Consider the following 72,089-nt stretch of genomic DNA (forward strand, 5'->3'; position numbering starts at 1 on the left):
AACCCAATAATTATTGGATCTAATTAGGTTAATGCCCATTTAACCTAACTAATAATTGGATGAGGTTGGATTCAATTAGAGTGGGTGAGTTTGGGTAGGCAAATAGGATTGGGCTTATTTTGCCACCCCTACATTTTACACATCGCTCCAAGAAAGTCTCTTAGATTACAAACAATTCTCACCGCTCCAAGAAACTAGACTCTTCTGAGAAAAATTTCTCTTTCTTTTTCACAGAATCCATGGCGGGGGATAGAAAAAGAAACAGAAAAGAAGCAAATATGGGCAAAGGCTCAAAGGCAAGCACGTCCAAAGATCAGGAGGATATTGCTACGACTTTGGAGGCACAGAACAAGAACAAGAAAAGAAAGTGTGTTGTTGATAATGGTAGAGCAACCAGTAATCCAAAACCAAAGGAAAATGCGAAACCAAAAGGCCTTCAAAGCACACTTGAGTCCCGCATTTATGCCTATGAGCACCCAAAGATGCCACCAGTTCGGAGAAATATTGGCAGCTTAGTTAAGAATAATGAATACACTACACCTTTTGAGAAGCAGTTGCAAGAAAATGATATCAAGCAACATTATCGTCTTTTCTTAAGCAAAAAAGCTGTAAGAAAGTTCCTCTTTCCATTGTTGAAGGATGAAGAGCTGCGAGGTTTTGTTCGTCAAGGAATTCCAGTCACGGTATATGATGTACAAGGCAAGGCGTTTCCGATAAGAGTTGGAGCAAACTTCATGCAAGAATAAGCGCCATATACTTACTCGAGGGTGGGCAGCATTCTGTAATGAACATGACCTACGAGCGTTTAAAGATTTTGTTACGTTGTGAATGTTTCGCCATAAAGAAACGGACAGGCTTTGCTTTGTCATCTCCTTAAGAACAGTTGATGATTTGGATCATGGCATCAAGCAGAGGCCAATCAATAATTAGTCGAGCAATATATGGATATGGCATGCATGCAAGAACCAAAAGAAGGCTTCTTTGTGAGTTACTGACACTCTTTTTGGTTTGATTCTTGATAGTAATGATCGTTTTCTTGGTTTCTTTGGCGTTGGCTTTTGGTATCTCACTAGGTAGTAGTAGTAGTAGTAGTAGTAATTCTTTGCCTTTGGCAGGAGGATTGAGTGTGCATAATTCCATGTTACAGGGACAGTCTTTTTAGTTTGATTCTTCGTTCTTGCTAGTAGTGACAGTTTTCTTGCTTTTCTTAGGCGTTGGCTTTCGGTATCTTACTAGCTAGTCAGTAATTTTTTGCCTTTGGCAGTGGGAATTAGTAGGCATAAATGTTCATATTACAGGGTTTGAATAGCAATGGTTGATTTTGCAACAGTCTTGCGGGAGAATACATATTGTAGCAATCTGTAAGGTGTAATATTTGCAATAACAATGACCCTCTCTAAGATGTAAAATTCAGATTCTCAATTGTTCTTCGTATGTATGTTATTCAACAATATGTCTTACTTTAGAGAGGCACACGAACTTATCTTATTTTAATGTCTACTTTTGGAAGCAATGTGTGTGATTTGTTGCTTTATCCAATATATATTGTCATGTGCTTCTAATCACGTTTTGCCTTTTTCTTTTATGAGTTAATGGAATAAAATATTTTGGTATGGGTATTTTATTTTTTCTGAGTTATCAATGTACATAGTCAAATCAAGTTACGTTTTTTCTATTCTTCTTAACCAAAAAAAAAAGTTACATTTTTACTATCTTAAGAAAAAAAAAAAAAATCAAGTAATTTTTCGTTACACCAATTATTTATTAAATTAGTATTTTAAAAATTCACTGCTAGATCATAAGTTTTCATCCTTCTTGACATATAAATCAATTTTTGTGTTAATAAAATTCATAAACACACGTTTTACAAATGCCAAAAAAAAAAAAATGTTGAAAATACTTATTAATATTCAATTTATCTTAAATTTGATAAGTAGGGAGTGTAGAGAAAGAAAATGTATTAAAATGGTAAAAGTTTCAAAATTAACACTTACTGAATGGTGTGATATTGTCAAAGGTTAAATTAGATATAAATTTCTTTTTCTATCCCACACCTTAGAAAATTAAAATCCAAACTTAGAAATAATTTTTCTGCATGTTATCTTGAGGCTTTCAAACACATCCAAGCAAATAGTACCCGAGTGAAACATAGAAAACATAGATTCGAGTCGCCTAGCTACTTGCATTTGCTTCAAAGCCAACGTGATGCTCCGTAGTCAGATAACTAAGATATTGGTGAAAATCAAATATGATCAAGAAAAGAGTAACTATAATTACATGAAAATTACCAAGAAAGCAGTTACTAGGAAATAGTGGAATGAATATCACATATGAATATCCTGGAATAGTGAAGGGTGCTTGATAATATTTCATTCCTTGAAAGCCATTGAATACTAGAGGTAGTGAAACGATAGCTATATAAATCTTTCGAGTCTCAAAAGGGGGTGGGGGGGGGGGGGGGGGGGGGTGGTCTCACGTACAGCCGAACGTGGTGACAGCCTAAGAATGAATCCTATCCCTACTTAATAACTTGAGATGCTGGAGATCGCTTGTAAAGAATGACATAACGCTAATCCATGTTCCACACGGCTAAGGAAGCATCGTTTTTAAATATCATTAAGACTTGGTCGTTTGGAAGAGATTCTTTCTCGATCAAAATAGTGGAATGAAAGGCATTACAAGAAAGATATACACCTTTTCAAATGCCTCGCAAGATGAATTTTTAAGTCTCTAATTATGATCAGATGCATTCCGAACCCTCATACTACCGCTATCAAAGAGAAGCTTTTTCCTATACTGTAGTTGCAAGTCTATTGTTGTGTTTTGGAATTAGGGGAAGCAAAACGTACTTCAACAAGTACAAGCTTTTTGGCGAAGCTACACATAAAGAGGTTGAGCTATTCACTTCATTAATTTGACTTCACTTTACTTGATGTAATATCTAATCTCAATATATTAACCCAAACAACAAGCATGTTCGCCCTTAATCAATAGGTTTTATTTTGGAGCAGAGGGAGCCTTAGTTGAGTTTTGGAAGGAACTTGATTTAGTTTTAAATGTATAGATTCCCAAATTAACATTTGATGGTTAGCTTTGTAGTATTGTGTATTTTAGGATCTAATTAAAGTTGTATACCTTAAAGTATTAAGAGATGTATTATGTGAAATTTAGAATTTGAGTACCTGGTGGATTATATTATTCTTTGAGTACAGTGTAGATGCTTTGAATGTGAAGTGAAAAGTTATATCATTTAAGTAAAAAATCAAGAATGAAAAGAAAGAGGGAAGCTTTTGTAAAAGTTAAGTTGGTTCTTGTTAATATCAAGTTTAAGCTTGATATTAGCATATCAGTCATGATCACAAATCCAAGTATCGGGTTTGGGTCATGACAGCCCCAAATTGCTAGAAATCCCTCTCCATACTAGGTGGAAACGCCCCATGCCTGGTGTGAACAAAGCAAACGTTGATGGAGCTGTTTTCAAGGAGCAACTTACTGTTGGCGTGGGTGTGATTATTCGCGATGCTATTGGTCAAGTTGTTGGTGCCTTAAGTTAGCAGATATATGCTCCTTTAGGCGCTCTTGAAGCTGAAGCTAAGGCGATGGAAGCTACTATGTTGTTTGCAAGGGATGTTGGAATTCAAGAGATCATTTTCGAAGGGGACTCTCTACAAGTATACAATTTTCTTAAAGGAGGCTCCTTAGTCCCACCTGCTGTTGCCAACGTGTTGGAAGGCATTCTCTATCATCTTCAAGCTTTTCTTTCTTTTGATTTTTCTCACATAAAAAGGGTAGGCAATAGGCCAGCTTATCTTCTAGCTCATCATGCTAAGTCTGTAGTTGATTTTGAGGCATGGGTTGAAGAGATCCCCAGCTTTTTAGAAGCTGCTTTGGCCTCTGATGTAGTTGCTTGCAGCACTTAAGTTTTATTAATGTTATGTAGTAATATTGCAATAAAAAAAAGAAAAAGAAAGAATTGATGTCATGTAGGCTCTTTTGATTTTGGTTGTTGCCCTCTATTTGAGTGATGTTCTTATTGCCTATAACTTTGTAACTTTTTTTTTTTCTTTTTGTAAGAGCACAGAGAAAAGCAGAGAAAACAGAGAGAAAGAGAGAGTTTCTGGTGTTGAAGAATACTGAGATTGATTAAAAAATGAATACACTGTTACAATAGAGTTGGTTATCTACAATATATATACCACTGAGAAAGCATAGAAATATATCTAAGTAAATATCTCCTATACTGAGAATCACTCTAACAATCTTGTAACTAACCTTCACACGTGCACACGTATAAGCACTAAACCAAGTCTAAGTTACATAACATAAACTACACACATTTTTCATTTACTCTTCTTAGACGACACTGGTTTTACTATTGGAATTGTCATTGCTTCATCTGTGTCATGAAGCTCTTCAATTTTACAGCTTGAGCTTTCATCCCCCCTCAAACGAAAGGGAAATTTCCACATGAGTTTGGAGGTAAGCCAGTGAAACCGTGGAGAAGGCAATCCCTTAGTAAAAATGTCAGCAAGCTGGTCATGGGAAGAAATATACTGCACCAAAAGATCATGTCTAAGAACCCTTTCACGCACAAAATGGTAATCAACCTCGATGTGCTTGGTCCGAGCATGAAACACAGGATTTGAAGCAATAGCCAATGCACTAACGTTATCACACCACAATAAAGGAGGCCAAGGAAGAAAGACACCCAAATCTCGAAGAAGCATACGAATCCAACAAAGTTCAGTAGCGGAAGAGGCTAAGGCTCTATACTCAGCCTCAGTGGAAGATCTCAATACAGTAGCTTGTTTCTTGGCGGACCAAGTAATAGGACAATTCCCAAAAAAGACAACAATGCCAGTAATGGACCGACGATCCACAGGATCCCCTGCCCAATCTACATCACTATAAGCAGATAAAGAGATAGGGTCAGGGGTAAAAGCAAGACCGTAGTGTAAAGTCCCTTGAATGTATCTCAAAATACGCTTAGCAACTTGAAGATGATTCTGAGTAGGAAGACTCATAAATTGGCAAGCTTGCTGGACTACAAAGGACAGGTCAGGTCGTGTGAAGGTGAGGCACTGAAGGGCTCCAACAAGACTTCTGTATGGAGTAGGATTAGCAAGAAGAGAACTGTCATGAGGGAGAAGATGCTGATTTAGGGAGCAAGGAGTCTTGCAAGGTTTGCAATCAACCATAGCAAAAATTTCCAACAAATCTAAGGCATATTTTGTTTGATGTACAAATAACACAGTGGATGTATAGTCAATCTGAAGGCCAAGAAAGTAATGAAGAGGGCCTAGATACTTGAGAGCAAATTCAGAACCCAACCGATGAATGAGAGAAGCAGTAAAAGTTGAATCATTGCCAGTAAGAACAATGTCATCAACATACAATAAAAGAAAGACCAAATGACAATCATGCTTGTAAATGAAGAGATTACCGTCAGCATCTGAAGCAGAGAATCCAATGTGAAATAAGTGAGAGGTAAACCGTTTGAACCAAGCCCTAGGGGCTTGCTTAAGACCATAGAGAGCTTTATGGAGAAGGGAAACATGCTTAGGAAACTTAGAATCAACATACCCTTGAGGTTGAGCCATATACACCTCCTCTTTTAAAAAACCATGTAGGAAGGCATTGCTCACATCAAGCTCCCTTAGTTCCCAATTCTAATTCATAGCCAAAGCCAAAAGCAACCTGACAGTGGCAGGTTTCACAACAGGACTAAAAGTCTTCTCATAGTCCAACCCAAACTGTTGAAGATAGCCCTGAGCAACCAGCCTAGCTTTGTACCTAGCAATGGACCCATCACTATTCCTTTTCAATTTGTACACCCATTTACAAGTAACAATGTTTTTATTAACTAGCCTAGGTACCAAAGACCAAGTCTTTTGTTGCTGAAGAGAGTTAAATTCAGAATCCATGGCTGCAACCCACTGAGGATGTTTGACAGCAATGGCAAAAGATGGTGGTTCTATCACAGTGTAGTCATTAGTAACCTGTAAAGCTTTAGGCTTATATATACCATGTTTAGATCTTGTAACCATAGGATGATTATTATGAGTGACAGGCAAAGAAGAGGCAGAAGGAATAGAAGATGAATCAGGTATAGATGGGGAGGAATCAGGTAGAGAGGCGGCAGGTATAGGTGGTGGATTAGGTGGAGATGGAACAACAGGTATAGGCAATGATGAAGTTAGAGCAGAGGGTATTAGAGAATCAGTAAGATCTAAAGGAAAAGAAGAAGTACAGGGAGAGGGAACATCAATAGGATCAGCAATGGAAGGAGAGGAGGAAGGAAACCAATGAGAAAAATCAGATTTGAAAGGAAGATTAGGATTAGTGCAGGCAGAATTATGAGTAAAAGGAAAAAGAGATTCATTGAACAAAACAAAACAAGCAATGTAAATTCTATTTGAAGAAGGATCAAGGCAGATATAACCCTTGGATAATGGAGGATATCCAAGAAAGATGCACTCTTTGGACTTGGGTTGAAGCTTATTTTTATTATAAGGGGTTAGATATGGATAGCAAGCACAACCAAATGACTTAAGAGCATGAAGAGGAGGTGGTTTGGAATAAAGGGACTGCCAAGGAGACTTGAAGTTCAAAACAGAAGAAGGCAACCTATTGATAAGATATACAGCAGTGGAAAAAGCATAAGACCAGTAGTTATAAGGAAGATTGGATTTGTAGAGGAGAGAAAGACCAGTTTCAACTATATGTCTATGTTTTCTCTCAGAAACACCATTTTGCTGTGGAGTATGGGGACAAGAGGTTTGATGAAGAATGCCATTGGATGAACAAAATGCTTGAAAAGCAGAGTTAGTGTACTCAGTATCATTATCTGTCCTAAGGACTTTAAGTTTGGTAGAATATTGAGTTTCAATAAGAGCTTTAAAATGTTTGAACACAGAAAGAACTTCATGCTTATGTTTCAACAGAAATAACCATGTAAATCTTGTACAATCATCAACAAAAATTACATAGTAGTTGAAGCCAAGAATAGATGTGAGAGGGGCAGGACCCCAAACATCACTATGAACAATATCCAAGACAGAATTATACACAATGGAAGTTTTATTCAAAGATGACTTGTGCATTTTAGCACTTATACAATATGTACAGGAAGAGCAAAGTGTATCAATCTGAGACAAAGACACATGCTTTATTACATTTTGCAAGGCAGAATATAAAATTCTAGAACTTGGATGTCCAAGTCTATGATGCCAAAGCAAGATCAGATCAGGTTTGATAGAAGTAAAAGCAGACACATTAGACTTAGAGTTGAAAACAGCAGAGGATGAAAGTGTAGAAGTAGTGGGAATAGGATAGACTCCATCCTTACTCAACCCTTTGTAGAGGATCCTCCCCGAAGGCAAATCCTGAATTGAGAACTTCTCAGCATCAAAATAACAAAATGCATTATTTTGAAGACACAACTTATGAACAGACAAGAGACTGGATGCAAGATCAGGAACACAAAGTATATTATTAAGCCTAAAATTATGAGTAGAGGTTTGAAGCTCACCATGACCCACATGAGTGACAGGAAGCTCTTGTCCATTGCCTACAGTAACTGTCTCATTGCCTTGAACTGGTTGTTGATGCAATGACAACTGAGATAGATTTGGAGCAACGTGATCTGAGCATCCAGTATCAGTGAGCCAACCATTACATGACTGCACTTGTGAAGAGTTAGCTCCCATTGAGGCTAACTTGGTAGGAGCATGTTTTCCCTGATATGCAAAGTCCATCCTGTGATAGCAATCAACTGCTATATGACCAGTTTTCCACAAATTTGACAAATTGGCCTATTGGATTGACCTTGTCCTCCTTGAGACTTAGATTGATTATACTGTGGACCTGAATGAGGATTGTAACTTGAATTGCCATATCCTCTAGAATTCGGATTATAACCTGAATTACCATATCCACTAGAATTGTGACCACCATTTGGATTATATCCACGACCACCTCTGCCTCTCTGATTATTGTTTCTACCACCTCTTCCTCGAGGAAAACCCTGATGCTGTGGTTGAAAGTTCATTGCCATGGCTACTGAATTAGGATCAACAACAAAAGCTTTAGACCTCTTCCTAATCACTCTTTCTTCAGAATTGAGCAAAGTGTTAAGTTCTTCAATAGACAGAACATCACTACGAGTCCTGATTGCGGAACTGAAAGAGTCATATTCAGACAGCAATCCATCAAGAGCTATATGAAGAAGCTCTTCATCATCAAGAAACACTGAAACAACAGCTAGCTTATCACGAGTTTGCTTAATCTTTTGAAAATAATTGTCAATTGAATCAGAACCTTTCTTGATTGCATTCAATTCATTTTGAAGACTCATCACATGAGATCTTAAAATTGAAGCAAATCTCTTTTCCAATACTTTCCAAACTCCCTTGGCAGACTTTTGCCCAACAGTAAGAGCAAGAATTGAAGGAGACAGAGTTGAATTGATAAAAGTAAACATTGCTTGCTCACGGTTTTTCCAGGAAATGAAATTAGGGCTAATCTCAGTAGTGAAATTGCCAGAAGAATCTTTGAGAAAACGATTCGGAGCTATAATAGAGTCATCAATCACATCAATCATCGAGTAAGTTTCAAGAATTACCTCAATTTGATGCTTCCAAACGATGTAGTTGCCATAATCGAGCTTGACAGTCATCATCGAAGACATATTGGATAGCAAAAGCAGTGAAGTATTAACAGGTAAAACTGCAGATGTTGAATTTGAAGTAGAAGATGAAGAGGTTGCATTTGTGGAAGCCATTGTTGTGGATTCAAGCTCTGATACCATGTAAGAGCACAGAGAAAAAGCAGAGAAAACAGAGAGAAAGAGAGAGTTTTTGGTGTTGAAGAATACTGAGATTGATTAAAAAATGAATACACTGTTACAATAGAGTTGGTTATCTACAATATATATACCACTGAGAAAGCATAGAAATATATCTAAGTAAATATCTCCTATACTGAGAATCACTCTAACAATCCTGTAACTAACCTTCACACGTGCACACGTATAAGCACTAAACCAAGTCTAAGTTACATAACATAAACTACACACGTTTTTCATTTGCTCTTCTTAGATGACACTGGTTTTACTGTTGGAATTGTCGTTGCTTCATCTGTGTCATGAAGCTCTTCAATTTTACAGCTTGAGCTTTCACTTTTATTCTGTAAAATCTTTCAGTGCACACAATTTTTTTTTTAAACGGGGTCATAGATGATGTTCATTCATCATACAATGATATAACTTAAAGTATATTTTATTATTTAATTTTGTTAAATATTTTGTTAGTTTATATATGATTTCTTTTTTAACTAAAAGCAGTAAAAAATTAGTTCAGATATTATTCTCGATTAATTTATGCATTGCATGAAGTCAGGGCCACTCTTTTTGCCCTAAAACTAGTGGTTCATCATCAAGTTTCTTTTGTTATGTTTGAAGGAGACTCCAAATATTTGAATAACATTACACTTATTTTTACATATTTTTATATCCACATATATTTCTAAAAAAATTAAAAACTGTTGTTTAAATACACGTACCAAATAGGCCACTTCTAGAAAAGTTATCAAAATTGTTATAGGCTTATAGCCGCTGTTATAGTCCAATGTAGCGATCACTCAAAAATTTTTAGTTTTACCATTTTGGCTATAGTGTGCGTTTTAGCTTTACTTTTTTTGATGTAGCGTGCGTTTTTGGTGATTTATGGTATGTTTGGATGTTTAAAAAAGGAGGGGGAGTAGAGTAGAGGGATGGAGAGTAATGCAATTACCTTATTTGGAAGTTTTTTAAAGGATGAGGGGGAGGGGTTTGGAGGAGTTTGGAGGGGTTTAGACTCCCTCTAGCCCCCCAATTTTAATTCCCCAAAATTGGAGAGATTTGGAGGGGGAGTAGAGTACATAAACTATTGATCAAGTAAATTACCTAATTTACCCTTATTATATTAACAAAATTACACAAGGGAAAGGGCTAATTAATCCCTTCCCCCTTACTAATTTTAAAAACATCCAAATAAGGTGGAGGTGAATCATTCTCCTCTACTCTCCTCCCCACTACTCCCCTTCCCTCTACTCCCCTCTACTCTCCTCCCTCTCTAAACTTCCAAACAAGCCATTAGGTTGCTAAAGTGAAATGTTATAGCCACTGTTATCAGAATTTATTGTATGGGTCCCTGTCAAAGTTATCACTCCAAATACGAGTCAATATAATTGAAAGATGAAACTGACCGGTACCAAATAATAGAGCTTGAAATGTCTCCTTTGTTTTTTTCTTCCAAAAAAAGAGAACTTTCTCTCCATTATTTTTTTCCAGAGTACCCCACCCACGTGAAGTTGTTGCCTTTTTAATTTTAATTTTTTCTTTTTTATGGAAAGACGTATATTTTTTATAATAAGTATTTTGATTATATCATTTTTAAAATAAGTTAAACACAATACTGTTAGTGATGAGTCCGTAAAATAATTAATATTAATAATTTGTCAACTCAATCATTGTAAAAATTTTAATGTAATAATTCATAATATCTTCCTTCTAAATAATAATAATAATAATAATACTAATAATTTTATTATTGGATAAGCTAATACAGTAAAGTAGGGATTGCCATATTAGTTTGATATAAATTTACAATTTTAACTAATATTTATAAATTTAATGACACTTTTTTTTATAGATACAATAGAATCATACTAATTAGTTTTTAGTGTAGATAAGATTTACTACCGCGCACTTTTGATGCGGTGGTCACTTCACAAATATAAATGCTTATAGGGTGTGGAGGGCAAGGGTCGGGATTCAAGTCTCCAAAAGAGAGTTTCACCCACATATACTTAGATTAGGTTAGAGTAGAAATTCTATTTTATATAAAAAAAAAAGTGTAGATAAGATTTGATCTCGATATCTCTTATTTAACAAAGAGAGACTTTATCGATTGACACTTGAGATAGTACTAATATCTCAAGTGTCAACTGATAAAATACTACCATACACTTTTTGTGCGATGGTCACTCCACAAGTATGTTGGGATAAACTCCCGTCTATGTGTGAATTAAATTAAATACAACCAAAGCAACATAGAAAATAGAAATCTACGGAAGCCATAAAAAATTCAACCAACAAGAACATCAAGAAATTACATGAAAAACCCTCCAGTGTAGAGGGAAAAACCACCGGGCAAATCCGATCAATCCACTATAATAAAATAGAGATTACAACACTCAAGTTATACCCAAAACCTGAGTTCACAATAAATTGAGAAAATGCAATAACACAACCTATTATTGTAGCACCCAAAAGCTGGTAGCAAGATTTTCCGCATTGAATGCTTTAATTCTTTGTGATTGTTTTAATTCTTTGTGATTGTAGCACCCAAATAATCGTCCTAAAGAAAATCTCCAATTTATCTTCCTTGTGTGTCTTAGCAAAAGAAAAATCATCTTTTCTTTTTTCCCTTAGTGCCGCATAAAGTACTAAACTTTTTCCTTTAGTCGGCTTCAAATCTGTGTTTCACTCTTCAGTTTTTCTCTAAATCTCTCTCACTATTCATGAAACCCATGTGCAAAGCTTTATATAAAAGCTTTCAAGCCACCTGACACTCCTATTATAATTCGGAATAGGAGTTTTATTCATGCAAGCCAACTATTACTTTTTCTATTACAATTAGGAGTCTTCAATGCTTGCATTCCCAATTGGGCTGGACTCTTGGTGCAACCGTGCACCCTAATAAAGTATAAGTGCTTGTAGAGTGTGGGAGTAAGGGCCGGGATTCAAGTCTCCAAGAGGTGGCTTCACACACATATACACTTAGATTAGGCTAGAGTAGAATTTCTATCTTGTATATAAAAAAAAGTGTCAACTGATAAAATCTCTAATTTAATAACACTTTAAGTTTATGAATATACAAAAATTTATATATCTATAATCTATAATAGGAAAAAATGCTCTGACATATCTCCTAAACTTTAAAGTAGTAGCCATTACACCCGTAACTTTTAATTTGACCAATTTACTCCTTAAGGGTTTGTTTGGATACCGCTTATTTTGCTAAAAACTAAAAATACTATAGCAAATAATTTTAAACGCCAGCTGATTCTTTGGGGCTGAAACTACTGTAGCTTCAGCTGAAAGTACTGTAGCGTTTTTGTTTTGTTTTGTTTTGTTTTTTTGTTTTTGTTTTTGTTTTTGTTTTTTTTTTTTTTTTTTTCACTCCTTTCCCAGTAGCCACATAAAAATTTGAACATAAAAAAAAAAAAATCTTTAGCTTTTTCGGCATTGAGGAGTGAAATGTCATCTAGGTCTTGAAGGCCTAATGTGAAGGAGTTTCCAGCACTAATTGAAAGAAGAGATGGGGAGCATGGTCTCTGGACCTAAACCATTCTCTCTCTCTCTCTCTCTCTCTCTCTTGATGTGCACGAGGTGGAGCTTCCTCTCTCTTTCTCCCATGAGTTTGGTCTTATGAAGATCAAATGTTTTAGTTTCTTGATTTGGGAACTCGATGGTGGTGGTTGGTTGATAATGGTGGGTTTGATGGGTTGATCGGCAGTGGGTTTGATGGGTTTAATATGGAACTCAGTGGTGCTAGGTGAGGTTGAGATTGGTGATGGGTTTGATTTGCGTTTGATGGGTCGATCTGTTTGTTGGGTTTGATTTGGTTTTGGTTTCATATGGGTTTGATGGGTTGATCGGTTTTGATTTTTTTTTTCATATGGGTTTGATCGGTTTAATCTCAGATTGGTGGATTTTGTCTTAGTTTTGGTTTCACTGTTTTGATCTTCTGTTTTGATGGGTTTGCTGGGTTTCAAGAACATGAATAGTCATGTTTTGGGAAGAACATGAAGAATACGAAGAACAAGTTCTTACAAAAAAAAAAAAAATAATAATGAAAAGAAAAGGAACAGTACACGCATGGAGGGTTTTTTTGAAACAGTGCATTCAGCCAAAAATTCCTCCGTTTTTTCTGAGTTGTGGGCGTTTTGATGGACTGCATTGTAGCCATGGGTCCCACGGACTGCAAACGCCAAACGCAGACGCATGAGATTTTAGTACAATCCAAACGAATACTAAACTTTACATATGTGCCAAATAGATACTTCCCTGTTGTTAAAATTTAACAGTCAACTCATGTGGGAAAAAAAAAAAAAACCAGAGGATCCGATTGAGAGGGAGAGAGAACTAGGGTTTAGTTTTTTGCAAAAAAAGTACGAAACATTAGATTTATGTCTACCGTACAACATCAATTGAGGAGATGAAGTTTTGGCTATGGAGGTGGAGGTCTTTTTCTTTTGGTTTTGTCAAATAAATGTGCAAAATAATTGTCATTGAATTTTTACATGAAGGGAAAAAAAAAAATTAAATTATAGAACATAGTATGGTGAAACTTTAGCTATAAAATAAGTTACAAGTTTCCTATCAAAAAATTAAATAATCAGGGAAAAATGTCCAAATACCCCTTGAACTTTAACCCAGTGGCCATTACACCCCTTAAACTTTTATTTTGACCAATTTACTCCTTAAACTTCACACATGGAAGAGAATTTACTCCTATTTAAAATAAATATTAAATGCTATCAAAACAACAAGAACACTCCATTTTTGAATCACAGCTATTCATCTTAGCAAGTTAGTTTTCTACAATAGTAACCTAACTAAATTAGTCAAAAAATCCAACCAAATGGAAGAGAATTTCAAACGAACACCAAGTGTATGTTTGCTAAATTGTTTTTTTTTTTTTTTTTTTTAAATTTTTATTTTAATACCAGTCAAAAAACAGTATTATATTTCCTAGGATAGAAAACTTGTTTGGCAAAGAAAATGAAAACACTACACACAAGCGTGTTTTCAGTTTCTTGTTTGTAAAGGCCAATGAAAACCTGGAGAAAACCGTTTTAAAAACTATAATTTAATGATCCTGTTTTCTGTTTCAAACCTGTCGTGTGTGTTCATTTTTTGAAGCTAGCCTCCATAAACTCTTGGTTGTATCAGCAGTTCACAAATGTGTAATATATATTAAATGTGTAAAACTTAAGTTAAGATGAATGGAAAATTATAATCACTTTTTAACTTACTAATAATCATTCATTGCATTTATAGTTTGTAAAATAATTCGTNTTCTATTTCCATGTTTAACTAACTATGTTTACGATAATTAACTACGTACTTAGTACCACATTTAACAATAAGCAAGTATATTATTGTAGTTTCATTACCAATTGATTGTGTCGGTCTCATATATTCATGATAATTTGATAAAATACTTTGCGAATAATTTCAATTAATGCGAAAGCCTAAAAGACTTATATATTGTGAGTAAAAATCGAAGCAAAAACAACAACATCAAGCCCAGATTTGAGCAAAAACTTCATGAAAGTTCAATATATGTCTAAAACACCCTTGAACGTTTAGACCCCAAATTATAAAAAAAATAATTCAAGCTTATAATCAAACAATTAATGTGCGGAACATGAACATAAGCCAATCACAGAATTGATAACTAATCTATGCCAAATATAAACACATCCACAGCAGTAAATATAAGGCAAAAATAAAGGGAAGGAAGATGCAAACACACAGATAACACACGATGTGTTATCGAAGAGAAAGCCGAAGTCCTTGGCGTAAAACATCTCCGCTGCCCTCCAAGTGGTCAAATAATCCACTAAAGAATGTAGTTGGGATACATGAATAGCAGAAGACCCTCCAAGCCTAATCTACCCAGGTACCTAAGCCCTCCAAGCTTCTTACTCCAACGAGGTTATACCAAACTTATTTCTTCTTTAGTTTCTCGGATTCCGTTACTATACCATAGCATCAACCAATGTATATTGGTTCCTTCAAAACTGCTTCCCTTAGCACCAAATGAACCTTCTCATAGATATGGGTGTGGTGAGAAAAGGATTTGGTCAATAGCCTCTCAAGGGTATGACAATGGAAAGGAAGAGAGTAGAGAAATTTGTAAAGTCTCTAAGGTAAAGATTGGGGATGAGGCAATCTTGTTTTTCTCTAGGGTTTCTCTCACAAAATTCTCTCTTGAAATTCTCTCAATTTAGTGGGTATAAGGGTCTATATATAGTGGTGTGTGTTTGGAATACGAAGAGACAGTTTTTGCCAAACAGGGCTAATTGGCGGCTTGACCTCGCGGCTTGTCCAAGTCGTGAGTTCAAGTCGCGACGTAACGGCCTGGCCAACCTGGGACTTTTGTCCTGTAGTGCGACAGTTGGCGCGACTTTTCAGCTTCCCTGTGTACTTCTCACATGCCTGCATTTGGCAGCTTGCCAGTCGCGAGTCAGCCGCGAGTCCTAGCCGCAAAAATCTGCTTTTTGCACATACTTGAGTTTTTCTTCACATCTTCTCACACACTACTTTTACAATAATCTCACATAAATACAGGGATACTAAGTGCTTAAATTACAAGCAAATTGGCACTGAATAAAGCCAACAAGATGGTTGATAAATTTCAACCTTATAATCTCCCCCTTTGACTATTTCGTGACAAAACCCTAAAACAAACTCTAGACTTAACGCGTGAGTTGGGAACAGTTGAAAAACTCACTCACACCTAACTCTAGAATCTGTGAAGCTTTAGAACCATAAGAACAAGTAACTCCTGAAACACAACACAATAAGTTCATTGTATGTAGAAAACTTGTAATGCAAATGGAGCAAGTATAATGCGATCAAGTACAATGGAGTAAAGCAATAAACCATGGTAAGACCAAAACATGCAATCACTATAACCAAGTGATCACAATACTCATTCACACTTGGAATGAACATCCGGACATTTCAAGTTGACAAACACAAGGCAAATCACTTGAATGACCAACACTCAACCAATGCACAATATATGAAGTATGTGCATCTAGGAAAAATCCTACATGGGCACAAGAGTGACAGTACTTTAAAAAGAATGCATAACATTAGATTAGAAGTACTGATTTAACAAAGTACAAAGACTGCATAAAGCATGACATAAACCACAAAGGCCTACAAGTGTGCATAATCAAACCTTTAAAGCTTACATAAGCAATATGGGTACAAACCAAAAAGAAACAGAACATATGCTGAATTAACTGAATAACATCATCAATATATAAATGAACCAAAGTGTTAAAAACATTCAAGAGATATGAGTTTAATCCAAATAAACAACTAACACCACAGAGTTTTAAATTAGTAAAAACAGCAGAAAGCCAAAAAATAATCAAAGCTATGCACAAAACATCAAATGATAAAGAAATCTCCCCCTTTCATTATGCTTTCTATCTCTCTGTCTATCTCCCCTTTTCTATGTGCATCTCCCCCTTTTTGTCAGGCATAGCTAAAGGCTATCGTTAAGCTTTTGTTGTATAACATCTAGCTGAGTCTCGATAATTGTGAGTCGCATATGAGTTTGATTGTGAAAGGAGTTGAGAAGCCGTTCTAGATCAGAAATCCGATGAAACACATTCTCGATGAAGTAACTTTGTTTGGGCATTTGAAATCCAGGAGGAACAGACGGAGTCCCAGTTGCTTGAATAGGAGTAGTTGTAGCATGAGCAGTTGGAGATGCATGTGTGAATGACTTACTCTTAGGTTTCTTGGAGGAGTGACTCTTGCTTGCTTGGAGAGAGTATTAGGATATTGGTGGAGGACGAAGCAGGAGTCTTTCATCTGATGAAGGACTAACACCTTCACTAAGAACAATCTTCATGACTAGACTGCAGAATGGAAAAATTGTTCGTGTTGCTAAACGGGCCGATGTTTTCCCAATGATTTGGAATATATGAGCACAGGTGTCAATTGGTACACCAGTAATGAGGTCACACAGGAATTTAGCCATTCTAAGATTGATGAAGGTAGTATTTGATAGTGGGTAGAGATTGGAGAACATGATCAGTTTTAAAGTTGTCAATTCAGGTGAAAAAAATGCAGTGCTTATAGATGATCCTGTGCTTCCCACTTCATGTTCATTCCCAAGAACATAAAGGATGTCTTGTGCCTGAAGTTCCCGGTCATCGTATGAAGTTCGATCCACATCTTTTGGTCTAGTGGTGTGAAGAACTTTAGCAATGTAGTCTGCATTTATGGAAAATTCTTTTCCTCGTACCCAGCATTTCAATTCGACTCCTTTGTATCTGGCATTTGAAAAGAATTCCTTGACCAATTCTTCAGATGGATCCTCAAAATTTCCAAATAGATCAGCCTAATCTCTTTTTTCAAAAATCTTAGGGATAGATGTTGTCCCTAGTGTGTCAAACTTGACAACTCTTTCCACAATGGGAGAAGACTCTTTGAAGATGTCTATGTAGGTCTTTGAGTCAGTAGAGTCCCGAATCTCTCAATGGTAGAGTATTTGGATGACTTAGACGATAATTGTGTCTGTTTAGCAATCGGAGTTGACGGATCATCAGTTACAATGCCTTTGCCTCTGGATGAACAACGAGTTATCTGCAACAAAGTCGACACACAGAAAAGAACCAAAATACAATACCACAAGAAGCAAACATCAGATTGATTAGTTTCAGTTAAATAGTGTGACAAGAGATTTCATAAAATCACAACAACAGTAACAACTTAGAGACAAAAGGGCAATGTGTCACACAAATACACAAATGACGAAAATGCCTGGAATAAGATATGAATGGAGCAACACATTCATGAACCACAGTAAATAACACAGTCTCTCAATAGATAGAAACATGAAAACGCACACATATAATGAGAACCAAAGTGAGGGAAGGACAGGAACAACAAAACACAACATTCACAAACCCTCAAACAAAGTTCAAGCCCATTAAATCTTTAACAAAACAGAAACACTACACAAACCCATTCTCAACATTTTAGGCAAACCTATGTTAGAACACAATATATTGCAGAACACAGATGCAACATTCAAATTAAAAAACTAAAGATCAAAACAGTAAGAATGAAGTAAAGGAAGTAAAACCCATACATTTTTCTTGGTGTTTGATGAAGACATGATGCAAAAATGGAATCCTTTTCAGTGAGATTCGGAGTGTTTGAGAGAGAGAAATGAAGAAGACAATCAACAGTCATTGATATTCGAGGGAAAAACTGAAAAACAATTTTAAAAACTGTCTTTAAAATGCAAAACACACATTTTTCGCGACTGGATCAAGTCACCAGTAAGTCGCCAGGGTAAGCCGCGAAACACTATGAAGCAAGATTCTTGAAAAATCTTCTAAGTGTTTTTCGCAACTGAAAGATCTACCCGCGAGAGAGTTGCGATATGAGCTGCGAAACTCTCTGTGTACCCCTCGCGACTGGACCTTCCACCCGCAAACAAGTCGCCACACTGAGTCGTGAAAAATGCAAAAACACAAATTTTGAAAGTTCAATATGTGTCTAAAACACCCTTGAACGTTTAGACCCCAAATTATAAAAAAAAACAATTCAAGCTTATAATCAAACAATTAATGTGCGAAACATGAACATAAGCCAATCACAGAATTGATAACTAATCTATGCCAAATATAAACACATCTACAGTAGTAAATATAAGGCAAAAATAAAGGGAAGGAAGATGCAAACACACGGACAATACACGATGTGTTATTGAAGAGGAAACTGAAGTCCTTGGCGTAAAACCTCTCCGCCGCCCTCCAAGTGGTCAAATAATCCACTAAAGAATGTAGTTGGGATACATGAACAGCAGAAGACCCTCAAAGCCTAATCTACCCAAGTACCTAAGCCCTTCAAGCTTCTTGGTCCAACGAGGTTATGCCGAACCTATTTCTTCTTTAGCTTCCCGGATTCCGCTACTATACCATAGCATCAACCAATGTATATTGGTTCCTTCCAAACTGCTTCCCTTAGCACCAAATGAACTTTCTCACAGACGTGGGTGTGGTGAGAAAAAGATTTGATCAATAGCCTCTTAAGGGTATAATAATGGAGAGGAAGAGAGTAGAGGAATTTGTAGAGTCTATAAGGTAAAGATTGGGGATGAGGCAATCTTATTTTTCTCTAGGGTTTCTCTCACAAAATTCTCTCTCGAAACTCTCTTAATTTAGTGGGTATAAAGGTTTATATATAGTGGTGTGTGTTTAGAATACGAATAGACAGTTTTTGCCAAACATGGCTGATTGGCGGCTTGACCTCGCGGCTTGTCCAAGTCATGAGTTCAAGTCGTGACGTAACGGCCTAGCCAGCCTGGGACTTTTGTCCTGTAGTGCGACAGCTGGCGCGACCCTTCAGCTTCCCTGTGTGCTTCTCACGTGCCTGCATTTGGCGGCTTGCCAGCCGCGAGTCCTAGCCACAAAACTCTGTTTCTTGCATATACTTGAGCGTTTTTTCACATCTTCTCACACATTACCCTTACAATAATCTCATATAAATACAGGGTTACTAAGTGCTTAAATTACAAGCAAATTGGCACAGAATAAAACGAACAAGATGGTTGATAAATTTCAACCTTACACTTCATAGTATCACTAGATCTAAGCAAAAAAAAAACTAGATCTTTGTCGGATCTAACCAAAAACTACCAAACCCTTACCAGAATATCGCTGGATCTAAACGGATCTAGGTAAATCCGGCCTTCTTTCATGGGTTTCGTTGGTCAGATTGGGTTCATCAGTTTTGGAGAAGAAAACTCGCCATCCAACCTGCCTAAGTCGGATTTGGTGGTAGAGACCTGCCGTTGACCGTCACCGACATCGAGTCGGCTGGTTTTCGGGTTGGCCCAGATGGTTTGGACAGGTGGGTCAGTTTTCGGGTTCCAATGAACACCCTAAGTACTTTCATGGAAAATATTAATAAAAAAAATTATTTTTATTTTTATTTTTTCTTTTCCCATAAAAAAGTTTTTAAAAAGTTTTTTAAATCAATACACGTAGGCCATTTGTTAACTTTTCCCATAATAAAAAGTTCCACACTTGACACTCTAGTTATATTTTCTTTAGAATAAGTCCAAACACAATAAATTTCACACTATTTAATGTGACAGGTTGTGATTGATATACATGTGAACAAAGTTTAGCTCTACTTAAACAAGGGCAGAACTAAGTGTAAGCTTGTGGAGTTCATGGCCCACCCAACATTTTATATATATATATATATATTGTAGGGGTAGTAGGCCCAGTAGTGCGTATCTATGTATACGTTGGGCCAGGGGCCCAATCCGAGGACATTAAGTAGTTTGAGGACTGGAAAACAATGTCACAAGAGTCTGTGTTAATGAATGAAAAGGTGAGGTATGGTCATGAGGGTCCAAAAGAGTGATCTGAGGAGGAATGCTTCCTCAGCTGAGCAAAGTCGAGGTCAGAAGGTGCGGTTTGCTGTCAAGAGCAACATTTTGAACAATTCCATTGATGAAGATAAGTATCAGGAAGGAACAGGATAGAGAGAGGCTATGAAATATCTAAAGGAAAGCTACTACTACCACATTGAATGTTTTGCAGCTAACTCTCTGGCCGCATTAATGAGAAAGTGATACCTCAACAGTAGTTTTTAGCCTTACAGCTGCTCCCCAAAGACTTTAGGAAGCTGCTGATGTGACAAAGATCAACGCCTACCATCTAATCTACACGTGGAGGGCAGAGATGAAAGAAGGAAGATAGTATAAAATAGAAGGGAGGCCTTAAGAAGAAGGGATCGAGGAATAAGAGAGAATTACTGTAGCAATAAGAACTGTACTTGTAACCAACTTCAAGAAGTATATACAAGAACTGATCTCCTCGGACTATTTCGAGTACGATTTCCATTAGATACGACCAGTCTATTTTTACTTTATTGTCATCTAGATCCACTATAATTGCTACTCAACTCATTAGAGCCTAGTTTTCCAACCTACTATCTACAAATTCATTGTTTTAGGCTCTTTGGGCCTAGATCCTTTGCATTTTTGGGCCCAAGACTTAAATTATGACCTTACAATTGGCGCCGTCTGTGGGAAATTCTGTTGCTATAGTGAACTCAACGTTCAGTTATGGTAGGTTCAAGTCCGAATCTGGAGGAATCTATGGGGTCCCAATGTCAAGATCATTTTGTTAATCTTGAGCGAAGAAGGGATCGGGAGGTTAGTGTGCATACCACCAATACTAGCAGGAGCCAATCTCGTAACAAGAGCCACCTTTGTCATGAGGAGAATACCAATGCCATGCAATTGGAGATTGAACATTTGAAAAGGAAGTTACGCCACAAATGGTGAAGGCGAACTCCTTCCAATTCTAATTTCTCCTCTGGCAATAAGGAGGATGGTAGTTATAGACCCAGGTCAAGGACTCCCCCTAGTGAATCTTTCTTGTATGATGAGGACTACCACCGTGAGCGTAGGAAGAAGGGCCCGTCTTGCAAAGGCCTAGGAAATGACGCTATGAGCAAGGCGTTAAATCTAATTTTCAAGTCACCTTTCATGCACAGAATTAAGGGAAGGAGACTTCCTCGGTGGTTCACTCAACCAACGTTCACCATGTACAACGGTCGAATGGATCATGTGGAGCACGTGAGCCACTTCAACCAGAGAATGGCTGTACACTCCAAGAATGAGGCCCTAATGTGCAAGGTATTTCCATCCAAGTTGGGGCTTATGGCCATGAGGTGGTTTGATCGCTTGGGAGCTGGATCTATTGATTCTTTTAAAGAACTGTGAGAGTGCTTTTTTTTTCTTAGCACAAGGGCCCAAGTAGAGATAAGGATCCCGAGCCCAAATACTTGTTATTTTGGTGGACTGGGCTTGGTTCACCGCAGCTAAATGGGGCTGATTACGAACCAAGTTGTGCGCAAATCATATAAAGCTCCTCAAGATGAAAAATGCAATTCCTCTTAGTACCCTGGGGCGTACTATCGTGGGATCCCGGGCATACTGTCGTGGGATCCCGAGGCGTATTAGGCCTGTAAGAACCCAGAATCTCTGGTTCTTTGAGCTATATGATCTTTTAACACAATGGAAGTTTTATTCAAAGATGACTTGTGCATTTTAGCACTTATACAATATGTACAGGAAGAGCAAAGTGTATCAATCTGAGACAAAGACACATGCTTTATTACATTTTGCAAGGCAGAATATAAAATTCTAGAACTTGGATGTCCAAGTCTATGATGCCAAAGCAAGATCAGATCAGGTTTGATAGAAGTAAAAGCAGACACATTGGACTTAGAGTTGAAAACAGCAGAGGATGAAAGTGTAGAAGTAGTGGGAATAGGATAGACTCCATCCTTACTCAACCCTTTGTAGAGGATCCTCCCCGAAGGCAAATCCTGAATTGAGAACTTCTCAGCATCAAAATAACAAAATGCATTATTTTGAAGACACAACTTATGAATAGACAAGAGATTGGATGCAAGATCAGGAACACAAAGTATATTATTAAGCCTAAAATTATGAGTAGAGGTTTGAAGCTCACCATGACCTACATGAGTGACAGGAAGCTCTTGTCCATTGCCTACAGTAACTGTCTCATTGCCTTGAACTGGTTGTTGATGCAATGACAACTGAGATAGATTTGGAGTAACGTGATCTGAGCATCCAGTATCAGTGAGCCAACCATTACATGACTGCACTTGTGAAGAGTTAGCTCCCATTGAGGCTAACTTGGTAGGAGCATGTTTTCCCTGATATGCAAAGTCCATCCTGTGATAGCAATCAACTGCTATATGGCCAGTTTTACCACAAATTTGACAAATTGGCCTATTGGATTGACCTTGTCCTCCTTGAGACTTAGATTGATTATACTGTGGACCTGAATGAGGATTGTAACTTGAATTGCCATATCCTCCAGAATTCGGATTATAACCTGAATTACCATATCCACCAGAATTAGGATTATAACCTGAATTACCATATCCACTAGAATTGTGACCACCATTTGGATTATATCCACGACCACCTCTGCCTCTCTGATTATTGTTTCTACCACCTCTTCCTCGAGGAAAACCTTGATGCTGTGGTTGAAAGTTCATTGCCATGGCTACTGAATTAGGATCAACAGCAAAAGCTTTAGACCTCTTCTTAATCACTCTTTCTTCAGAATTGAGCAAAGTGTTAAGTTCTTCAATAGACAGAACATCACTATGAGTCCTGATTGCGGAACTGAAAGAGTCATATTCAGACGGCAATCCATCAAGAGCTATATGAAGAAGCTCTTCATCATCAAGAAACACTGAAACAACAGCTAGCTTATCACGAGTTTGCTTAATCTTTTGAAAATAATTGTTAATTGAATCAGAACCTTTCTTGATTGCATTCAATTCATTTTGAAGACTCATCACATGAGATCTTGAAATTGAAGCAAATCTCTTTTCCAATACTTTCCAAACTCCCTTGGCAGACTTTTGCCCAACAGTAAGAGCAAGAATTGAAGGAGATAGAGTTGAATTGATAAAAGTAAACATTGCTTGCTCACGGTTTTTCCAGGAAATGAAATTAGGGCTAATCTCAGTAGTGAAATTGCTAGAAGAATCTTTGAGAAAACGATTCGGAGCTATAATAGAGTCATCAATCACATCAATCATCGAGTAAGTTTCAAGAATTACCTCAATTTGATGCTTCCAAACGATGTAGTTGCCATAATTGAGCTTGACAGTCATCATTGAAGACATATTGGATAGCAAAAGCAGTGAAGTATTAACAGGTAAAACTGCAGATGTTGAATTTGAAGTAGAAGATGAAGAGGTTGCATTTGTGGAAGCCATTGTTGTGGATTCAAGCTCTGATACCATGTAAGAGCACAGAGAAAAAGCAGAGAAAACAGAGAGAAAGAGAGAGTTTTTGGTGTTGAAGAATACTGAGATTGATTAAAAAATGAATACACTGTTACAATAGAGTTGGTTATCTACAATATATATACCACTGAGAAAGCATAGAAATATATCTAAGTAAATATCTCCTATACTGAGAATCACTCTAACAATCTTGTAACTAACCTTCACACGTGCACACGTATAAGCACTAAACCAAGTCTAAGTTACATAACATAAACTACACACGTTTTTCATTTGCTCTTCTTAGATGACACTGGTTTTACTGTTGGAATTGTCGTTGCTTCATCTGTGTCATGAAGCTCTTCAATTTTACAGCTTGAGCTTTCACTTTTATTCTGTAAAATCTTTCAGTGCACACAATTTTTTTTTTTAAACGGGGTCATAGATGATGTTCATTCATCATACAATGATATAACTTAAAGTATATTTTATTATTTAATTTTGTTAAATATTTTGTTAGTTTATATATGATTTCTTTTTTAACTAAAAGCAGTAAAAAATTAGTTCAGATATTATTCTCGATTAATTTATGCATTGCATGAAGTAAGGGCCACTCTTTTTGCCATAAAACTAGTGGTTCATCATCAAGTTTCTTTTGTTATGTTTGAAGGAGACTCCAAATATGTTATTTAAACTCTTCATGATCAACCTCCCACCGACACACTTGACTTTCTTATGTCTTTTCTACCTAATGTTCTGGCTTCTTAGGCACCCTTGTATGTTGGGATTTTTGTATTATAAATAGACATGTGGTTAAACACATGTTTCCAGTTTTTGAATAACATTACACTTATTTTTACATATTTTTACATCTACATATATTTCTAAAAAAATTAAAAACTGTTGTTTAAATACACATACCAAATAAGCCACTTCTAGAAAAGTTATCAAAATTGTTATAGGCTTATAGCCACTGTTATAGTCCAATGTAGCGATCACTCAAAAATTTTTAGTTTTACCATTTTGGCTATAGTGTGCGTTTTAGCTTTACTTTTTTTGATGTAGCGTGCGTTTTTGGTGATTTAGGTTGCTAAAGTGAAATGTTATAGCCATTGTTATCAGAATTTATTGTATGGGTCCCTGTCAAAGTTATCACTCCAAATACGAGTCAATATAATTGAAAGTTGAAACTGACCGGTACCAAATAATAGAGCTTGAAATGTCTCTGTTTTTTTCTTCCAAAAAAAGAGAACTTTCTCTCCATTATTTTTTTCCAGAGTACCCCACCCACGTGAAGTTGTTGCCTTTTTAATTTTAATTTTTTCTTTTTTATGGAAGGACGTATATTTTTTATAATAAGTATTTTGATTATATCATTTTTAAAATAAGTTAAACACAATACTGTTAGTGATGAGTCCGTAAAATAATTAATATTAATAATTTGTCAACTCAATCATTGTAAAAATTTTAATGTAATAATTCATAATATCTTCCTTCTGAAAAATAATAATAATTTTATTATTGGATAAGCTAATACAGTAAAGTAGGGATTGCCATATTAGTTTGATATAAATTTACAATTTTAACCAATATTTATAAATTTAATGACACTTTTTTTTATAGATACAATAGAATCATACTAATTGGTTTTTAGTGTAGATAAGATTTACCACCGCGCACTTTTGATGCGGTGGTCACTTCACAAGTATAAATGCTTATAGGGTGTGGAGGGCAAGGGCCGGGGTTCAAGTCTCCAAGAGAGAGTTTCACCCACATATACTTAGATTAGATTAGAGTAGAAATTCTATTTTGTATAATAAAAAAAAAAGTGTAGATAAGATTTGATCTCGATATCTCTTATTTAACAAAGAGAGACTTTATCGATTGACACTTGAGATAGTACTAATATCTCAAGTGTCAACTGATAAAATACTACCATACACTTTTTGTGCGATGGTCACTTCACAAGTATGTTGGGATAAACTCCCGTCTATGTGTGAATTAAATTAAATACAACCAAAGCAACATAGAAAATAGAAATCTACGGAAGCGATAAAAAATATCAACCAACAAGAACATCAAGAAATTACATGAAAAACCCTCCAGTGTAGAGGGAAAAACCACCGGGCAAATCCGATCAATCCACTATAATAAAATAGAGATTACAACACTCAAGTTATACCCAAAACCTGAGTTCACAATAAATTGAGAAAATGCAATAATACAACCTATTATTGTAGCACCCAAAAGCTGGTGGCAAGATTTTCCGCATTGAATGCTTTAATTCTTTGTGATTGTAGCATCCAAATAATCGTCCTAAAGAAAATCTCCAATTTATCTTCCTTGTGTGTCTTAGCAAAAGAAAAATCATCTTTTCTTTTTTCCCTTAGTGCCGCATAAAGTACTAAACTTTTTCCTTTAGTCGGCTTCAAATCTGTGTTTCACTCTTCAGTCTCTCTCTAAATCTCTCTCACTATTCGTGAAACCCACGTGCAAAGCTTTATATAAAAGCTTTCAAGCCACCTGACACTCCTATTATAAATCGGAATAGGAGTTTTATTCATGCAAGCCAACTATTACCTTTTCTATTACAATTAGGAGTCTTCAATGCTTGCATTCCCAATTGGGCTGGACTCTTGGTGCAACCGTGCACCCTAATAAAGTATAAGTGCTTGTAGAGTGTGGGAGTAAGGGCTGGGATTCAAGTCTACAAGAGGTGGCTTCACACACATATACACTTAGATTAGGCTAGAATAGAATTTCTATCTTGTATAAAAAAAAAAGTGTCAACTGATAAAATCTCTAATTTAATAACACTTTAAGTTTATGAATATACAAAAATTTATATATCTGTAATCTATAATAGGGAAAAATGCTCTGACATATCTCCTAAACTTTAAAGTAGTGGCCATTACACCCTCAACTTTTAATTTGACCAATTTACTCCTTAAGGGTTTGTTTGGATACCGCTTATTTTGCTGAAAACTGAAAATACTGTAGCAAATAATTTTAAACGCTAGCTGATTCTTTGGGGCTGAAACTACTATAGCTTCAGCTGAAAGTACTGTAGCGTTTTTGTTTTGTTTTGTTTTTGTTTTTTTTTTTTTTTCACTCCTTTCCCAGTAGCCACATAAAAATTTGAACATAAAAAAAAAAAAATCTTTAGCTTTTTCGGCATTGAGGAGTGAAATGTCATCTAGGTCTTGGAGGCCTAATGTGAAGGAGTTTCTAGCACTAATTGAAAGAAGAGATGGGGAGCATGGTCTCTGGACCTAAACCATTCTCTCTCTCTCTCTCTTCGATGTGCACGAGGTGGAGCTTCCTCTCTCTTTCTCCCATAAAGTTTGGTCTTATGAAGATCAAATGTTTTAGTTTCTTGATTTGGGAACTCGATGGTGGTGGTTGGGTTGATCGGTGGTGGGTTTGATGGGTTGATCGGCAATGGGTTTGATGGGTTTAATATGGGAACTCAGTGGTGCTGGGTGAGGTTGAGATTGGTGATGGGTTTGATTTGTGTTTGATGGGTCGATCCGTTTGTTGGGTTTGATTTGGTTTTGGTTTCATATGGGTTTGATGGGTTGATCGGTTTTGATTTTTTTTTTTTCATATGGGTTTGATCGGTTTAATCTCAGATTGGTGGATTTTGTCTTAGTTTTGGTTTCACTGTTTTGATCTTCTGTTTTGATGGGTTTGCTGGGTTTCAAGAACATGAATAGCCATGTTTTGGGAAGAACATGAAGAATACGAAGAACAAGTTCTTACAAAAAAAAAAAAAATAATGAAAAGAAAAGGAACAGTACACGCATGGAGGGTTTTATTGAAACAGTGCATTTAGCCAAAAATTCCTGCGTTTTTTCTGAGTCGTGGGCGTTTTGATGGACTGCACTGTAGCCATGGGTCCCACGGACTGCAAACGCCAAACGCAGACGCATGAGATTTCAGTACAATCCAAACGAATACTAAACTTCACATATGTGCCAAATAGATACTTCCCTGCTGTTAAAATTTAACAGTCAACTCACGTGGAAAAAAAAAAAAAAACCAGAGGATCCGATTGAGAGGGAGAGAGAACTAGGGTCTAGTTTTTTGAAAAAAAAGTACAAAACATTAGATTTATGTCTACCGTACAACATCAATTGAGGAGTTGAAGTTTTGGCTATGGAGGTGGAGGTCTTTTTCTTTTGGTTTTGTCAAATAAATGTGCAAAATAATTGTCATTGAATTTTTACATGAAGGGGAAAAAAAAAAATAAATTATAGAACATAGTATGGTGAAACTTTAGCTATAAAATAAGTTACAAGTTTCCTATCAAAAAAATAAATATTCAAGGAAAAATGTCCAAATACCCCTTGAACTTTAACCTGGTGGCCATTACACCCCTTAAACTTTTATTTTGACCAATTTACTCCTTAAACTTCACACATGGAAGAGAATTTACTCCTATTTAAAATAAGGGTTTGTTTGGATAAGCAGTTTAAAAAAGTGCGTTTTTAAAAATAGCGTTTTTAAAATAAGCGTTTTGAAAACATAATTTTGAAAATCACAATAAAACGTTTGGCAAAATTTGTCAACAATATTAGTCTAAAATTGTTGTTTTGGTGCAAATTACCAAAAAGGGCTTAGCGTTTGATTTGTCTACTATTTAGTTTGTCTACTAAATTATCATCCAAATTTCAATATATATATATATATATATATAAATTAAATTAAATACAATAAATTACATGATGTATTGTTGTATATTTTTATTAGATATAATAATAGTTTGTTATGTTCATTTAACAAATAATGATAGAAAAGAAAAGTCATAAAGGAGTTTATGACCCTTACCATTACCTGACCACCTAGGGATTCTAAATTTTAAGACTTCTAGTTTCAGCCATACACGCGGTGGAGGTAGGATGGGTAATTGATAAATGTTGCTTGGTAAAATCAAAAAGTCACTCTCTGTGCTTTATAAAAATGACGGAAGAACTGAAGAAACAAAGAAAGAAGAATTGGAAGAAAAAAGGTAGAAGAGTTAGGATTCTGGAGATTTAAAGGAGATGAGCTAAGAAAAGTTTGAAGACTGCTTATTTAGCAAGTGCCTTCCCAGATGCATCTGCCAGCAAAAGCTAATGCTATCTACAACTATATGGTGGTGCAGATTAGGTAAGTTGCTAAAATTACATTAAGCTTGAAGGCTTTTTTGGGAGGGCAAGCTTGAAGGTGGCTCCGCCACTGGACAGAGAGCAAGCTTGAAGGTGACCAATGAGGTTATTTGCTAGCTAGTGTTTTTGTCATTTAGCAAAAACTTGAGGGTGTTTTAGGTATTCAAACTTTAAAATGTATAGAGTGATTTGCGTTTTCCATGAAGTTTTTCAAAAAGCTCTCCCGTACCTCAGTTTCAAAACGTAATATTTGACGTTTTAAATAACGCAATTTCTAGTAAAATCATTATACCAAACACACGCGTATTGATAATTTTAATAAAAACGCGCGTTTAGGATTTCATAACAGCCTATTCAAACGGGCTCTAAATATTAAATCCTATCAAAACAACAAGAACACTCCATTTTTGAATCACAGCTATTCATCTTAGCGAGTTAGTTTTCTACAATAGTAACCTAACTAAATTAGTCATAAAATCCAACCAAATGGAAGAGAATTTCGAACGAACACCGAGTGTATGTTTGCTAAATTGTCATTTTTTTATTTTATTTATTTTTTTAATACCAGTCAAAAAACAGTATTATATTTCCTAGGATAGAAAACTTGTTTGGCAAAGAAAATGAAAACACTACACACAAGCGTGTTTTCAGTTTCTTGTTTGTAAAGGCCAATGAAAACCTGGAGAAAACCGTTTTAAAAACTATAATTTAATGATCCTGTTTTCTGTTTCAAACCTGTCGTGTGTGTTCATTTTTTGAAGCTAGCCTCCATAAACTCTTGGTTGTATCAGCAGTTCACAAATGTGTAATATATATTAAATGTGTAAAACCTAAGTTAAGATGAATGGAAAATTATAATCACTTTTTAACTTACTAATAATCATTCATTGCATTTATAGTTTGTAAAATAATTCGTGACTTTAGCCAGGGACGGAGGCATGCTTTGACGTGAGGGGCAATGGCCTAGCCCCCAAATTTAAAAAAAAAATATATATATATATACTCAATACAAATTTTAGTAATTTTCTTCTATAAGTTACACTTTGCCCCCCTTTTAATAATATCATTAGTTATTTTAAGAGTAATATTATTACCATAAACTTTTCTACAACATTTTTACAAATTGATGAAGTAACAAATTCATATTGATTTGCATTTGGCTCACCACTTACACCACTTTTTTACTTATCAATAGCCACTCACTACATCAGCAATTTGTAAAAAAAAAATTGTAGCTCTAGCATTCCTCTTATAAAGACCATAAAAGAATCATCTTGCTATGCCCCAAGTCTTTTGCTATTCTAACATAAAAGGTGGCCGACCTTTCGTCAAGGCCCAGGAATCTGCTAGGATCTAAAATCTAAAACAAAATATACAAGTCTAATAAATTAGCACAACAACAAAAATTACCAATATTAAATCTAAAACAAATTAAGCTCAATCAACTAATTTTACCCAAAACAAACAACCTAGCCCTTTTAATTTTTTTTTTTTAAAAATTATTTTATTCTTACCCAATAGCATCATGAAAGTCACACACCAAAAACAAATTCCTCAAGCATCTAAGTAGCGGTAGAACTAGCGCTCTAACTCTTCTAACTCAAAATCCTGGCTACATCCTACCTTTTGCATTTTTCTATTTAATTATTTATATATTTGTTGTAACCCATTAATTAAAGAAAAAAAGAAAGAAAGAAGTAAACCGCATACGCATGCCAGGTACACTTTTTATTTTATTTTATTTATTTTTATGGGACATGCTGGGTACACTTTCAAGCCTATTTATTTTCGCTTAAGAACTTTGTTTGTCTTATACAGTACTAGTGTCCGTAAATATCATGTATATATATATATACACACATATTCAAGTTTGGACTGTGGATGGAGGGACCCGTCTTGAAAATACCTCTGGAGCTCAATGATTGCGGAGTCGTCAAATGAAAAGAAAAGAAAAAAGTGAATATTAATTGGTACGGCAAAGAGGAAAGTTCTTATTGTGGGTGGTACTGGGTACATCGGGAAGAGGATTGTGAGGGCAAGCCTAGCACAGGAGGATCATATAACCACCTATGTTCTTCAACGCCGAGAGATGGGTTCTGACATTGATAAGGTCCAATTGCTTTTTTCTTTTAAGAAGCAAGGTGCCCGCCTTATTGAAGCCTCATTTTCCGATCACAACAGCCTCGTAGATGCTGTGAAACAAGTTGATGTTGTCATTTGCACCATGTCTGGGGGTCATCCTGGCTCTCTTCTGTTGCAGCTTAAGCTTGTTGAGGCCATCAAAGAAGCTGGAAACATTAAGGTTAATTATTAACTTTATATCTTCTTTTTATTTTATATCTTTTTTCTTTTTATAAATATATAAAAGGTATTTTTTTTTTGAGAAATAATTACAACTAATCTCACAGCTCGAACAATTTTCTCCTTAGACTTCCAAGCACTTTGTGCATGGGGAGGTGCCAATGAAGTCCATTTCCATGTTTAACTAACTATGTTTACGATAATTAACTACGTACTTAGTATCACATTTAACAATAAGCAAGTATATTATTGTAGTTTCATTACCAATTGATTGTGTTGGTCTCATATATTCATGATAATTTGATAAAATACTTTGCGAATAATTTCAATTAATGCGAAAGCCTAAAAGACGTATATATTGTGAGTAAAAATCAAAGCAAAAACAACAACATCAAGCCCAGATTTGAGCAAAAACTTCATGAAAGTTCAATATATGTCTAAAACACCCTTGAACGTTTAGACCCCAAATTATAAAAAAAATAATTCAAGCTTATAATCAAACAATTAATGTGCGGAACATGAACATAAGCCAATCACAGAATTGATAACTAATCTATGCCAAATATAAACACATCCACAGCAGTAAATATAAGGCAAAAATAAAGGGAAGGAAGATGCAAACATACGGATAACACATGATGTGTTATCGAAGAGAAAACCGAAATCCTTGGCGTAAAACCTTTCCGTTGCCCTCCAAACGGTCAAATAATCCACTAAAGAATGTAGTTGGGATACATGAATAGCAGAAGACCCTCCAAGCCTAATCTACCCAAGTACCTAAGCCCTCCAAGTTTCTTGCTCCAACGAGGTTACACCAAACCTATTTTTTCTTTAGCTTCTCGGATTCCGCTACTATACCATAGTATCAACCAATGTATATTGGTTCCTTCAAAACTGCTTCCCTTAGCACCAAATGAACCTTCTCATAGACATGGGTGTGGTGAGAAAATGATTTGGTCAACAGCCTCTCAAGGGTATGACAATGGAGAGGAAGAGAGTAGAGAAATTTGTGGAGTCTCTAAGGTAAAGATTGGGGATGAGGCAATCTTGTTTTTCTCTAGGGTTTCTCTCACAAAATTCTCTCTCGAAATTCTCCCAATTTAGTGGGTATAAGGGTCTATATATAGTGGTGTGTGTTTGGAATACGAAGAGACAGTTTTTGCCAAACAGGGCTGATTGGCTGCTTGACCTCGTGGCTTGTCCAAGTCGCGAGTTCAAGTCGCGACGTAATGGCCTGGCCAACCTAGGACTTTTGTCCTGTAGTGCGACAGCTGGCGCGACTCTTCAGCTTCCCTGTGTACTTCTTACGTACCTGCATTTGGCGGCTTGCCAGTCGCGAGTCAGCCACGAGTCCTAGCCGCGAAAATCTGCTTTTTGCATATACTTGAGTTTTTCTTCACATCTTCTCACACACTACTCTTACAATAATTCCACCTAAATACAGGGTTACTAAGTACTTAAATTACAAGCAAATTGGCACGGAATAAAGCCAACAAGATGGTTGATAAATTTCAACCTTACAATCTCCCCCTTTGACTATTTCGTGACAAAACCCTAAAATAAACTCTAGACTTAACGCGTGAGTTGAGAACAGTTGAAAAACTCACTCACACCTAACTCTAGAATTTGTGAAGCTTTAGAACCATAAGAACAAGTAACTCTTGAAACACAACACAATAAGTTCATTGTATGCAGAAAACTTGTAATGCAAATGGAGCAAGCATAATGCGATCAAGTACAATGGAGTAAAGCAATAAACCATGGTAAGACCAAAACATGCAATCACTATAACCAAGTGATCACAAAGCTCATTCACACTTGGAATGAACATCCGGACATTTCAAGTTGACAAACACAAGGCAAATCACTTGAATCACCAATACTTAACCAATGCACAATACATAAAGTATGTGCATCTAGGAAAAATCCTACACGGGCACAAGAGTGACAGTACTTTAAAAAGAATGCATAGCATTAGGTTAGAAGTACTGATTTAACAAAGTACAAAGGCTGCATAAAGCATGACACAAACCACAAAGGCCTACAAGTGTGCATAATCAAACCCTTAAATCTTACATAAGCAACATGGGTACAAACCAAAAAGAAACAGAACATATGCTGAATTAACTAAATAACATCATCAATATATAAATGAACCAAAGTGTTAAAAACATTCAAGAGATATGAGTTTAATCCAAATAAACAACTAACACCACAGAGTTTTAAATTAGTAAAAACAGTAGAAAGCCAAAAAATAATCAAAGCTATGCATAAAACATCAAGTGATAAAGAAATCTTCCCCTTTCACTATGCTTTCTATCTCCCTGTCTGTCTCCCCCTTTCTATGTGCATCTCCCCCTTTTTGTCAGGAATAGCTAAAGGCTATCGTTAAGCTTTTGTTGTATAGCATCTAACTGAGTCTCGATAGTTATGAGTCGCATCTGAGTTTGATTGTGAAAGGAGTTGAGAAGCCATTCTAGATCAGAAATCTGATGAAACACATTCTCGATGAAGTAACTTTGCTTGGGCATTTGAAATCCAAGAGGAACAGACAGAGTCCCAGTTGCTTGAATAGGAGTAGCTGTAGCATGAGCCGTTGGAGATGCATGTGTGAATGGCTTACTCTTATGTTTCTTGGAGGAGTGACTCTTGCTTGCTTGGAGAGAGTACTAGGATATTGGTCGAGGACGAGGCAGAAGTCTTTCATCTGATGAAGGACTAACACCTTCACTAAGAACAATCTTCATGACTAGACTGCAGAATGGAAGAATTGTTCGTGTTGCTAAACGGGCCGATGTTTTCCCAATGATTTGGAATATATGAGCACAGGTGTCAATCGGTACACCAGTAATAAGGTCATACAAGAATTTAGCCCTTCCAAGATTGATGAAGGTAGTATTTGATAGTGGGTAGAGATTGGAGAACATGATCAGTTTTAAAGTTGTCAATTCAGGTGAAAACAATGCAGTGCTTATAGATGATCTTGTGCTTCCCACTTCATGTTCATTCCCAAGAACATGAAGGATGTCTTGTGCCTGAAGTTCCCGGTCATCGTATGAAGTTCGATCCACATCTTTTGGTCTGGGGATGTGAAGAACTTTAGCAATGTAGTCTGCATTTACAGAAAATTCTTTTCCTCATACCCAGCATTTCAACTCGACTCCTGTGTATCTGGTATTTGAAAAGAATTCTTTGACCAATTCTTCAGATGGATCCTCAAAATTTCCAAATAGATCAACCCAATCTCTTTCTTCAAAAATCTTAGGGATAGATGTTGTCCCTAGTGTGTCAAACTTGACAACTCTTTCCACAATGGGAGAAGACTCTTTGAAGATGTCTATGTAGGTCTTTGAGTCAGTAGAGTCCTGAATCTCTCAATGGTAGAGTCGTTGGATGACTTAGACGATAATCGTGTCCGTTTAGCAATCGGAGTTGACGGATCATCAGTTACAATGCCTTTGCTTCTAGATGAACAACGAGTTATCTGCAACAAAGTCGACACACAGAAAAGAACCAAAATACAATACCACAAGAAGCAAACATTAGATTGATTAGTTTCAGTTAAATAGTGTGACAAGAGATTTCACAAAATCACAACAACAGTAACAACTTAGAGACAAAAGGGCAATGTGTAACACAAATACACAAATGACGAAAATGCCTGGAATAAGATATGAATGGAGCAACACATTCATGAACCACAGTAAATAGCATAGTCTCTCAATAGATAGAAACATGAAAACGCACACATATAATGAGAACCAAAGTGAGGGCAGGACAAGAAACTAAAGATCAAAACAGTAAGAATGAAGTAAAGGAAGTAAAACCCATACCTTTTTCTTGGTGTTTGATGAAGACATGATGCAAAAATAGAATCTTTTTCAGTGAGACTTGGAGTGTTTGAGAGAGAGAAAGGAAGAAGACCATGAACAGTCACTGATATTTGAGGGAAAAACTGAAAAACAATTTTAAAAACTGTCTTTAAAACGCAAAACACGCATTTTTCGCCACTGGATCAAGTCGCTAGTAAGTCGCTAGGGTAAGCCGTGAAACACTATGAAGCAAGATTCTTGAAAAATCTTCTAAGTGTTTTTCGCAACTGAAAGATCTACTCGCGAGAGAGTCGCGATATGAGCAGTGAAACTCTCTGTGTACCCCTCGCGACTGGACCTTCCACCCGCAAACAAGTCGCCACACTGAGTCGTGAAAAATGCAAAAACACAAATTTTGAAAGTTCAATATGTGTCTAAAACACCCTTGAACGTTTAGACTCCAAATTATTAAAAAAAAACAATTCAAGCTTATAATCAAACAATTAATGTGCGGAACATGAACATAAGCCAATCACAGAATTGATAACTAATTTATGCCAAATATAAACACATCCACAGTAGTAAATATAAGGCAAAAATAAAGGGAAGGAAGATGCAAACACACGGACAACACACGATGTGTTATTGAAGAGGAAACCGAAGTCCTTGGCGTAAAATCTTTCCGCCGCCCTCTAAGCGGTCAAATAATCCACTAAAGAATGTAGTTGGGATACATGAACAGCAGAAGACCCTCAAATCCTAATCTACCCAAGTACCTAAGCCCTCCAAGCTTCTTGCTCTAACGAGGTTATGTCGAACCTATTTTTTCTTTAGCTTCCTGGATTTTGCTACTATACCATAGCATCAATCAATGTATATTGGTTCCTTCCAAACTGCTTCCCTTAGCACCAAATGAACCTTCTCACAAATGTGGGTGTGGTGAGAAAAGGATTTGATCAATAGTCACTCAAGGGTATAATAATGGAGAGGAAGAGAGTAGAGGAATTTGTAGAGTCTATAAGGTAAAGATTGGGGATGAGGCAATCTTATTTTTCTCTAGGGTTTCTCTCACAAAATTCTCTCTCGAAGCTCTCTTAATTTAATGGGTATAAGGGTTTATATATAGTGGTGTGTGTTTAGAATACGAATAGACAGTTTTTGCCAAACATGGCTGATTGGCGGCTTGACCTCACGGCTTGTCCAAGTCGCGAGTTCAAGTCGTGACGTAACGGCCTAGCCAGCCTAGGACTTTTGTCCTGTAGTGCGACAGCTGGCACGACCCTTCAGCTTCCCTGTGTGCTTCTCATGTGCCTGCATTTGGCGGCTTGCCAACCGTGAGTCAGCCGCGAGTCCTAGCCGCAAAACTCTGCTTCTTGCACATACTTGAGCTTTTCTTCACATCTTTTCACACACTACCCTTACAATAATCCCACATAAATACAGGGTTACTAAGTGTTTAAATTACAAGCAAATTGGCACGGAATAAAGCTAACAAGATGGTTGATAAATTTCAACCTTACACTTCATAGTATCACTGGATCTAAGCAAAAAAAAAAAACTAGATCTTCGCCGGATCTAACCAAAAACTACCAAACCCTCACCAGAATATCGCTGGATCTAAACGGATCTAGGTAAATCTGGCCTTCTTTCATGGGTTTCGTTGGTCAGATTGGGTTCATCAGTTTTGGAGAAGAAAACTCGCCATCCAACCCGCCTAAGTCGGATTTGGTGGTAGAGACCTGCCGTTGACCGTCACCGACATCGAGTCGGCTGGTTTTCGGGTTGGCCTAGATGGTTTGGACGGGTGGGTCAGTTTTCGGGTTCCAATGAACACCCTAAGTACTTTCATGGAAAATATTAATAAAAAAAATTATTTTTATTTTTATTTTTTCTTTTTCCATAAAAAAGTTTTTAAAAAGTTTTTTAAATCAATACACTTAGGCCATTTGTTAACTTTTCCCATAATAAAAAGTTCCACACTTGACACTCCAGTTATATTTTCTTTAGAATAAGTCCAAACACAATAAATTTCACACTATGTTAATGTGACAGGTTGTGATTGATATACATATGAACAAAGTTTGGCTTTACTTAAACAAGGGCAAAACTAAGTGTAAGCTTGTGGAGTTCATGGCCCATCCAACATTATATATATATATATATATTGTAGGGGTAGTAGGCCCAATAGTGCGTATCTATATATATGTTGGGCCGGGGGCCCAATCTGAGGACATCAAGTAGTTTGAGGACTAGAAAACAATGTCACAAGAGTCTGTGTTAATGAATGAAAAGGTGAGGTATGGTCATAAGGGTCCAAAAGAGTGATCCGAGGAGGAATGCTTCCTCAGCTGAGCAAAGTCGAGGTTAGAAGGTGCGGTTTGCCGTCAAGAGCAACATTTTGAACAATTCCATTGATGAAGATAAGCATCAGGAAGGAACAGGACAGAGAGAGGCTATGAAATATCTAAAGGAAAGCTACTACTACCACATTGAATGCTTTGCAGCTAACTCTCTGACCGCATTAATGAGGAAGTGATACCTGAACAGTAGTTTTTAGCCTTACAGCTGCTCCCTAAAGACTTCAGGAAGGTGCTGATGTGACAAAGATCAACGCCTACCATCTAATCTACACGTGGAGGGCAGAGATGAAAGGAGGAAGATAGTATAAAATAGAAGGGAGGCCTTAAGAAGAAGGGATCGAGGAATTAAGAGAGAATTACTGTAGCAATAAGAACTATACTTGTAACCAACTTCAAGAAGTATATACAAGAACTGATCTCCTCGGACTATTTCGAGTACGATTTCCATTAGATACAACCAGTTTATTTTTACTTTATTGTCATCTAGATCCACTATAATTGCTACTCAACTCATTAGAGACTAGTTTTCCAACCTACTATCTACAAATTCATTGTTTTAGGCTCTTTGGGCCTAGATCTTTTGCATTTTTAGGCCTAGGACTCAAATTATGACCTTACAATTGGCGCCGTCTGTGGGAAATTATGTTGCTATAGTGAGCTCAACGTTCAGTTATGGTAGGTTCAAGTCCGAATCTGGAGGAATCTATAGGGTCCCAATGTCAAGAACATTTTGTTAATCTTGAGCGAAGAAGGGATCGGGAGGTTAGTGTGCATACCACCAATACTAGCAGGAGCCAATCTCGTAACAGGAGCCACCTTTGTCATGAGGAGAATACCAATGCCATGCAATTGGAGATTGAACATTTGAAAAGGAAGTTACGCCACAAATGGCGAAGGTGAACTCCTTCCAATTCTAATTTCTCCTCTGGCAATGAGGAGGATGGTAGTTATAGACCCAGGTCAAGGACTCCCCCTAGTGAATCTTTCTTGTATGATGAGGACTACCACCGTGAGCGTAGAAAGAAGGGCCTGTCTTGCAAAGGCCTAGGAAATGACGCTATAAGCAAGGCGTTAAATCAAATTTTCAAGTCACCTTTCACGCGCAAAATTAAGGGAAGGAGATTTCCTCGGTGGTTCACTCAACCAGCGTTCACCATGTACAACGGTCAAACGGATCATGTGGAGCACGTGAGCCACTTCAACCAGAGAATGACTGTACACTCCAAGAATGAGTCCCTGATGTGCAAGGTATTTCCATCCAAGTTGGGGCTTATGGCCATAAGGTGGTTTGATCGCTTGGGAGCTGGATCTATTGATTCTTTTAAAGAACTCACCGTGGTGTTTGGATCTCGCTTTATAACATGCAGCAGGGTTCCTCGGCCTTTAGACTCCCTGGTGTCTATGACCATTCGGGAAGAAGAGACCTTGAAAACGTACTCGAATAGGTACTAGGAGATGTTCAATAAGATAGATGCGAACTTTGATGACGTGGCCATAAGAACTTTCAAGGTCGGCCTACCTGTTGAGCATGGCTTAAGGAAATCTTTGACTGGGAAACCTGCTAGCAGTGTACGTCAACTCATGGACCAAATTGATAAGTATAAATGGGTCGAGGAGGACTAACAACAAGGAAAAGGGAAGGCTAAGGTTATCCCACTAGAGAGAAGGGATTTCAGGTCAGACCGCTACAACAATAACTGGCCTCGGAGAGACTTTGTTGGGCAATCGAGGTCTACCACTACTTAAATGGTTAACACGGTGTTTTGAGAACCAGTACACTAAGTCTTGGAGAAAATCAAGAACGAGCCATTTTTTTAGTGGCCAAATAAAATGGGAGGTGACCCCATGAAGCATAATCAAAACCTTCATTTCCAATACCACCAGGACCAAGGGCACACCGCAGAAGACTGTAGAATTTTGAGGAGTCATCTGGAGCAACTGGTTAGAGAGGGAAGGCTGAAACAATTTCTACATCAGCCTAACGGACCAGAAGGCCAGACAAGATCAGGATTTCAGGGGAATGCTTTTTCCAGGGCCCCTTTGGGCACCATCAATGTCATCTTCGCGGCCTCGGGAAGAACTGGCTCTCACCCCTCCAGGATGATGTTTGTAGCCCAGCCACTTGCCGAGGACTCTAAACCTGAGCCGAAAAGGGCTAGAGTAGAGAACCGACCGATGATGAGTTTCTCTGAAGAGGACAAGGTTAGAACCATACAGCCACATGATGATGCCCTGGTGGTCACCCTCAAGATAGGGGGATATAATGTTAAGACGGTGATGGTGGATCAAGGCAATGAGGTAGAGATTATGTACTTTGATTTGTACAATGGGCTGTGCTTGAAACCTGAGGACTTGATAGCTTATGATTCGCCTCTAGTGAGCTTCGATGGCAAGGTTGTTATTCTGAGGGGTCAAATTTGACAACACGTGCAAGTAGAGTCAGAGGTGGTAGAGGTAGATTTCATTATAGTGGATGCTTATTCTCTTTACACTGTCATTGTGGCAAGGCCCTGGTTTCATGCCTTGGAGGTTGTTTCCTCCACCCTGCATCTAAAAGTAAAATATCCGTCTGGAGACCCGATTAGGGAATTGGTTGGGAGCTAGTTTGTGGCTAGGCAATGCTTGGTATTTGTAATTATGCATTAGCCCTGAGTTGAGTTATTGGCCTCTGCTAAGGGGGGGCCCCATAGCAATCAAGGATTTCGGTGCTATCTTTAGATGCAGAGTTAGAAGGGGCAAAGTGTGAAAAGTTATAGGAAATTGTTATGAATGGTGATTCAGAAATGTTTTTTCAGGTTGGAGCTTAGTTGCCTCCTCAAGAGAAGGAAGAATTGATAATGTTTCTTAAAAAGAACATTGATGTTTTCGCATGGAATGCTTATGAAACTCCTGAGGTGGATCCGAGTTTCATTTGTTATCACCTAAACGTCAACCCGGCTGTCATCCCTAGAAAGCAACCACCTTGGCGCTTATCTAAAGAACATTCTGATGTTGTTAAGAAGGAAGTGAGCAAGCTTAAGCAAGCTGGGGATATTAAGGAAGTGTTCTACCATAAATGGTTGGCTAATACGATGGTGGTGAAGAAGAAAAATGGCAAGTGGCAAGTATGTGTAGACTTCACAGATTTGAATAAGGCTTGCCTATAGGATGCCTGTCCAAAGGATCCCTTCCCCATGCCTCAGATAAATCAGTTAGTGGACGCAACAGCAGGCCATCATTGGATGAGCTTTCTGGATACCTTGCAAGGGTACTATCAGATACCTTTGGCTTTGGATGATCAAGAGAAGATAGCTTTTGTTACTCCTACTGAAAATTATCACTATAAAGTGATGCCATTTGGTTTAAAGAATGCAGGGTCTACCTATCAGAGGATAATGACCAGGATGTTTGAGCCACAGTTAAGAAAAAACATTGAGGTTTATATAGATAATATGGTGGTAAAGAGTAAGGTAGAATCCGAGCATGTTAATGACCTCGGGAATATCTTTAAGATATTAAGGAAACATAAGCTGTGCCTTAATACTTCTAAGTGTTCTTTTGGTGTTGGTTCAGGAAAGTTCTTGGGGTACATGGTCACTTACTGTGGAATTGAAGTCAACCTTGACCAAATTAAAGCAATTAACAGTTCACAGCCACCTCGAAATCCCAAAGAGGTTTAGAAGTTGACAAGGATGACTGCTACTCTAAACCGATTCATTTCTCGGTCAGCAGACAAGTGTAGGCCTTTCTTCTAGTTATTGAACAAGTGGAAGAGATTGGAATAGACCGAGGAGTGTATCCTGGCCTTCCAACAGTTAAATGAATACCTATCTTGGCCACCCATTATGTCCAAGCTAGAGGTGGATGAAGTTTTGTTTGTTTACATCGCGGTGGCTTTCCATGCGGTGAGCTTGGTGTTGGTGTAGGTTGATGGTGGTGTGCAGTGGCCAATTTACTATGTTAGCAAATCACTGCATGAGGCCGAGGTGCATTACCTACCACTGGAAAAGGCCATTTTGGCAATAGTACATGCTACACATAAGCTCTCCCACTATTTTCAAGCCTACACAATTGTTGTCTTAACTCAACTTCCACTTAAATCACTTCTTTAAAGTGTTGATTACACTGGAAGGATTGTCAAGTGGGGTACAATCCTAAAGGCTTTTGATATCAAGTACATGTCTCGTACCTCTATCAAGGGTTAAGTTCTCGTAGATTTGGTGGCCGAGTTTGCTGAATCTCCATTGGAAGAGAAAGTTGAAAAGCAGAACATGGATGGAAAATCAGTTGGTGTGGTCTCCTTGCAAAACCTTTATCCTAGAGGGTATACGTTGATGGTGCAGAGAATCAAAGAGGATCTAAAGTGGGGTTAGTTTTGATATCTCCTAAGAAGATCATTATTGACAAATTCTTAAGATTGAGCTTCTTGGCCACAAACAATGAGGCTGAATATGAAGTTCTATTAGTAGGGATGACCATGGTTTAGAAAATGGGAGGAAAATCAATGGAGGTCTTCTTGGATTCAAGGTTAGTGGTGGGCCAAGTAAGAGGAGAGTTAGAGGCCAGGGATGCGAGAATGTAAGAATATTTAAATTAGGTTAAGCATTTACAATCAGGGTTTGAGTCTTTCGACTTACAGCACATCCCCAGAAGTGGAAACACCCATGCTGATTCTCTGGCCACTCTTGCAACCTCCTTGGCGCAAAGCTTACCTCAGGTTATCCTTATTGAAGACTTGTGTAAGCCTACTAAGATAAAGAATGAGGTGGTCCATATCCATCAAATTAGGGTGGGATCTAGCTGGATGGAATCCATAGTATTGTTCCTTAAGGAGGATATCTTGCCCAAGGAGAAGTTAAAGGTTGACAAAGTGCGAAAAAAGGCTTCTCGATTTTGGCTGTTCGAGGACCAAAAGTTGTACAAGCGCTCCTTCTCTAGGCCATATTTGCTATGCATACACCTTGAGGCGTCAGAGCTACTCCTAAAGGAGTTACATGAAGGGATTTGCGGAAGCCACACAGAAGGTAGATATTTGTCTTATAGAGCTCTTACTAAGGGATACTGGTGGCCGAACATGCAGAAAGAAGCGCAAGAGTATGTGAAGAAGTGTGACCAATGCTAAAGATTTGCACCAAACATTCACCAACTAAGGGGAGTCCTTAATCCTCTGTCCAGCCCTTGGCTATTTGCTTAATGGGGCTTAGATATTGTAGGACCTTTCCTTAAGGCAGAAGGGAATAAGAGATGGTTGCTGGTTCACATAGATTACTTCACCAAGTAGGTTAAAGCTGAACCATTGATAAATATCAGGGACGTGGATGCTAAAAGATTTGTTTGAAAAAATATTATCACTCGGTTTGAGATCCCCTATACCCTCATCTCTGATAATGGTCTTCAGTTTGATAGCAAAGCCTTCAGGAGGTACTGTTGTGACTTAGGAATTACGAATAGGTATTCCATCTCAGCTTATCCACAGGAGAATAGGCAAGCCAAGGCTGTCAATAAGGTTATAGTGAATGGACTTAAGAATAGGTTGGATGAGGCGAAGGGAAAATGGGTGGAAGAGTTGTTACACGTCCTTTGGATATATCGGATCACACCTTGTAGATCAACAGGGGAGACACCCTTTTCAATGGCTTATGAAGCCGAGGCTATTATTCCTCTGGAGACTGGATTCCCAACACTGAGAACGAGTTCTTTCACTCTGAACAACAATGATGGGCTGTTAGAGAAGAGCTTAGACTTAATTGAAGAGCGAAGAGAAAGTGTCATGGTCCAACTAGCATATTATCAACACTAGCTCAAGCAAGGGTATGATGCCAACATAAACTAAGGCCATTAGCACTTGGAGACCTGGTATTAAGAAATGTTTTGGGTACTGCAAAGAATTCAGCATGGGGAAAGTTAAGGCCCAACTGGAAAGGGCCATATCGCATCACATTAGTGGCTGGAATAGGTGCATATTATCTTGAAGATCTAGATGAAAATGTTGTACCACACCCCTGGAATGTAAACAACCTGAGAATGTATTATTATTAATGAATGTTTTCTTTACCATATTTTGTTTTATTACATTATGCGTTATGCGTCCTACTATTTATTTGAATATCAAACTAAACCTTGGTCATACCTGGCTCCTCAGACCATATACCTTGAGTAAATTGATATTTTTTTTTATCATTTTTTTAAATATTAAACAGAACCTTAGCTATGTCTGGCTCCTCGGATCACATGTTTTAGGTAAATTATACTTCATGTCATTTTTGCTGAGTATCAAACAGAACCTTGGTTGTGCCTGACTCCTCGACCATATACCTTGGGTAAATTGATATTTTAAGTTATCTTTCTAAGTATCAAACAGAACCTTGGTCATACCTGGCTCCTCGGACTGTATACTTTGGGTAAATTGATATTTAAACAGAAGCTTAACTATGTCTGGCTCATCAAACCACATACTTTGGGTAAATTAATACTTCATATTATGTCTCTAAGTATTAAACAGAATCTTAGCTATGTCTGGCTCCTCGAACCACATACTTTGGGTAAATTAATACTTCATATAATTTTTCTAAGTATCAAACAGAACCTTGATCATACTTAGCTCCTCGGACCACATACCTTGGGTAAATTGATATCTTAAGTTATTTGTCTAAGTATCAAACAGAATTTTAGTCATGCCTGACTCCTCAGACCACATACTTTGGGTAAATTGATATCTTAAGTTATTTGTCTAAGTGTTAAATAGAACTTTGGTCATGTTTGGTTCCTCAGACCACATAACTTGCTCAAACTGATACTATCTATTATTCATCTAAGTGTCAATAGAACCAACCGTGCTGGATGGCAAACATCTTCATTGTAGTAACATGATAAAATGGACACTTATGAGTACCACTTAAAGCATTTGAAAGTATATCTGTGATCTGTTTAAGAGCTGATTATCATTTCCAGTTCCTTAAACTTATTGATAGGTGGAGAATTTGGTAGAGCTTGACATGAATGGGTGCTCTACCATTATGTATATTTTAAAGGTTAAGGTTACACTATGTTGCTGATCATATGAGGGTGGTAAGTATACTACCACTTATGCAGATAAACAAATGGGGTTATATCTTATTGTCACGTTGGCAAAGTATTAAATGAAACATAGACTATATTTGGATCCATATAAACATCACAAGTATAAAGGAAAAGCTTGCAATTGTCATTAAACCAAGCCTCTAAAAAAGGTAAATAGATTACAAAAGGTTAAATGAATTATAGAGCTTGAAAACAAAAACAACAGTTAAAAATTTTTTTTAAAAAAAAAAAAAGAAAAAAAAAAGATAGCTTAAGGCTTCATCTTTATTACAAGCATATCCTTTTGAGTCTTAGGGGGCTGGGTGGAGGCTACCGTGGTGGATGCAAGTCCTTTGCCTTTGAGGTCTTCCTTGGAGGGTATGGGAAGAGTTGCTAGCACAATCTCCATGTTATGGGAAGCCTCTTTCTCCTTGTGGGGCTCTTTGAGGGCGTTTGGAGGTAAGTGGGCATCTTGGGCCACTTCCTTGGTGGTGTCTACTGCCTTCTCAGCGTCCTCAGATTGCTATGTTGCCTTAGAGGAGATGTTGGCTGTGGGAAGAGTTTTGCTTGGGCTTTTCTTGGGCTTTCCTTGCGTTCATTTGCCTCCTTGGAGATCGAGTCAGCCTTGATGCCCAAGGAGCCCAAAGCCCGGATGGCTGAAAGGTAGAACACATTCTATGCTCTCCTAAGGGCAAAGGAGGCGTCAATCCTAGCTTAGTCAAGGGCCTCGTTCCACACTTGGAGGCAATAGAATTTGCACACCTTCGAGACCTCAACCCTGAGGGTTTCCTCGATCTCTACCACGCCCACGTCGTAGTCGTCCTGCTTCTTGGCCTTCTCGACCTCCTCTAGCTTCTTTGTCAAGACTTTGATCTGAATTTTGGCAACAGAGAGCTCGTCCTCAGCTTGGCAGAGCTGCTTGCGCTGAGCTTCCGCTTGCCTTTTCGCCATATCTAGAGCGGCCTCGGCGCTTTTCTTATCTCTATCAGCTTCAACTAACTTAGCATTAAGGTATTGAGACTTCTTCTTTGCTAGTTCGAAAGCTTTCACGACAGCAACGCACTTGCCCTCCTCTTCCTTCATTGCCTTATGAGAGCTAATGACTATTTCCTCAGCATTGTGGGTAGCCTGGACAACCTTTAAAAAAAAAAAAAATCAGCAAAGTATAAATACAGGTATAAAAGAGATTATTGCTAGGATAATGGGAAAAAGAAGGTAGTAGGTGGACTTACTAGAGCCAGGTCTCTCTTTAAACTGAGGAAGACCTCATGCTTCCTCATTGACCGCCAATCAGCCATATCTTCAAGCAGAACTAAAGCCTGCTCCACAGCATCGGCCACGTAGCCGGCCTTCCCTTACTAGAAGTTTCTGATTGAAGCATCGGTAGGCAAGGGCGCCCCATCCAAGACTATGGCGGGGGTCCATGCAAGGGTCCTAACTTGTTAATCACCCTTCCTATCTGCCAAGGTCTATGTTACCCTAGCCTGCTTAGCTCCTTTTTAGGGCTTGGTCTCCTTGGTTAAGGGGTCTTTCCCTTATTCTACCGCATCCTGGCTTTTCTGATCCCTCTTGCTTTTATGATCAGCGGGATCAGCTCGGAGAGGTTGAATGGGTGCAGGAAGGGGAAGCTTTGCTTGAGTGGCCTTTTCGGGCGCCTTGTCCCCTGCTTGGGACTCCATAACTGCTAAAAGACCTGCCTTGGGCTTGCATTGTATCCTCATGTCTTCTGGTAGAGAGGAGTCTCCTTGGGTCTGGCTTGCTTGCGCGGGAGGAGGGTGGCTGAGGTCACCAGATGGGGTTTCAGGAGATGAAGGTCAGTTGAAGACTTCAAAATCGTCTTTAGAGTCAGAAACTTCAACAATCCCTTCCTCTTCCTTAGTTGAAGGGTGGGACAAGAATGGGGTCAGTAGTGAGGAAACCTGGGACAGCAACACTTATCTGGTGCAGGCGCAGATCCTTTGCCTTGATTACGCACTTTAGCGCTTGAAAACTTGAGGAAAGAGGTGTTTAGCTGAGGATTATGTATGCTGCCTAGAGCTGACCGTCGCTGTGAACGAACACCTCGGATTTAAGAATTTTGTCTAGGCTCTGCTCGTTGACTAGACTGAAATTTGGAACGGCGGCATTCTTATCTACAAGACCATTTGGGAAAAAAAAAATACATCGTTAGCAAAAATGGCACAAATCAAAGGAGACAATTCAATTACAAGTAGAAACATAGACAACTGGGTAAAGAACATATCAAGGGAAAAGGAGGAAATTTTCAAATAATAAACCTAGACCTAAAACCCCACTTGGTTGCCCCTCTCTCGTTAGGCAAGGGAGGTAGTCGTGCCACTCCCCTGACATGATAAAAAAGTCCTTGTTCATGCCTTTATTGGACTTAGGAAGGCATGAAATGAGCCTAATCTTAAGGTACCTAGTTTTTAGGTTACTATAACCCTGCCCTTTTAAGTGATGGAGGTTATAGATCCAGTTGACATCATGATGAGTAAGCCTTAAGCCCATTTTCTCATTGAAGGCCTCTACACTACCTAAAATCCTAAACATGTTTGGGGCACATTGGGTGGGAGCTAATCTATGAGCCCTAAGGTAGTCCCTAGTGACGGTGCCCATGGGGATTCTCATCACACCCTCTATAAAGGCAATCATTGGGATTACCACTTCTCTCTCTTGCCTTTTCTCATGTCATTCCCTTTCCTTACAATACCTAATAGAGACTCTTGGCGGGATCCTATATTGAGTTTTAAAGCTTTCTATATTCTCTGCGGAGTTTACCAGGTAAACGAATCTACCCATTCCTATGACAGGATTGAAGGTACTAAGAAGATAAAGAGAAGGTAGGTGGGCCAAGGAGAAAAGGACACGGAGAAAAGAAAAATGGATGGAAAAATAAATGGAAAGATTTATAAAGACTTACGCGAAGAAGAAAACTCTCCTCGGAATGGCTCTTGGTATTTCTGAAGGCTCAAGTGAATTGAATAGGTGTGCAAGTTCAGTGTATAAGTGCTAAAGTGATGTGAATGAAGTGTTTGGATAGTATTTATGTCAAAGAAAGGGCGACAAGCGGGAAAATTCCCACTTAGGTTCCAACAAAATCCTCAGCCGTTGGATCCACATCGTGCCGTAGAACGTGGGGAACATGGTGCTGCAGAAATTTAATGAAGGCCCGTCTCGAATACCGAAGCGGCAGGAGCATGCGTTGGGTAGTTAAAAAGCACCTATGGTGACAAAGGTGATGCATGATAAGTGCGGGGCAATTGTGGTAATATCGAAATCCTCCTTTCTCCCTGGGGAGCTAGAGAGGAGAATTTCGAGAGGCTATTGTGGGGTAGTAGGCCCAATAGTGCGTATCTATGTATATGTTGGGCCAAGGGCCCAATCCAAGGACATCAAGTAGTCCGAGGACAAGGAAACACTGTCACAAGAGTCCGTGTTAATGAATGAAAATGTGAGGTATGGTCATAAGGGTCTAAAAGAGTGATCCGAGGAGGAATGCTTCCTCGACTGAGCAAAGCCGAGGTCAAAAGGTCAGTTTGCCGTCAAGAGCAACGTTCCGGATAATTCCATTGATGAGGATAAGTATCAGGAAGGAACAAGACAGAAGGAGGCTATGAAATATCTAAGGGAAAGCTGCTACCATCGCATTGAATGCTCTACAACTAACCCTCTGGCCGTATTAATGAGGAAGTGATACCTGAACAGTAGTTTTCAGCCTTACAGCTGCTCCCTAAAGACTTCAGGAATGTGCTGATGTGACAAAGATCAACACTTACCATCTAATCTACACGTGGAGGGCAGAAATGAAAGGAGGAAGATAGTATATGTCACGCCCCAAACCCGATACCCGGATTTGTGACCATGACCGGCATGCTAATATCAAGCTTAAACTTGATATTAACAAAAACCAACTTAACTTTATTTCGAAACTTTTAAAAAAACTACTCTTTTTCTTTTCATCCTTGTTTCCTTACTTAAAAGATATAAGCTTTCACTTGATATTCAGAGCATCTACATTGTACTCAAAGATTGACATAATCCACCAATTGTTCAAATTCAGAATTTCACATAATACATCTTTTAATACTTTAAGGTATACACTTTCATTAGATCCTAAAATACACAATGCTACAAATCTAACATCATATTGCTAATTTAGGATCTATACATATAAAACTAAAACCAGCTCCTTCTAAAACTCGACTAAGGCTCCCTCTGCTCCAAAATAAAACCTGCTAACTAAAAGAGTGGAAGGGGTGAGCTACACAACTTAGTAAAGGTAAGATATATGAGAATTCAATAAGTATGTATGTAAATCAAATCATTTCATTTTACAATTATTCAGATAGGAGAACCCCTTTTTCATGCATAGTATTTTATACTATTTATAATAATAATTTATATGCTCTTTGTAAAAATAATTGTTCTCCCTTTTCTTATCGGAATAATATTATCAAAGCCTTTCGAATTGAATTTCTTTCATTTCTTACAAAGTTACCATATATATATTTTCATTACAAATGATCAGTTTAACTTAAAATCAGACAATTGGTAACTTTGTCTTAATCTGGAAGCATCTTAAAGAATAATAAACTTTCCTTCATAAACTCCTTGTAAAATATTATAACTTTCATAATTATAAAACTTAATGTTTCATAAAGAAAAACAAATATCTAATAACTTCTTAACATAACTTGTATTTTCTTCAGAAACTTTATCTTTATAGTATAACAAAACTTTAGAAACTTTTATCTTTAATGAACAGCTTTCTTTTCATCAGAAACTTCTTCTTTCTATGAGAGCTTTTAACTTTCCACAATGCATTTAACAAAATAATTCTTTCATGATTAATAACATAATATAGCTTTTCATAAATAACTTATTGGTTAATTCATAGCTGATAAGTCTGTACTTATTTGGAAGGCTTCTAGCACCACAGTGCTAGACATCCAGCATTTCTCACAATGCCAGGTATTCCTGGGATCACATCATAATACATATCTTCCAACCATGGGGATAGGTTGGCTTCCCCCACAAGTTGGCCGTAACCAACAAGGGGCGAGTACAGTAGAGCTAGTCCCACTTATAATGGCCAATCAGATAACATTTTCCATGGAAAGCTAGTAATTAACCTCTACTAGCAGAGTTTAGATCACCAGAGAACATAACCCCAAAACATTTCATACTTTACATCATACTGAAATTTCTTATTGTGCATAATATTTCATAATAATAGCATTTCTATTCTTTTATTTAAACATCATATTCGTGGAATTAGTAATAGCATCAATATGTTTAAATCACATACATAAGGTTTCGAAAGCTCACGAACATATCATTGTCAGAATAATGATTATATGACATATCTCTAATCAAAACCTTTTAATGCATCATATACTTTAAAATAACCTCATGACTTATCAAATGCCCATATAACTTATCCCTTACCTGAATGCAGAGGAACTGAGAGCCTAAAGTCAAAGGAGCTTAGACCTGGCGACTGGTAACACCTAAACCACAATCAAAGTTTATTACTATCCAATATTTCCTTAACATAAACTTACATATTCATCTCAAAGCCTGTATCTTAGAATCACGGAAATCCTAATTCCCACCTCAAGGAGTTTCCCACAAACATATAATGCACACATCAACAAATGATGTACCAACTTAAAGAAATGCCATCATTCTCATATTTATCTCATAACTCTAGAAGAGCCAGCTTCATTTCAAAGGGTACTTTGAGCTTAGGACAATAATGCATGCATAAATATACATTGTTTTAAGCATTGTCATGCAATCATATACACTCTTAAGGAAATATACAGCATGCTGAATAAAACAGCTTCATAAATACAACCGTCGAATGGTTTAGAACCCCTCCTTTGAGTACTAAACCTTGAACCAAGGTATACAAAATTTAGTTATGATCCAGACATACCAAATGATGAGCATAATAAATTATAGCTCAAATCGTTCACCCTAACTTTAGAATTAAATCCTCAAATCTAGGCATGTCCCTTATTGTTCACTGTTTTATTCCAGCAGCATATGCCTCATTTGTAAAATACAAACGGGCTACCAAAACACATCCAAAATTCATGAAATTTTACAGAGAAACTCCCCTGTATGTCTATTACATACCATAAAAATTTTGTAGTCAAAGCATAAAACCATAATTTATTACAAATCATACAAGGAAGCATGCACGAATCTGTCCAGACAGAATTTCTTGCAATTTAGAAATTAAACCATTATTTTTATATTGATCCAAATGCTGTGAGACCAATTCCGTAACAACCGTATATGTCTTAGCTTTCATAAAAAATTAACCCTAGCATCCAAATTCACAGAATATGATTTAATACATATTTTTCTTGTTGTAAACATCAAATCTGTCACAGAGACAGCTTCAGTACATAATCTTACAAAATCATCAACAAATAACAATAGGCCTTAATTTCATTTAGGTATTTTTATACCTATACAATACATATTAAAATACCCTAATAAGCATCCAATAAACCATAACACCATCACTCTTTCAACTTACAAAAACAGAATCACAAGTTCAGTCTCACAAATCAGAACAGAGGATAAAGAATGAAAATAAACAAACAATTATACTATCCAAATACAAAAAATCAGATGAGGTTTAATTTACTTACCCACACACTTTGAAGATGAAACCTTAGTGTTTAGGCTCTTAATTTCTTCTTAGAGAAACTAGAATTTTCAGTGAAAGAGTGAGAGCTCTTGGTGAGATGGTGTTGCCGTGTGAGAGGGGAAGAAGAAATAAACAAGAATAAAGAAGAAGTAGAGAAAGAGGGGCTGAACTTTCTGTCTCAGCAAAAGAAAAGATAAGAAAGAAGACTTTTTGGGCAACAAAAGAAGATAAGGAAAGTGGACATTTGGGGTGTTGACCGTGGGTTTGAGAGAAATGACCCAAAAGAGCTTCCTAGCTCTTTCCTTATGAGAAAAGTGAGTAAAGTGTGATGAATTTTCTGATTTGTGTGTGTGTACCCGTGGAAAATGGATGGGAAGATAGCTTCTTGGATGTTCTAGTGTCTTAAGAAAGTCAAGGAAGAAGTAAGGTGGCTCTTGGTGATTGCATGGCCAAGTCTTGGTCTTTGGAGTTTGTCATTATGCATGAAACTTTGGCATTGTGTGTTTTGAATTTCCATTGATTGCATGTGGGTGAAATTCTACTATACTATCTCATGCATCATGCCTAATTAAAACATCAACTATGTATATAATAACTTAAACCAATTAATATAGTTTGGTACATACTTATACTTAGTATATATTTATAATACAAATAGCCATTCCATTATTTATTTTCTTTACAATTCTTATTCAAAGGTCTTATAAAATAATATACTTATTAAATACTCTTATATTAATTTTAGAAAGTAAGTGACTTAAAATAATAATTAACTATTTAAACACATAATTTAACTATTAATTTGGGGTTGGGGTGTTACAATATAAAATAGAAGGAAGGCCCTAAGAAGAAGGGATCGAGGAATTAAGAGAGAATTACTGTAGCAATAAGAACTGTACTTGTAACCAACTTCAAGAAGTATACAAGAACTGATCTCCTCGGACTGTGCCAAGGACAATTTCCATTAGATACAACCAGTCTATTTTTATTTTTTTGTCATCTGGATCCACTATAATTGCTACCCAACTCATTAGAGCCTAGTTTTCCAACCCATTCTCTACAAATTCATTGTTTTGGACTCTTTGGGCATAGATCCTTTGCATTTTTGCAAATTGTGACCTTACACACACACACACACACACACACTTACTAAAATTTTGAAAGGTTTGACCTATAAAACTAAGAATTGGCCCCCTAAAAAATATTAAATGACCTTTTTATTGTAAAATTTATTATTATATTTGCTAAAATTTTGGATCGTTCATGATTTTAAATAATTCATGGGTTCCATTGTAACTTGTCTATTTACATTGGTAGAAAATTTCATAACTTATATATGTTGAAAGTAAAAGTTTTAAAATTTTCACTATGAAGTAGTATATTAGATACAAGTTGATATTTTGTATCTAATACATTTATGAATTATGACTAACTTTGGCATTAGATATGTCTTCGCACACATGATTTGTCTTGACTAATTTATCTCTACTATATAACTTGGCCCCCATATAAAAATTCCTAGTTCCGCTCCTAGAGCCAAACCTTTTTCCATACGATAAAAGGCATGTCAGTGAGTTAGTGAAAGATATTACACTAATTACAATATGAAACTTCAACAAATTGCGATAAAAGTAGTGAAATTTGTTATGTATGTATAGTAGTGGTGTTTTCTTTATCTTTTATTATATATCATATTATCCAAACAATTAGAAGTCTATATAAATTTATGAGGTTTCATGAGTTCAAAATAAATAAGGTCTGGTATTCTATAAAATGATCCCCATATTTTATTATAGGATCTCCAAAGTTTGTTGTAAATCCTTTCAGAAAATATAGAAATTTAATTCTACTTTTTATTTGAACTTTTATTTTTTAGATAAGTAAATAGTGGGGAAGGAGACCAGCGCTTCCTCAAAGGTTTCCTTCGCGGTAAGTGTGGCACACAAGCGCTTCCTCAAAGGTTTTGATGAGCAACCTGCAATAAGAGATTAACCTGCAATAAGAGATTAAGGAATTACATGGATGGTTTGATAAGGTGCTAATAATTTGAGCAATGATAATGTCAACGACTACTTTGGCATCTAGCTCTACGTGAAGTTTACTAATGTTCAGATTTTTAGCTAGCGTGAGACCATCACGTAATCCACATAGTTTAGTGGCAAGGGAGTGGGTAAAGCCTATATTTCTAGAGAACCCTCCAATCCAGTTTCCTCTATAATCCCTGATAAGACCACCGGTGCCCGCTATGCCTGGGTTGCTCTTTGTCGAGCCATCGGTGTTGAGTTTGTAGAAGCCGATGGGCAGTGGCTTCCATCCAATGGAGATTGTTCTGCAATTTTGTTTGAGAGATCGGAGGGGAAATGCAGTGAAGAGTTCAACGGATAAAGATTGGATTTTTTTGAAAATGTCATCGGGGGAGAAGGGTGTGCTTTCAATAACGAATTTATTTCTTGCGTTCCAGATTGCCCAAATGGAGATGGGGAAGATGATTTGCCACTGTATGTCCGAGAAAAGGGATGTGGTGATGTTTTTGGAAGCCATGTTTTTGATCCATGAAGTCGTGGTGTTTGCTGAGTAGAAGAATTGTGGGGGATAAGGCATGATTTTGAACCAAATAGGAGTGGTGGCAGTGCAATCACGGAGAATGTGGAGCAGGGTTTTAGGAGTAGTGCGACATAAGTGGCAGGAAGAATCATTTGTGATCTTTCTTTTGTGAAGCAGGGATTTAGTTGGAAGGCTATTGTGGTAGGAGAGCCATATGAAGGTGTTGATTCTTGGGAGTGTAGGGATCCTCCAAATCCATTTCTCGTTTCTGTTTTGGGCTTCGGATTGAAGGTCACAAGCTAGGTGGTAAGCTGAACTTGTATTGAATTCACCATTCGGAGAAGGGAACTAGAAAGTGGAATCAGCTTGTACGGAAATGTTAGGTTTGGGAGTGGCTCGGATTATGTCCGTGATGAGGGTGGGGAGATGGAAAGAAATTCCGTCAAGGTACAAGTTACCCGTTTGGTCCCAAAGCTCACAGACCTTCAGCAACTCTTCGTTCCTGGTAAGAAGGCCATGGATCATGCTTCTTAAAGAGCCTCTGCCCGACCAGTTATCTCCCTAGAATTTTGCCGAATTGCCATTGCCCACTCTCCAACCTATGCCGAGTGTGTTTGAGCAGACCAGCCCAGGCAACAGAAACATTTTATTACTATTGGACTATAACTTAAACCCTTATTTATAATTTGAAAACAACTAGGCATAACATTAATGTAGCAATATGAGAAAACATACATTAACTTTTTTGACTAAAATCTTGTTTCTTCAATTAATGAAAAATAAAAAGAGCTTACTTTTTTGTGGAAGCAATTTCTTTGTGCTTAAGATTGTTATAACTATGTATCAAGTTCATGTACCTACGTTCTTTCCACATTGTCATTGTCTCTTTATGTTTACCAAAAAAAAAAAAAAAAAAAGTTACTGTATATATTTTGTTTGACATAGTATCACTGTCTTTTATTATATTCACTTTCTCCCATATCCTCAATTACTTCATTAACCTCTTCAAAATTAGGGTTTTGATTATCTCAAATCCACTTTTTTGCATCCACTCTCATATTTTAAATATGGACATTATCTCACGGTTTTTTAAAATGTGTATACATATCAACACATCATTGTGGGTATAGTGTAAAATTTGGACTAATACCAGGTAATAGTAAAACTTTTCAAACAAGTCCATTTTCCCCCATAAACACAAATAACACATAACACTGTTTGAAAGTTTTTTGTTCCTGCAAGTCTTCTGCTTCCTTTTGATAGCTTGTCGTGATTGCATAATTCACAATGACTGCATTATTTAGCAATTATATGCACAAGAGAGTGTCTGGATAACTAATAATAGATAAATAGCAACTAGAGATGAAGAGGCATGTAGGAGGAATTAGAGAATTTTCAAACGGCATTAAGAATTGGAGATTTTTGAAAATTTTGTTAGTACCTAGTAATAATCCAATTCTTAGGGATAATTTTTGCATTTAACCCAGATTAATAATTATAACTTTGCAATTTATTTAAAGAATTTCAATGATTTACCTAATCTTACGTACATTGAAGGACTAGCTATGATAGATATTCTACTTATTAGCTAGGATTTTTTTTTTTTTTTTTTTGTGTGTAGTTAATTACCAAACTAAATAAAATTTCTGATGTTGAACTCAAAAAGGGGAAGAAATAGAACAAAAAAAAAAAAAAAAAAAAAAAACCCTATCTAACTAACTAACTAACTAACTAACTATATATATATATATATTTATTTCAAGAACGTTTCCCAGCATTAATTAGAGGTTGATGATTAGTGTGGGTTTATCTGGATTACTTGTTTAGAATTTTTTTTTTAATAAATTTAAATGTTAATAAATTTAAGTCATTTATTTACTTTTTTTTTTTTTCTTATCTAACAACAAATAAGTTGGTCAATGCACGCACACACTAAATGATATAGAGAAGATCTGTGAACAGAACTTTACTTAACCATGTAGTATTCCTAAAAGGCAATGTTACTTGGGGAGGATGTGATATGCTAACATCTTGTCATATTTTGTATAAAAAAATTTTGTAGCGTTTCATACCATCGGAATTTGGTACAGACCCTTCACGGATGGGACATGCTCTTGAGCCTGGAAGATTGATATTTGATGATAAAATGGTAGTGAGAAGAGCAATAGAGGATGCTAAAATCCCCTTCACTTATGTAACTGTTAACTGTTTTGCTGGTTACTTTGCTGCCAACCTTTCTCAAATGTGGGGAACATACTTGCCCCCTAAGGAAAAAGTTACCATCCATGGTGATGGCAACGTCAAAGGTACCCACCCCCACTAGACAAGGATTATATGTTTTGCTTTGCACAAGACTTGGCCTGGGCTCGTGAATTTTTTATTTTTTTCTCTTTATTATTATTAAAATGTCATATATGTTTCATTGTTTTGGAATATTTGCTGCAGTGGTTTACGTGGATGAAGACTACGTTGCATTATACACAATTAAAACAATAGATGATCCTCGAACATTGAACAAAACACTGCACATTCGGCCTCCAGAAAACATTCTCTCCCAAAGAGAACTAATTGAGAAGTGGGAGAAACTTCTTGGGAAGGAACTTGAAAAGATTAGCATTTCACAAGAAGATCTTCTCGCCTCCATCAAAGGTAAAAGTTAAAAGGAAAGCTACTGTTAGAAATTATGGTTAAGGAAATAAATTCAACATTTTTTAATGGTTTAATATTTTGAAACAATTGGTAATTTATTATGGTATCAAAGCATGAGATATTCCTAAGTTTGATCTATGTTTGCACTCTACCTCCTATTTGAAATATTAAAAATTTTGCGTGTTGAGACTCACTTATTAACAAAGAGTTTAGGTCTCTATCGTTAGAATTACGACTAAGTAATTGAATTCAGAAGTTTCTAATAATTTAGACTTTTGCGATAATTGGTAATTTATAGGCAATATCAAGAATTTGCTCAACTCTTATGCTTTTTACATGTCCAAGACTATACATATGATAATTAATTTTATTATTTTCCTTCTGTTCTGAGCGCAGGACTGGACCGTTTTGGCCAGGCAGTAGCTGGGCATCTCTATCACTTTTTTTATGAAGGTTGTTTGACAAACTTTCAAATAGGAGAAGAGGGTGAAGAGGCTTCAGAGCTTTATCCAGATGTGAAATATATACGCATGGATGAATACCTAAAGCTCTATCTATAACTTTGAGGTACTTCACGAGTTAACCAATTGCGCTTCCAAGGTTAATTGTGAGGGTGTGAGTGTGATGTCTAAACATGGCCTTCCGAACTCAGTGGAGATCTCCGTGAGTGCTGAGTTGCAGCTTTTCTAATTATAGGGTTGTTATAGTATGTGTTATTTTGTTGATTGAAAAATTATTAACTACTCTCGGAGTACGATAATGTGATTCTTACATTCATAGTAGACCCGACTATGAATTTAATTTGTGAAAGATACCATAAATGTAAGAGGACAAAACATCACCTTATTGTACTTTAGGAATTTTTAATAATTACTCATGTTTGTTATGGTGGTTGTATTTCTCATTTTTTGTTGTTTTCTACTTTGATCTATATTATGTTGAATAATTCTAGAAATAGTCAATCACACACCCAATTTTACAACTCATTGCCTTGTGCGATTATGAGTAGTGGATATTTTCTGCCTTGTGCAACCTAACACATTACGTTACTCACTCACAATCGCAGAAGTCAATAAATTGTAAAATTGGGCATGAGAATGGTTTTATATATAAGCATACTATGTTTGCACCATTTCTTCCATTTTGGTTGTTACAACTTACAATAAACAGTTATGTTTATATCAATCATTAGGACAAAATTGTAAAATGCCCCTTTTGGGCAAACTAAGCAGCGTTTTATCTTCTTTCTTAAACTAATTAGGAAAATGCCTCTCTTTTGAAAATCGAGTTTCTCAAAATCGATTTAGGCTCTATAGCGGCGTTTTTAAGGAGCATATAGTGACGTTTTTAGGACATATAGTGGCGTTTTATAACTCGATTTATATAAAATCAAGTTATAGGTAAAAAAAATTTAAAAAATTGCCTATAACTCGATTTATTGGAAGTCGAGTTACAAAACGTCACTATAGGTCCTGAAAACGTCACTATAGGTCTTTAAAAACGCCGCTATAGGGCTCCTGAATTTTTTTTTTATAACTCAATTTTGAGAAAATCGAGTTTCAAAAGAGGGGCATTTTCCTAATTAGTTTGAGAAAGATGGCAAAACGCTACTTAGTTTTCCCAAAAGGGGCATTTTGCAATTTTGTCCTCAATCATTATCATATGTATATTTTAGTAATTACATATGAGATGAGTAAACTAAATTGTAAATTATATCCCTAAAATTAGGTAAGTTTGTTTTTTCCCCCCTAAGCTTTAAAATTTTGATCCATTTTTCTACCATTAACTATCGTTTTGTTTTCATGCATGATTATCATAGGAATATTTTACTAATTACATGTGGATGTCATCATAAATTTTAGACTACACGACTACGTCTTCTGTTTCTATAATTCCCACTACTGTCTCCTCCTTTTATCTCCTACTCCATTTCATCTTGTTCAGCTTCTTCTTCTTGCCAAATGTTTTCTATTAAAATTTCGAGCTTTAGCTCCCAAAGAACAAAACTTAAAAAAAAAAAAAAAAAAATCTTTCGACACTTCTTTCACTGTATACCCCCTCCATCCTTCGAAGGTGGAAGAAAGGGTACTTAATAATATATATTAAGTAAGTAAGGCCCCAGAACACTAAAAAGGTGGGGAACAAGAGTTTTCACGATAGGAAAGAAAAATGACTATAAGAAACAACAATTCTCTCTTCTTAAACAACCTATATCCTCCACACTTAATCAGCATTTGATAGATTATCCAACCCTGAGCAATCTTAGTTATTGGTGGGGGTTCGGTTCGTTAGCTGGTATTTGTTTAGTCATTCAGATAATGACTGGCATTTTTTTAGCTATGCATCACACACCTCATGTGAATCTAGCTTTCAGCAGCGTAGAACATGTTATGAGAGATATTGAAGGGGGCTGGTTGCTCTGTTATATGCATGCTAATGGGGCAAGTATGTTTCTCATTGTGGTTCACCTTCATATTTTTCATGGTCTATATCATGTGAGTTATAGCAATCCTAGAGAATTTGTTCGATGTCTCGGAGTTATAATCTTCCTATTAATGATTGTGACAACTTTTACAGGATATGTACTACCTAGGGGTCAAATGAGCTTTTAGGGAGCTACAATAATTACAAGCTTAGCTAGCACCATACCTATAGTAGGAGATACCATAGTGACTTGGCTCTGGGGTGGTTTCTTCGTGGACAATGCCACCTTAAACCGTTTTTTTAGTTTTCATCCTTTACTCCCCTTTATTTTAGTAGGCGCTATTCTTCTTCATCTAGTCGCATTACATCAATATGGATCAAATAATCCATTGGGTGTACATTCAGAGATGGATAAAATTGCTTTTTACCCTTATTTTTATGTAAAGGATCTAGTAGGTTTGGTAGCTTTTGCTATCTTTTTTTTCATTTGGATTTTTATGCACCTAATGTTTTGGGGCATCCCGAAAATTATATACCTGCTAATCCAATGTCCACCCCACCTTATATTGTGCTAGAATGGTATTTTCTATCGATCCATGCCATTCTTCGTAGTATACCTGACAAATCGAGAGGTGTAGCCGCAATAGCACCAATTTTTATATGTCTGTTGGCTTTATCTTTTTTTTAAAAGTATGTATGTGCGTAGTTTAAGTTTTCGCCCTATTCACCAAGGAATTTTTTGGTTGCTTTTGGTGGATTACTTACTACTAGGTTGGATCGGATGTCAACCTGTGGAGGCACCATTTGTTACTATTGGACAAATTTCTTCTTTTGTTTTTTTCTTGTTTTTTGCCATTACGCCCATTCTGGGATAAGTTGGAAGAGGAATTCCTAATTCTTACACGGATGAGACTAATCACACCTGATCAGTGAAAAATTCTGACACCAATCATTTACGAGTAAGTATTACACCAAGAATTCATTAACAAGCGAATGAGTTTTCTAGTTGGCTACTTTGATATAGCTTAGATAGGGAAAAGATACTACACTATAGGGTAGGGTTGAACCTTCAAATTCAGGGGCTTTGTTCCCAAAACTCCTCTCCCCCTCCCCATCCCTTACTTGTCCTTCGAAAGCTAGAACATTTGCATAGAGGAGCATCTGTATCACGCATGCTTTTCCACTGATGTCAAAAAAATGACCTTCTATCCTTTTTTAGGAATTAAGACCCTTATAAAAGAAGGGAAAGAAGTAGGAGAGTATTTTGCATGAATATGCTTCTGCACTGGGAATATCTTATAGCAGGAAGGCCTAGAGATTATAAAGGATGGGATGGGAATAGAGGCATTCCAGCCCAACATACTCTGATGAATGGGTTGAGAGAAATAGGGAGGGTAGTGGGATACAAGAAGTACAGTGAACAGTTAAGTGGCTATCCAACCATTCAATCGGCTATGGATGGGGGTTTCAACAAGCGGGTAAACTGAGGATTACTAGTAAAAACTTAGGTAGGTTGATTGTTGTTCATCCCTCGTGTTCTCTCCTGTGAAGTGATTCATCCCTAAAATGGGCACGCAATCTCTATGGAAAAGCAAGTATTCCGATTAGAGGACATTTCCACCCCCTCCTGTTTCACCTATCCCTTCATTCCCCAGGGATTCCATACAGCTAGACAATCACGGCTCATCACCCGGAAGGAGGGAATTGAAACAAGCATTTTCCGTTTATCAGTCGGTAATGAATCAATACACAAGGAAACTTTCTTCCATGGGAATGGCAAGTCTCAAACAAGCTCATATTGGTTGGGTATGCTCTTTTCATAGGCGACTTTCTAGAAGGTCTTCCAGGCAGATATGCTCTTATTCTCAGAAAGACCGTACCTTCTTTTGTCAGGTGGCACAGAAGGGAGAGTTGGCTGGGTTGAAAGCCTAATTGCATGTGACTGAGTCGAGAGAGGGGGTCTTCGAGACTATGAATCTTTCATCTCTTCCCCTCCCGCAATAAGGACGTGCCTAAGGATGCTACTTTGGACGAGCGTGTTCAGATGTGGCTTTCTTGTCCAATACTTGGAGGTTCAATGTGGCTAAAGATAATGAGGAGTGGAGTCAAAGGCTAGGTTCCAGTGGGTGAGTCCCGGGCAAATACGCACATCTATTAATATACGATGCTAGCAATAATGCTATTCAAGGTGGTGATCGAATGAACTGGTTCATCGTCAAGGTTGTTGTAAACAACTAGATCAATCGATTAAACAAGCATTGCTGCCTATGCTGCTATCTCTACCACCGATGCCATTGCTAATGGTGCTACTATTGATAGGCCAAAAACATATTGACCCCTTGTGATTAATTAATTGATTAATTAGCCAAATTTATTAATTAATCAAATTAACATGCAAAGTGCGTGGTAGCACAAATAAATCACTAATTAAACTAAGAATGAAGTGGAAAATAAATTGACGTGATGATTTGTTTTCGAATGGGGAAAACCAACACGGCAAAAACCCCACAGGATGTTTTAAGGTCACCACTCCTGAGAATCCACTATTATCACAACAAACGATTACAAGTAAAGGAATCTCAGTACCTTATACCAACCTACAATTAAACCCTTACCCCAATACCCAATTGGACTTGTTCTATAGTGACAATCTCTCCTTTCAATGAACGGCTAGGGTTGTACACGATTAGGTTTGGTCGGTTTTGGAGAGGTTTTTCGCACCACACCTATAGGGTGCAGTTTCACACTATGCTTAATCGCACCTCACTTTTGGAAGATAAAACCCGGTCTACACAAGGTGCGGTTAATTTTAGCAGGTCGGTGCAATTCGTTCGATTAGTTGGGCTGGATTTTTAAAAATTACTTGTAAGCTTTGGGCTTTTAGGCCTTTAAAAGTTTGACACAGCATGGTGAACTAAAAACAAAATAAAAAATAATCCTTAAAAAAAAAAATCAAACAAAAAAGAAAAAAAAAATAGTGAACTTAAAACAAGGCTAAATAGTATGAGAAAATACCCAAGAACTATTTAAGCCTTTGAGATTTATTCCTTTACTAGGCTAAAGCTGAATCTCTTAAATTACCCCTGAAATTACAAGAAAATAACCCCCAAAAAAAAAATAGAATCAACAACAAACATTTAATGACTATAAAATAAAACTAAAACAAAGTAGGGGTTAGGGTTACCAAAGACAGAACTATATAGGGGCAGAGCCATGATGGAGAACGGAGATAAAAAGGAGATTGACTAACTTAGGTATTAGGAATTTCATGAGACCTTGAGAGGAAAGTCTTTCTTTGTGAGAGAGTGAGACTGAGAATCTGATATGGGTCTTGAGAGTGAGACTAAGAGATTGTGTTCTTAAATAAAGGGAGGTTAGTTCGGAGCCTAAGACTGAGAATTTGAGAAGGAAAAACTACTGTTTGTTCAGCGGGATTAGGGTATGGACAAAAAATTATGTGGTAGGTGGGAGCCTGAAAATTTGTAAGAGAAACGAAGGTAACTGATGACTGAGTTCTGGCGAGAGTGTAAGACACTGAGAGTCTGAGACTTGAGAGGAGCAGAAGTCTAAAGAGTGAAAGCTGAAGAGGAGAAATGAGAGTGAAGAGGTGAAATGACTAATAAGAGTAGCTAAGTGGGAAACAACAAAAGGGAAAAGACATGTGTGGCTGAGATCAAAAGAGGAAAAAAATAACTTGCACGGTACTAACTCAAACAGTGAGTCAGTGACAAGCATCGTTTTATTATTATTATTATTATTATTGTTATTATTATTATTATTTTCAAAAAATTCAAGTAGCAAAGAATGACTAACCCATGTGGATTTTTTTTTTTTTTTACTATTTTTTTTTTTAAAAAAAAATGCAAGTGGCAAGTTTATGACATGACTATACAGTTTGTACCTCACTAACCCAAACGGCTATACAGATTTTTTTTTTTTTTTTTTCAAAAGATGCAAGTGGGAGACACTGGAGACTAGAGTTACTTATTAGAGTCTTAGACTCAGAGTCAAACCACACATTTTTGTACTAAGCCTTACACGTCAACTTCCTTTTTAATTCTTTTTTTTTTTTTTTTTGATAAAGACGCTAGGCCTGTTCACTAACTTTAGTTCAGTGTTCATGGATGAACGTTGCCTCTTCTTAGAATGTTAGGCCTCTTCTTCTTCTTATACATAGTACGTGACTAACCAATTGTGCAGATCCTAGTACGCAACTTCAATCACCAACTAGAGAAGGTTGTTGGCTACAAAGTTCTTCAGTTCATCTACACGATAAAAAAATTCAGAAGATGCTTGGTCACAAAACCCTATGGTGTACAAACACAGCAACTTCTTCACAAAAATGATGAACTAGGGAAAATTTTGTCTCTAGTCACATTTTGCTTGAACAAACTTTGCTCAACACTTGTGCAACTTGTGTCTTCTTTGACAGCCCTTAAAATAATCATTTTATATGTCTAGGGTTGTAAGAAAAAAGCCCAAACATACAATCATGGATTAGAGTCAAAACATAACTAAAATTCTGTTTTTCATAAATCTCGATAGATAGCCATCTGTCGAGCAGCTGTCGAGCTTTAATGAACTTCCACTTTTCAGCTTGAATCTTGGACAAACTTACATAGTTTCAACACTTGATCTTGAAACAAATTTTCTTGAAGTATCAAACACATCCTAGATCTATCCAAATACAAGTGCATTTTGTCAAAAGATTAACCAATTACATAAAATAGTGACATATGTTTCTAACAAGTGAATCACATATATCCTAACAACTATCGATGCTCCTGCACCTAGAACTACTTGTGCACCTTTCATTGTTTATGAATCGACAGAATCAAGGTCAAAAAGATCAAGATCATAAGTTGCTAAGTAAGCTCGGCCAGCGTCCCTGCTACTGATGCTTATGAAGTAGGTGGTGCCATTGTTTATGATGGTGGACCAGCACTACCTTTGCTACCTCTGCCGGTAATGCCTACACCCGGTCAATTGGATATGGCCCTAGCCTTGCTCCTACATCTATTACCTCTGCTTGCTCCGTCTCTGTTCCCATCTCAACTGTTGGAAATATGCATGTACGCAACGGAAAATTTAACGGATCTACTTCATTCACAATTGAAAAGATGTGCTTTGTAAGTTTCAGAATATAAGAACAAAAGAGTGTACCTTGATGGGGTGAAATTCAAAACCAAAGATGAAAAGCACTTGGGAAAACTTTTAATCTTCACTCAAATTCCACTTAATGCCCAAGAAGTATGGTCTCTCAATCAATTATATGTGTATGTTCTAGAGAGAATGAAAGAGTGTCTAACACTCACATACATACTATTTCATGTAATTACAAAGTATGTATGTTTCTCTCCTTATAACTGATTATCTAATTGGGCTAGCATTTTGGGCATTTCCAATTAGGCTTTAGTATGTGGCTTGGAGTACGACCAAAAGGGAACAAATAAGACACTAGCTCCAATGGGCCTTGGACTTCTCTGTATACTCTTGACAAGTCCAAAGTTACCATTAATTATATTTAATACCACTATATAAATATAATTGCACTCTAGGCCTTATTAATAAATTATATCTCATGACTTTATTATACATGCAACCCCTTTATAAAATATTTGTAGTAATACAAAGTCATAAATATAGACTGCCACTTTGTAGATTACTATATATTAATCCTTGAGTACCCGATTTAATCATTTTAAGTTATTCGTAATATATTTATGAAATCCAATTTCATAAATATATATTTTAGTAATTGTTTACTAAAGTGGTTAGGCCTAACTCTCTGAATAACTAAACTCATTAAACTTATCTTAAGGGAATATTTTTATCTCCATTAAGAGACTATGAATTTCATCTTAAGAATCAATGTTCAATCAACACTAAATTTGGCTGCTCAACATACTGAGGTTTTGACCGTTACTTTAGATCTCACTCCTGATATATCAAAGCAACCTACACTTCATGATCAGGTCCATTATTCTCTCAGGATTAAGAGTTCATGTAAATAGAAGTCGTGAGATTTATTATTCATTTGATAGTTATTAGAAGAATAATAAATCTCAAAGTGGTCTAGTTCAATATGTCTTAACTCTTAAAACATATCAACACATCAACTAGAAGTTTCCACTTCCATGATCAAGACAAATCATCTTAGTTGATATATTATAATCTTCGCAGATGAAATGCCCAATTTCATCACCGACTACGAACTAAAATTCTGAATTTACAAAAAACTTATGACTTATATCTTCTATGACTAAATCACATAAATCATATACTATGCATCTCATGGACAATATGATAATATCCAAATATTCATGTTACCATCATTTTAGATAAAAATAAAGCAACTTTATTAATCACAATATTAAGTCATACATAATGTCACACTTAATATCATACATAGTATCATATAATAGAATTTAAGGGCACTAATCCTAACATCAACCTCTGATGCTATTGCTCTTGCTGGGTTTTTTTTTTTTTTTTTTTTTTTTTTTTTTTTTTTTTTGTATAGACTTTTGAAAGCTTCATCAACCTATCAACCTATTGACCTCTCGTCTGCACCAACCTCTCACTCTCCTTTAGCTTCACTCCTAGCACTTGGTGGGCTTTATTGTTGGATCACTAAGATTCTCTTTTTCCCCGAGCGGTAAATATGCATATCTATTATGTTACGATGCATTCTTCACACTGGGAACATATGAATTCTTCATTATTCCCTTCAAAGCAACATCTAAGCAAGTAGCAGAGCCAGTGAAGGCACAACACCTCAATGAAGAGTGTGTAGCATGGGGAGCGGCCGAGCATTAGTTGAAGCTGTTGACTAAGTCACATATATAGATCCCGATCGAGCTTATGCTTCTCATGATCATGGTCGCCTTTATAGCTCGTTATCAACAATTAAGACCTTCATGATCGAGACCTAGAAGCATACCCCTCATCAAGGGCTGCTCTTCCAACTTCTGGTACATAGGCATAGACAGATCCATCCATTAAAGTAAGGGTAGGTGCTTCATATGTTGATAAGTTTAAGCACCAGCTTACCTTCACTGGGCTTTTTCTTTCTGTTTAAGCACCACCCACACCACCGAGCCTTCTTGTACCCTTGAATCCACAAGTGCCATCGCAATCCAAGATCCATAATACAAAAACAAAAATGAGAATAAGGCTTCGAAGGAGAATCATAGGAAAGGCAAATTGATAAATAGGCATAATTAACTAGTAAAAGGGGGGGGGGGGGGAGGGGGCGGGGGCAACACAATATTGATAGAAGCTTCTTTTTCATTCTTGGACAATGAAATCAAGAAGATTGCGTTCAATATCACGTTTCACCTGAAAGTTTATGAAGCTATCATCTTTCCTAAGCTGCGTTAACAGCCAGGAAATAGATTTATGTTTCTTTTGAAGTTGATCACTCGAAACAAAGTTTGGCACATGCTTGCCGATGACCTCCCCCACAAATTGGTCCAGGATACGAAAATCGAAATCCGAGCTAGATAATTTCCTTTTGAGATCTCGACCTCAATCAGCCCTTCAAGGACCCTTCTTATTTTGTTCTCCTTCTTCGAGATCTTGTCCCGAAGATGGAAATCTAAAATTTCCTTAATTCTTCTTGATCCTTTTCCCCATACACATCCATATCGAGTTGGGGGGCCTCTTCAGCAGGAGCTTCTACTTCTTCCCATGGATACAAATTGAGATCAAGGTTCCACTGAGGGTTTAAGCTCAAGGAGCCAGAAGCCCCTGTAGGCAACATCATATTCCTAAGAGGGGGCGTGGCCTTGCTACTGATGAAAGCCTGAAGACTAAGATTCCAGCCCACCGGCATCATGGCAACAAAAAAGAAAGGGTTCTCCCTGCCAACAGGAACCCTATCTTCCAAAACATGAAAATGAAATAGGCAGGAAAGCCTATTTTCAGACAAAGAAAATACATAAAAATAACAAGAGTCGTTAGTAAGAGAAACGAATACATATATCTACAGGCAATTGGAGTGAGTTTAGAAATAGTAAGATGAGGAGATAAAAATCGAAGGATATTCATGATCTTCTGCCACCGGAGTGGTCTCAAATTAGTTAATACATTAAACAACAATTTCATTGTTAATTTCTCTAAGAACCAGCAGTGATTGTCGTGAGGTTGTGCGCACTGCACTTGTTGGGTCAAAATCCTACTAACTTAACCATAGAAGGTCATTGAGTGAGTTTTAACTCACACACAATTATAACTGTTTGATGGGGACTATCACCTTTGAGGTACATCCTATAACTCCCACATTTCCTAGAATACACGCTTGCAATCATATTTAAAAGCATTTTGATCTTTTTGCTTTTAATTTTTCTTTGCATATTTTTCTTTTAAGAAAATCATGCATGGGCATATAAGAGAAAGAAAAAAATTACCCAATAATGTTAAGCATTTGACATTCCAATTTTGTTATGTCGAAGCATACAAATGTCATTGACATTGCACTTTTACTATGCCAAAGCATACAGATATCATTTCATGATTGGCGGGCAACAGTGGTGAGATAGTTATTTATGCTTTTTCTTAGGATTTTCTAGTCATTCCCGTCAAAAAGAGTGATACAAGTGTTAAGTACAAAAGATAACTTAATTTTACTCATCACAAACACGAGCCATAAAACTCACTTGCTTAATTGTGCATAGAGATGCTCATCTAAATTATAAAAGATACAAATTTTAGAAAACTTTATTTCAAAGGCCATTCAAGGTACATAAGTACCAATGTACACAAACCACACACTGTTTTTATATTTTCTGATTTTTCAAATTTTTTTTTTAAATTTTTGTATCAAAAACAAAATAAACAAAACTGAAAATAAGTAAACAAAAACATGTTAAGTAAAGCAAAAACTAGACTGACTCCAAATAAAAGCAAAACACACAAGTTACTCAAAAACAAAAACACGAAGAGAGAGAATAAAGTGATAAAATCACTTGGAGCCCTTTTCTTTCCACTCCTTGGAAGAATCTTTCCTTTGATTAAACTCTTTAACCGGCGGTGAGGGGGAAGAATTGAAACCATTCAAGTTTGAAAGAAACATGAGGGCTTTGAGAAGATCTCCAAGGGGAGCAAGAGAGAATTGAAGATGATTCTGGCTTCCAAATGCTATTATGTCGTTGCTCTGTTGAGTGGCTAACCACTTATAACAATGTGGTCGAGTATGACTGGTAATTCAATAATGATGACAAAGATGCTGCTTTTTCTGTTTAGGCTTTTGAGAGTTAGCCTTCTTAGCCCTAGGATTTTTAACATCTTTCTTATCCTACTTAGGGAGTACTCCTAAGATAGATTTACCCTTTTCTATGTTCTCACTAGCTAAATCAATTTTAACATCATTGTTCTCAATTTTAACATTATTAGCAGAAGGAACAAAAACAGTAGTACTAGCAGAAGCAATACTAGAAGAAGAGAAATCATACCCTAAATCGGTTCGATTCGAAGCAAATTTTTGAATGTTGAGCATCTTCATCAAACTTCGCACTTGAAGTTCTCTCCAATTGAGCTCTAACTTGAAATAGTTTCGTTTCAAGCTTCTTGGTCCTCTTAGCCAAGAAATTATTTTCAAACCTCAGTACTCCAATAGTCTAATCAGCTTCATCAAACTTAGTGGAAAGCTTTTCACGATCAAGTTCCACATCACTAAGCTTCTTCGTGGCTAGCCTATAAAGTTTCTCATGCTTCTCAGAAAGCTTGTATAGTTTCTCATAGGCTGTATAGATATCATCTTGATCATCCATCTTCTCGAACTTGGACTCCATCAATTCCTCTTTTTCATCCACATCTTTAACAATCCCCTCAGTAGGATTAACAGTGGCAGTGAAGGCATTCAAGATTCTGTCATCCTCATTGTCGGAATCATCCTTAGGCTCGATGTCGCTCAAAGTAGCAGCAAGTGCCTTGCTCTCCCCAATGCTTTTGAGATATGTAGGACACTTCTATTTCATGTGACCGAAACCTTGACACCCAAAGCACTTAGGTCCTAAGGGAATAGTTTACTGACCGCCATCCCTAGCATCCTTCTTTCCTTTGTCTTGGCTTTTGAACTGAGAAGAACTGGATTGCCTATGGTCCTTGTCAAAACCCTTCCCATTGGCATTTTTCATGAACTTCTTGAATTGCCTGGTGATATAGGACTTCATCTTAGAATCTTCATCATCTAAAGACTCATCAGTATCACTGCTCTTGGCCTTCAATGCCATGCTCTTGCCCTTACTTGACTTGCCAATTTTTGTTAACCCTAACTCGTAGGTCTGCAAATTACCAACCAGCTCTGTCAAAGGAATTTTGTCAATATCCTTTGATTCCTCAATCGTCGTAATCTTGGCATGGAATCTCTCGGGTAGAGATCTGAGCACCTTTCTCACAATCTTGGGTTCAGGAATGGTTTTCCCAAGATTGAATTCTAAGTTCACTATGTCCTTAAGCTTGGTATAGAACTCATCGAACAATTCATCCTCATCCATCTTGATTTCTTCAAAACTTGTAGTGAGCCTCTGAAACTTTGAATCTTTCACAGCCTTGGTTCCCTCATAAGTTGTCTAGAGAATGGTCCATGCCTCCTTAGCAGTTTCAGTAGAGGATATCTTCTTGAACTCCGCATTAGTGACCGCACTGAATAAAGCATTCAATGCCCTGTTATTGAAGTTTGCTGCCTTGATCTTGGCATCATCCCAATTGATCGGCGCTTCCTTCGACTTGGTCCAGCCAATCTCTACAACTTGCCACACTTTCTCATCTAAAGATTACAAGAAAAGTCTCATGCGTACTTTCTAGTATGCATAGTTAGTGTCATCAAATAAAGGAGGTATAATTAATGACTGTCCTCTATTCATGACAAACAGGGGTCAATGGATCAACACAACAAACATTAACCCTAATCAGAGTATGCCTGCTCTGATACCACTTAATAGGCCAAAAACGTATTGACCCCATTGTGATTAATTAATTGATTAATTAGCCAAGTTTATTAATTAATCAAATTAATATGCAAAGCACGTGGTAGCACAAACAAATCACCAATTAAACTAAGTGCAGCAGAAATTAAATTGACACGGTGATTTGTTTACGAATGGGAAAAACCAACAAGGCAAAAATCCCACCGAGTGATTTTAAGGTCACCACTCCCGAGAATCCACTATTATCAAAACAAGCAGTTACAAGTAAAGGAATCTCAGTACCTTATACCAACTTATAATTGAACCCTTACCCTAATTCCCAATTGGACTTGTTCTGTAGTGTCAATCTCTCCTTGTAATACACGGCTTCCAGTACGTGACTAACCAGTTATGCAGATCTCAGTACGTGACTTCAATCACCAACTAGAGAAGGTTGTTGCCTGCAAAGTTCTTTAGTTCATCCGGACAATGAAAATCAAGAAGATGATTGGTTACAAAACCTTACGGTGCACAAACACAGCAACTTCTACACAAGAATGATGAAGTAGGGCAAAACTCTGTCTCCAGTCACAATTTGCTTGAACAAACTTTGCTCAACACTTGTGCAATTTGTGTCCACTTTGACGGCCCTTAAAATAATCATTTTATATGTCTAGGGTTATGAGAAAAGAAAGCCTAAACACATAATCACGGATTAGAGTCAAAACAGAACTGAAATTCTGTTTTTCATAAATCTCGACAGATAGCTATCTGTCGAGCTGTTGTCGAGCCATGGGACTGAAACAGCTCTTCAAGCTCAATAGATACTAGCTCTCAAGCTAGCGTTCAAGCTTTAATGAACTTACACTTTTCAACTTGAATCTTGGACAGACTTGCATGGCTTTAACACTTGGTCTTGAAACAAAGTTTCTTAAAGTATCAAACACATCCTAGATCTACCCAAATACAAGTAAAATGCATTTTGTCAAAGGATTAGCCAATTACATAAAATAGTGACATATGTTCCTAACAAATAAATCACATATTTCCTAACACCAACCATCTGTTATGCACGTGGAAGGTAGAGATGAAAAGGGAAGATAGTATAAAAGAAGAAGAAGGCAATGAGGCTAGAGGAGGGGAAACTCAATAAAGAAACACTGTAGCAATCAGGAACCAAACTTGTAACCATATTTAAGAGCAATATATAGGAACCAGTCTCCTCGGACTTTGCCGAAGACATTTTTCTTCATTGTAAACTTGTTTATCTTCACTCTTTCATCATCAAGATCCAATTTTCCAACCTATTCTTTACAAATTCATTGTTTTCGGCTTTTTGGGCCTAAGTCCATCCACACTTTAGGCTAAGAATTCAAATCCAGTCCTTACAATTGGCACCATCTGTGAAAAATTACTGGTATTATAGTAAGTCCAACTTTCAACGATGGTAGGTTCAGGTCCATATTAAGCGGAATCTATGGGGTCTCAGCGTCAAGATCACTTCCGTGATCTTGAACGAAAGAGGGATCAGGAGGGAAGTGTACATACTACCCATACTAGTAAGAGCTAATCTTGGGGTAAAAACCACATCTCTTATGAGAAGAATGCCAGAAACATGCAGTTAGAGATTGACCACATGAAGAGAAGCTTACGCCATGAACGGAGAAGGTGAGCTCCTTCCAACTCTGATTACTCTTTCGATGATGAGAAAGACGCTGACTATTGACGGAGATCAATAACTCCTCATAGTGAATCCTTCTCATATGTTGAAGACTACCGTCATGAGTGCAAAGACAAAAACTCATCTGCGAGACGCCTAGGAAATGACGCTATGAGTAGAGCACTTAACCGAATTTCTAAATCACCTTTCACGTGTAGAATAGAGGGAGGGAGACTTCCTCGGCAGTTCACTCAGCCCACATTCACCATGTACAATGGTCGAACAAATCCTTTGGAACACATTAGCTACTTCAATTAGAGAATGGATGTGCACTCCAAGAACGAGGCCTTGATGTGCAAGGTGTTCCCATCTAGCCTAGGGCCCATGGCAATGAGGTGGTTTAATGGTCGGGTGTAGTTACCATTAATTCCTTTAAGGAACTCACCTAAGTGTTTGAATCCCACTTTATTACGTGCAGTAGGGTTCCTTGGCCTTTAGATTCCTCATTGTCTTTGTCCATGAGAGAAGGAGAAACCCAGAAAACATATTCGGACAAATATTGGGAGATGTTCAAGGAGATAGATGGTGATTTTGATGATGTATCCATCAGCACATTCAAGGTTGGCCTACCTGCCGAGCATAGCTTAAGAAGGTCTTTGACTGGAAAACCTGTTACCAGTGTGCACCAACTCATGGATCAGATCGATAAGTATAAAAGGGTTGAAGAGGATTAACAGAAAGGCAGAAGGAAGGGTAAGGTTATCCCTCAGGAGATGAGAGATTTCAGGTCGGACCGATACAATAATAATAGACCCTAAAGGGATTTTTAAGACAATCTGGGTCTACAGCTCCTTAAGTAGTTAATACTGTGTTTCGAGAACCAGTGCATCAAGTCTCAGAGAATATCAAGAA

At 37.1% G+C, this 72,089-nt stretch overlaps 4 protein-coding genes and 2 long non-coding RNA genes across 9 annotated transcripts in view; 2 read left to right on the top strand and 4 right to left on the bottom strand.

Annotated features, from left to right (window-relative positions):
* The window catches only part of LOC112032721 (uncharacterized), a 13,398-nt gene extending 11,976 nt beyond the window's left edge, over positions 1 to 1,422 (top strand). The window contains exon 2 of the long non-coding RNA XR_010632568.1: positions 235 to 1,422. This is a non-coding gene — a long non-coding RNA (uncharacterized LOC112032721). The remainder of the gene's footprint in view (positions 1 to 234) is intronic.
* Positions 1,423 to 4,340: 2,918 nt separating this feature from the next.
* On the bottom strand, positions 4,341 to 5,600 carry LOC112009313 (uncharacterized mitochondrial protein AtMg00810-like). The gene has a single exon (XM_024041645.1). It carries the CDS (start codon positions 5,598 to 5,600, stop codon positions 4,341 to 4,343), a length of 1,260 nt encoding a protein of 419 aa, XP_023897413.1.
* Positions 5,601 to 21,847: 16,247 nt separating this feature from the next.
* On the bottom strand, positions 21,848 to 23,653 carry LOC112015238 (retrovirus-related Pol polyprotein from transposon RE1). Its single transcript, XM_024047619.2, has one exon. The coding sequence runs from the start codon at positions 23,651 to 23,653 to the stop codon at positions 21,848 to 21,850; it is 1,806 nt and encodes a 601-aa protein (XP_023903387.2).
* Positions 23,654 to 30,532: 6,879 nt separating this feature from the next.
* Positions 30,533 to 36,844, bottom strand: LOC136071284 (uncharacterized). Its single transcript, XR_010632569.1, has 2 exons — positions 34,947 to 36,844; positions 30,533 to 31,100 (listed from the first exon to the last, which is right to left on the bottom strand). It is a non-coding gene; the product is annotated as an uncharacterized LOC136071284 (long non-coding RNA).
* LOC112015239 (isoflavone reductase homolog) lies at positions 30,803 to 57,051 on the top strand. The gene is made up of 4 exons (XM_024047620.2): positions 30,803 to 31,114; positions 55,597 to 55,840; positions 55,980 to 56,183; positions 56,580 to 57,051. Exons 1-4 carry the CDS (start codon positions 30,902 to 30,904, stop codon positions 56,741 to 56,743), a joined length of 825 nt encoding a protein of 274 aa, XP_023903388.2. The 5' UTR covers positions 30,803 to 30,901; the 3' UTR covers positions 56,744 to 57,051.
* LOC112015237 (uncharacterized) lies at positions 44,446 to 51,345 on the bottom strand. 4 transcript variants are annotated; one of them, XM_024047617.2, is made up of 4 exons: positions 50,992 to 51,338; positions 49,772 to 49,833; positions 45,556 to 46,455; positions 44,446 to 45,460 (listed from the first exon to the last, which is right to left on the bottom strand). In XM_024047617.2, the coding sequence occupies exons 3-4, from the start codon at positions 45,619 to 45,621 to the stop codon at positions 45,038 to 45,040; spliced, it is 489 nt and encodes a 162-aa protein (XP_023903385.1). In that variant the 5' UTR covers positions 45,622 to 46,455; positions 49,772 to 49,833; positions 50,992 to 51,338; the 3' UTR covers positions 44,446 to 45,037. The 4 variants fall into 4 exon arrangements, 2 of the variants coding, with proteins under 2 accessions (XP_023903385.1, XP_065638441.1); XR_002883192.2 differs by lacking the exons at positions 44,446 to 45,460; positions 45,556 to 46,455 and adding exons at positions 46,468 to 46,605; positions 46,858 to 48,562 and having other exon boundaries at positions 50,992 to 51,345; XM_065782369.1 differs by lacking the exon at positions 49,772 to 49,833 and having other exon boundaries at positions 50,992 to 51,339.
* Positions 57,052 to 72,089: the final 15,038 nt, after the last annotated feature.

The sequence above is a fragment of the Quercus suber genome, unplaced genomic scaffold, assembly GCF_002906115.3.
Source record: "Quercus suber isolate HL8 unplaced genomic scaffold, Cork oak 2.0 scaffold_299, whole genome shotgun sequence".
Classification (NCBI taxonomy): Eukaryota; Viridiplantae; Streptophyta; class Magnoliopsida; order Fagales; family Fagaceae; genus Quercus; species Quercus suber.

What these genes read in the sequence shown, in the direction of transcription:
- LOC112009313 (XM_024041645.1), bottom strand. Translation starts at nt 5,600, where the DNA reads ATGGCTCAACCTCAAGGGTATGTTGATTCTAAGTTTCCTAAGCATGTT.
- LOC112015238 (XM_024047619.2), bottom strand. Translation starts at nt 23,653, where the DNA reads ATGGCTTCCACAAATGCAACCTCTTCATCTTCTACTTCAAATTCAACA.
- LOC112015239 (XM_024047620.2), top strand. Translation starts at nt 30,902, where the DNA reads ATGGGTTCTGACATTGATAAGGTCCAATTGCTTTTTTCTTTTAAGAAG. An exon ending in TGGTGATGGCAACGTCAAAG is followed by an intron (nt 55,841 to 55,979) that starts GTACCCACCCCC and finishes TATTTGCTGCAG; the next exon opens with TGGTTTACGTGGATGAAGAC. An exon ending in TCTTCTCGCCTCCATCAAAG is followed by an intron (nt 56,184 to 56,579) that starts GTAAAAGTTAAA and finishes TTCTGAGCGCAG; the next exon opens with GACTGGACCGTTTTGGCCAG.
- LOC112015237 (XM_065782369.1), bottom strand. Translation starts at nt 45,621, where the DNA reads ATGGCTGATTGGCGGTCAATGAGGAAGCATGAGGTCTTCCTCAGTTTA. An exon ending in TAAAGAGAGACCTGGCTCTA is followed by an intron (nt 45,461 to 45,555) that starts GTAAGTCCACCT and finishes TTTTTTTTAAAG; the next exon opens with GTTGTCCAGGCTACCCACAA.